The sequence below is a fragment of the Nannobrachium achirus genome (genome assembly GCF_963921795.1).
Source record: "Nannobrachium achirus genome assembly, chromosome: 2".
Classification (NCBI taxonomy): domain Eukaryota; kingdom Metazoa; phylum Chordata; class Actinopteri; order Myctophiformes; family Myctophidae; genus Nannobrachium; species Nannobrachium achirus.
In genome coordinates, this window is record NC_137811.1 from 51216734 (window position 1) to 51288822 (window position 72089).

General features: G+C 41.8%; 2 protein-coding genes across 2 annotated transcripts; both read right to left on the minus strand.

Moving 5' to 3' along the window:
* Positions 1–615: 615 nt before the first annotated feature.
* Positions 616–47786, minus strand: cep192 (centrosomal protein 192). The gene is made up of 52 exons (XM_080720389.1): positions 47580–47786; positions 46676–46929; positions 46152–46262; positions 45866–46023; positions 45225–45271; positions 44144–44294; positions 43709–43821; positions 43397–43489; positions 43136–43294; positions 42089–42239; positions 41284–41501; positions 40634–40750; positions 40212–40367; positions 39036–39294; positions 38564–38707; positions 38070–38134; positions 37744–37965; positions 36611–36752; positions 36277–36362; positions 35904–36185; positions 34559–35468; positions 34294–34420; positions 33666–33828; positions 30598–31300; positions 30304–30477; positions 29910–30058; positions 25064–25294; positions 24531–24656; positions 24228–24368; positions 21712–21775; positions 21300–21439; positions 20930–21022; positions 19726–19844; positions 18691–18876; positions 17141–17231; positions 16300–16479; positions 13801–14061; positions 12761–12882; positions 11244–11353; positions 10749–10911; positions 10124–10211; positions 9930–10008; positions 9580–9703; positions 8949–9054; positions 7732–7960; positions 7312–7388; positions 7014–7109; positions 6548–6667; positions 5274–5386; positions 4704–4830; positions 4446–4504; positions 616–2375 (listed from the first exon to the last, which is right to left on the minus strand). The coding sequence occupies exons 2-52, from the start codon at positions 46840–46842 to the stop codon at positions 2243–2245; spliced, it is 8445 nt and encodes a 2814-aa protein (XP_080576515.1). The 5' UTR covers positions 46843–46929; positions 47580–47786; the 3' UTR covers positions 616–2242.
* Positions 47787–50246: 2460 nt separating this feature from the next.
* On the minus strand, positions 50247–56922 carry seh1l (SEH1-like). The gene is made up of 8 exons (XM_080737168.1): positions 56756–56922; positions 55267–55317; positions 54586–54732; positions 53868–54079; positions 52807–52905; positions 52555–52695; positions 51817–51971; positions 50247–51370 (listed from the first exon to the last, which is right to left on the minus strand). The coding sequence occupies exons 1-8, from the start codon at positions 56864–56866 to the stop codon at positions 51213–51215; spliced, it is 1074 nt and encodes a 357-aa protein (XP_080593294.1). The 5' UTR covers positions 56867–56922; the 3' UTR covers positions 50247–51212.
* Between the last annotated feature and the right edge of the window lie 15167 nt (positions 56923–72089).

The following is a 72089-nucleotide window of genomic DNA, read 5'->3' on the forward strand; positions in this document are numbered from 1 at the left end:
AATAATGGTTCCCAATGACAGAGTAATGAAATTGGCAGCTAGTAATCTGGTAAAGACACATTTGCATTAAATTTAATATGAAAATAAATATCATGGACTTTTAATGTTTCACTCATACAGATAGGCCTACGATTCAAAGACATTTCAAAATATTGCTACAGTACAACAGATGGATACATACATAAACATTTGAAAAAGATAATTTGCCCTTCATAACAAAAAACAGGCAAGATTTGTAAAATTATATATTCACTGTTATTTAATTAACATTAGGCAAATTAAATGGGTGTAATTATATATATAAATCTAAGGTACACACTATCCATCAACATTTAAAATGAGAACACCAAAATATGTACATCAGAACAATGCGGCACCATGCAGGTCTAATTTGCTTGGTCTTGTTCAGTATAAAAGAAAATGACCACAGGCTTATCAGGTTCATAATTAGGCCACCATATGCTATCTATGCACCAACACTGCCGTGTCTAAAGGGTTGAAGTCCACACTAGATAAATCTGTTAACGGACTTCAAGAGAAACACCCCCACCCCTCCAATAATAATCCTAATGCCCTAATGGTGGTCAATGTATATCATAATGTGGATTTCTACTTTTTACTGAGAGCTAAAGACAACAAAACGATGAATTGGGTGAAAATACAAAATAAATATTATTTAAGACAAATTTTATTTTATTGCATTTCAAAATGTAAATAGACAATTGTGCAAATTCTATTACAAATTACAAAACATTCATTTAAAATAGCTGTCTTTTGTTAAAGAAAAAGGACGTCAGGGAAATTGTGACATTGCTTCTTCACACAAATGTATAAATAGGAAAAGAATGTGCAGGTCACTAGTGTTTAAAACATCCACTTTCTTCTGACATCGTTTGGCAAGCCACATTTTGACATTGTTTGGCAATCCACATTTTGATGGATTCTTGAAATTGTAGAACAATAAAATAAGTTCATTTCCACTTTCTACTCCAATTCCAGTTCCCAAACAGATTTTTGGATGTGGTTCCATCACCCCAGAGCAAATATGGCCATTTGCCCCAGAGCCAGAAAAGCAAACGGAGATCTGATTGTGTCTGACTGGAAAAGTGATTATCCATCAATGTGGTTTTTGCCATGGTAACCACACTGTGGTGGCTTGGCGAGCTACTGAACAAAGACCCCACAGGGGGGAACGCTTTTAGCATGTAATAACAATCATTAACCATCTTAATTTTTCTGGGAGCTGTTACGATCATGACTCAATTAACTATATCTGGACTGGCTGGTAGAGGTTTCCAGGATGTTGCCAGGATGCAGACATGGCCCTGACAGACTGCCATGCAGGTGGGCACTATTTTGACAAGAGAGCATTGCCATAGAAACAATGCCGATATAGTGAAGCAATACATGAGACACGTCTGTACACGTCTGAGAGAGATGTGGTGTAAATAGACCTCCGTTGGTGGCTGAAAACAGATTTATCAGAAATGTTTATTGAGGGATCGTAATAATTCTAAGGAATCATCTGGAAGGCAAAGCTAGCTTTTCTGAATACCCCAAAATCTCAACAGCTGCATTACCAACCATGAGCCATTCCTTTGAGACTAAACTGAAGTAATTGTCAATGTATCACAACTGGTGTGTTCCTGCCATCTAAAGCCCAAAATAACAGATTTTCAAGATAATGTGAAGGCTGCGTTGATAGCTTGAAATCAGTTCTTCTCGGCGAGCATCTAGATGTGCAATAGGTTATAAATTCTCCTCAACAGGGGCAAAGACAACAACGCTGCTGCCTTTTGACCCAACTCAGGGCTCAAGCAAATGCCAAATCTACAGTAAGTGACAAAGATCATTAGCTCTCTGAAATGTCAGAACACTGCCGACTAATTGTGGGCCAGTCAGACCAAATCATTCAGCTTCAGGCACAAATAGGCACCAATAATTGTGCACCTTGGCCAACATGGATGGAAAGAGGCAGCCAGGTCAGGACACTGGCAGCACACAGAGTCCCAGGCAGCTCCAGCTAATCAGCTCTAGTCCACATTGTTTGAATGTCCACAAATAAGACATGGAGGTGAAAGGTTTGAGTTCTGTTCTTCATGTGACCCTGCTTTGCAGTGTCAAACTTTTTTTCCCCCCCTCTTCTTCCGTCACTATATCCGTCTTATGATGAGTCGTACGGAGAAGGCACCCACCCAAAACCAGCCAGCAAGCAGACGGAGGCGGGTGGTGGTTGGTGAATTCAAGGTAAGGCCTCACCGGTCAGCTGAATAACGAGACTTCCACTTGTTTCTGTTTCGATGAGCAGCAAGCCAGCGTGTCTGCCTGCCATGCTCGGCTTGAAATGGACTGGCAGGTTGAGATAGTGCTGTGATCTGTGAGGTGTGGGAAAAGAAGAGTGATAGTGAATGAATGAATAATAAATAAATAAGTCTAAGCACACACATGCATGCACACATGCTTTCATGGTAAACAAACACTGGTGAATGCCTTCACAGATTCGATTAAGCACGTACTGTACTAATCAACAAAAAACAATTGGATGTTTAATAAGGTCATGTAAGAAATTAGCATAATGTCTATTAAATAGTAGCTGAATCAATTGAGAGCCTGACAAATGGCAGATTTGTTGAGACTGACAGTGATCCCAGTTGTGAATGTCAGTTTTTCCATGTAGTCTTTTCTCAGATGACACCTCGCCGCCGTAAGCTGCATTACAGGTGACAACGCGAGTGAACATTAAGAGGTAGTGAGGGTCTTTGTGGAGTGAGGTGAACTGCCAACTGCACCTTACTAGTAAAACCAAGGAAATTATTGTGGACAGAGGAGTAAACGGATTCCACCGGTCAACAGTGTTGTACGTGGGGAGGTGGTGGAGTTTGTGGACAGCTACAAATTCCTGGGAGTGTACCTGGACAACGGCTTGGACAGGACTTATACAGTAACTCAGCTGCCCTCATCTACAGTAAGAGCTGTAGCAGGCTATTCTAGTTTAACAAAGCTCTGGTCTTTTTGAGTGTGTAATAGGATGCTGCAGCTATATACATTTTTATCCCACGACTTTTGTAACCAATTTTTCTCACCCGGTGTCAATTGTCTAATCCTTGGCACTACACTCCCTCTACCAACCTGGGGACAGTGGGGAGAGAAATGGACTGATGTGTCCAAGCCGCTTCTTTTCACCTGACAGTGGGGAGTTTCCCCAGCTGAACGTAGCACGTGGAAGGAACAACCAGTTCCTTTCCCCTCCATCAGGCGCCCTGGCTGGCCAGGGGGAGGCAGTATAGAGACCAGGATTACTGCATGTTTTTGTGAGGGTACCTACTACCCTTGGGGACACGGGGAGAACATGCAAACTCCACACAGAGGCCCTTTCGCCAACCCCACCCAGGGTATGGGCACTGATGACACGGAGGAAAGAACACGCCCCCAGCAGGAATCGTACCCAGGACCTTCTGTGAGGCGACAGCGCTACCAACTGCTCCCATACTTACCTCCCCCTTTCTACTGTAAATATCTTCTATTTCTATTTATTTAATTTTCCTTTTCTTTATGCCTGCTTTTTTTGGTATTGATGATATCCTAGGCAAAGTACTGTGTTCAATCCGTCTTTCAATGTTATGAGATACATAAAGTGGTTCCTGTGTAAATAAGCCAAAAAGCTTACTAGGATCTCCTTTTAGTTGACCTTGTACCAGTGATTTGTACTGTCATGAAACTGTACTTTGTGCTACGCAACCTTGTAATAAATTCTTCAATCAATCCCCCTCATGCCGCAGATATTCTATCAGTCTGTAAGGGCTAGTGCCCTCTTCTTCGCAATTGGTGGTTTAGAGGTTGGTGAGGAAGATTGGCTCCGTCGTGTGAAGGTGCATGAACTGGGGAAGTTGGAGGCCATCAGGGCCAACAACCACATGAGATCAATACAATCTATCAATCAAGTCTGATTACAGATTGTTACAAATGGGGACATATTGGCAGTGCAGATAACAAAGTAAAAAAAGTAAAACGATGTTGTCAAAATAGTAAATGAAATGACGGCCGATCATTGAGGGTTCCACAAAGCTGTATTCCCCCTGAGCCACAGACCTACATCCCCAGAGTAGTGCAGCTGGGTACCTGTGGCTGCCAGGAAGCACTTCCCCAAGGCACTAGTTAAGCAGAGCACCAGTACTCCCAAGGGGAGTGTGCTTACAAACATTCTCCTCAGGACTCAATATTTCACAGGACCCCTCACAGGGGGCTTTATCAACAAGAGTGATATCACAAACTTTATGCCACATCAAAACAGTATTTTGACCTTGTGTAAAACATATAGAGATAATGTGACTAAAATAAGCTGTTAGCCATAAATGAATTATGGCTACTATTGGTCACCAAGGCATACATCAGGTAAAAGTAAAGAACATGGATGTTCTGCCAGTGATAAGGACCACTTAACTCACCTTAATGAATATTTGGAATGCTTGATGTAGAAGGGCTCCCTAGGTTTTACAAATTTCAGCTGCAAGTCAATTAGAAAAGCCAAACGTCAAACATCAAATCCATGCAAAGCATTAAGACAATGGGTGATTAGGGGTTACTATATTTATCATTCAAAATCCATCATGCAATTGTGATAGTTTGAACTCAACGATGAAAAGGCATCTAGTGACCACAGATCTTTGCCTTTGCTGGCTCTAAGTAGATAATTTATGCCTCACCTCATGTGTGTCGGAGGAGTTGTTGCGGATGTTAACCTTCAGCGTGCTGGACTCACCCACCCTTATGGCTGGGAAGGTGTACAAGTCCTGTTGTAAAAACACCCCCCGAAACGGTGCATCCTCCTGGCTAAGAAACCAAAATTATGACAGCTGATTAAAAGACGGGTTTCATTGCAAAACAAAACATTTGCCATTTGAAAGAACATAACGCAGGACCAATACCCTTACGGTAACTGCCTATAAGCATTAAGCATTACAGAATATTAGAAAAAAAATCTAAGGCAGTGGATAGCGTCCAGTTGCAGTGGATATTGGCCTCTGGTGCTACCGTGCTAGTTAAAGGGGGACTGTCACCTAAAGGGGTACTGTCACCTTAAGAAGTCATCTTAAAATATAAGTTAATATTATTATTATGACATTGTGGGAATGCGCAATTATAAGTCAATCAAATTAATTGACTGTACTTAGACTACTTACTGTACTGGTCAGCTGTTGTTGGGGGGCGAGGGGCAGACCTTAATAATAATTATAATTTCAGGGCGTGTCAGCGGGCCTTTAAGCATTTCTTACCCAGTCTTGACACCAGGGGCTTCAGATCTCTTCTTGGTCTTGACTGTGGCCTCGGTCTTCACCAGAGAGCAGTCTCCTTCCTGTGGTCCATCAACTGGCCCCATCTTTACCCCCTGCAGACAGACCACAGAGATTGAGGATCTGGGCTAATACCTTGTATAATAATACGGTATATGGCACCCACCTTAGAACAGATCAAATTTCAAACAATAAGTCAAGATTTTACACTAGCCCTAAATAACAAACAGGCTAGAGCTGCACAACAATAAGAATTTACTTTGAGATTAAACAACACCACAAATGGAAATTCTCAAAGGCAAGTGATTTTTCTGGCAAGAGCAGAAAAGATTAGCCTACATATGGCAGTAAAATAGTAAAAATGTTGGCAAGCATTGTACGTATATTTCATACATTAAACCTACTGTTTCCCTACTTGAAATGTACCAGAAATATGTTGCACACTCGTATGAGCATTTTACATGCACAACCAAAAGAGCCATTTTAACATACTTTTGTAGAGCAATCTATTTGACATTCAACTCACTGTGTATACTTTTTAAGCCAACATGCTCTATTCCAGCATTTTATATTAAAGAGGCACACACAAACCAAGCCTGCAGCTCCCATCTCAGCAGGACCATCAAAGAGCCAGCAATACAGACTTTCTAAAACAATGTAATACAGTATGTATGGTACTACCAGTATGTATATTGTCTTCAAATTGGATTGTATGCTATCACATTTTCTTATGCTTTAGAAAGGACAAAGAGAAAAAAGCAAAGGATATCACACACACACACACACACACACACACACACACACACACACACACACACACACCCCCCCCCCCCCCCCCCCCATAAGCTGAGTAAAAAAAGTCTCAGTCTTATGTCTTATTTGTCTTATGACCTTTTGATCACAATTATTAATTCAACTGATTCACTTGACTCTTGTCAAAAAGGTTGAGAGACAGCATATAAATTACTTGAAATATCAATGTATTCACACGCGGGAGCGTTTTGCTGTTTCTATGTGTCATCTTTTCGACACCCAAACCTAACCCTTACCCTAACCTCCGTGGGGTGAGTCGCTAACCCTCCCGACCCTCCTTTGTCGAAATGATAGTCGTTCGATAGAGCGAAATTTCCCCTTCACACGCAGGTGCTCACACAAAATATGTATACACATTAGCTTAATTTATCAAATTTAGTTTGCGTTTGGTGTGGTTAAGGCATCTTTTTTATGGAATATCATAAACAGAAAGCAGTCCTGACCGTGCCACAGAGTTGGAAGCGGATACTGGTCTTCTCCTGGGGATCAGACACAGGATGACATTCCAGGTCCCAGAATTGAGCATAGTCCCCTCTGTCCCTGGGCAGGAATATGATGGGAACCTGAGAGAGCAGGGGGAACATTTTTATTGAATTTATTTAACCCATGAGACCTGGGGTAATTTCTACAAAATGCCTTCTAAATCAGTGGTTCTTAAACTTCTTTGTGACAATACAAGGACCCCGAAATTAAGTGACAAGGACCACGAAATTAAATGACAGCCGCTTTCCTCCTGGTTTAATCCTGGCTAAAACATCCCTGCAGTTTGATCTGTGAAATAAGGTTCCACAAAGCAAATGATGTGTCGGCAGTACTTTAAGTGATTCTTTATCTTTTAACGTATTTAGCAAAAATACATTCTTAGTTGACTTACATTCCGTTAACAAGCCAATACTGATGTATAATTACCAGCATCTTTTCCTTGGCTCCCAGCATGCCTGATACTTTGGAGCATCTGAAGGCTGTGTAGGTGGCCCGGTAAACATCTTCACTATTGTCAACCCCCTGAGGAGAGAGTTGAGCCACAGCTTAACCTCAGCCACAACAGAACAGAAAAGAAGCCACTGATGCGATGAACCACAGGTCAACTACTAGATAATAATGCAAGTTGTGGTTAAAAAATGATAATAAGAATAGCCACTATAGGGCTCAAAGTGGGAATAATGCATACTTGCGTAGCTAATCAAACAAAAAAAGTAAACAGTACCTTGACATATGGAGGAGCGAATGATGACAGGTACCACCTCACTTCCTGTTCTCCGTTCTCCACTTCAAGCTGGGATTCTGAAGCAGTAGAACACGCCAATTAAATTCTAAAAACGAATACATTCACTGCAGAACTATGAAATATGAAGAGAACAAAGGCCTGTCAGGTTGTTTTTAATCACCTTTTTATCACTCAACAAAATGTGATTGTTGGCAACATGGTGGGTGCTAAGAGATGATTTGTTAACCTGACAGCACCTTACAATGACTACTGTAAATAATGCGGTTGCTATTTAGACACTTAAAGCCTTAAAAACATGGAAAACTAGCTAATGTAAAAGAAAATATTTAGGTTATTCTTCATGTATCTAATGTCTTCCTAAGCCTACCTCTACCATATCTAATGTCTTCCTAAACCTACCCGATGTTTCTCCCGAGCTAGTGGGAGGAAAGGTGATGGTCTTGTTAATGATTTCCACCAAGTTCTGTGGCATTTGTGGAGTCAGTGGAAGTGGAGATGCCTGGACGTGTGGCCTGACCATAGGCAGTATGGGAGTGGCTGCCTGAGCAGGTAGAGCTGACAGAGACCTCTCAGCTGTGGCTGCAGATACATCTAAAGTCAGGTCCTGACGGATCTGAACCTTGATGAACTGAAACAAACATTTAAAAGAAAGGCCTTAATTGCAAATATTCCCAGCGATTCATTTCACTGACGTGTACATTTCTGAAAAGATTTCTTTGAATAGTCGAAAACGTATTAATTAAAATTAACATCCACATAATATCCAAAACGGAACACTTTTGATCTATAAGGCCATATATGAAAGCCATTAAAATGTTTATATTACTGGAATCTTACACAGGTTCTCCCAAATAATTTATTACAACATGCGCGTAGGTCAAACAAATGATCACTCCAGCAGAGCTGGTCTGGCTCTGAAGCACACTACTGACTGACCTGCTCCATTTAAACCATAATATGACATGTCATATTGGATCTTCAGCCAAACAGTTATGAATAGGCCTACTCTCTATGTTTTAACATCAAGCGCTAGATTAATTCATCAAATTCTTCAAAACGGAGGCAACATGCAGTACAAGGCAACGATTGAGTCACATCCAGGTGTTTATATTGGATGTGATTTCTCCCTAATCCCTAATTCACATGCAGCCATTTGGCTGACCCAGTTATGAAAAGCAACTTATGAAAGCACATGGTGGTCATGGCCATTATGGATTCTCCATCTTTACAAGTACCTTCAACTGCATTGACAAAATACCATGCTAATAATCAGAATAAAAATGGTTGGTCTTATCCAGCAAAGGATAAATGGTTTCATATTAAGACAATGTCTATATTTAGTGTTATCAGGGTGTCCAATTACAACATCTTTTTGTACTAAGCTGCATGAAGCCACACAAAAGGAAAATAATTGCATCCTATACAGAAACCTTGCATTTACAGTTTTGCCTCCATTTGACTGGTATACAAAATGGTGCCTCCAGATCTTGTGCAACAGGTTTGCATGGCACAAAGCCAAATTAATGCACACATTTTCTGTGTCAAAAATACATAATCATCACGGAGGCAATAGAACATGGCTGTCTATGGATAGAATATTTCAGATCAAGATTTACCTTCTGGTGGTTGTCACACTGGACATAGATCCGTCCACTCCACGGTAGCAGAGAAGACTTGTTTGCCAGGGATGGGTTAGGACTGATCAGAATCTGCAGGTGACACCTATACAAAAAAAAAATAACAGACAATATAAACTGTTTTTCCAGCCTTGTCTATTATTTTCTGTCGAATTTCAGTAAGTCACAAAGATGCAATAAGCCCGAGATCATTCCTGTAATTAGACCTTTGCGTAACGCGGCACATTCTGCGATCTGCGTAGCCTTGATGACAATCCTTTGGCAGACGCCAAGGGACTTTTAAATCCGCTGTGTGAGAGCTGCGCAAATGACAGCAATGCATTAATCACACATAAGGAGCAAAGATTATGGTATACAGATTAAGGTATTCAACTCCGATTACAATTTGTTTGAGACATGCCTTACAGCCTGGTCTGCTGAGCCAGTGAGCGTCACATTCTTTTGGGTCCTTTTTGTTTTGTTCTTTTTTAAAGTTGTTTTGAGAAGGTCAAGGTCCAAACATGAATCGAAAATATCTCAATACGTGGTACACACCGTAGCCCAACAAACTGCCAAGATGCCCCGAGAACAGCAATGTTGATTCCCTGTAGTAATACTAATGTTTTCTTACTGAGGATCTATGACTCCATGCTGAGGGTTGATGGTGAGGCAGTGGGCGGGCCAGGACAGCTCAAAACTCAGCTCTCTGGATGTGTTGTTCTGGATCTGAACCTGCCTGGTATTGGCTGCACCATCTAAAACAAACAATGTGGGCTGCCATTACCTGCAGCTTAGGATAGCAGCATTTTAAAAGACAAAATGTAATACTTTCCTTTAAAAAGGAAGTACGTTTTTTTTAACTAAAACTCTGGAGCAAAGGCTGCATTAATATAAGCAGGGTTCAAAAATCAATAACTTTAAGAATGGAGTTTTTGAAATCTACAAGTTACACTTTTTTTTAATTTATGGGCTTCTACTCACTGATGGTGGGAGCAGTGAGGACAAGCTGTTCAGGGTAAATAGACCAGGACTCCTGCTGCCTGTCTGAAGACTCTGCAGCCTGAAAGGATGGAGATTCATTTATTCAACTGTCAAATCTGAAAATGTACATGCATTCAACTTAAGTTTACCCCATTATAATGCAGACGACAAACAGTCCATTTGAAAGTAGTTACCTTCAATGAATGGGGCCCAGCCATCTTCAGAGCTGGTCCCTGGGGGCCTTTCACTGGTAACACGTCCAGGGACACATTACCATTGGCACTGGGAATTATGCAATGCAATAGTGTTACAAAATTAGCTACCACAGACAGATGGAAACACTTCACATGAACTTATATCATTTACTGATATATTTCAAGAACAGATTTTAATAGTCAAATATAGTCGTAGTTGTCAATAGTCAGTACATACTGGCATTGTATAATAAAATACCAAAGCAATACATAAACATATCCATACACACACACCTGTGTGTACATACAGTATATATATATATATACATACATATTACATAGACAAAGATGTGTATTTCACACACACACACACACACACACACACACACACACACACACACACACACACACACACACACACACACACACACACACACACACACACACACACACACACACACACACACACACACACACACACACACACACACACAGAGTAATCTCATTTGTAGTTGACAAGATTGTTCTTAGTCAGTATATTTGGTCAATATATTTGGTTCATTTCAGAAATTGGTTGGTTTACATAAACAACATTCCGGTGTATAATCAGATATGAAGAACACACCTGTCTATGTCAGAGGCATGCATAGCAGAAGGCTGTATTCTCTCAACGTGGTCGCCCCCTCCACAGTCTGAGCCATCTGCGCTGCCCAGCAGAGAGACAACCACCTTACTCATGTTCCCATAGAAGAGCTGGACTTCATTGGGTCTCTGGGGAAGATCATAGTCTGCAGTGACACAATACACAAATCTGTCAAATACTGTACAGCAACCCAACACTGACTGAACACACCGAACGTTAAACTTCACGTAATGATCGGAAATCGAACCCATGAGATAAAATTATAGTTTTGGAGACAGCCTGAGGCCCCTAGAAGTAGATTTCTTTAGGGAGCATTGTTAGTCGTCTGAATATAATACAATTCAATGCTTACGTCAGCAGGACACTACATATTTAAATAGCATACTAGATATTGCCTTAATTCCCATGGAACATCATTTCATCATACATTTTCAGTCAAACAGGACCTAAAATATTTCTTTCAAACAAACACCTCACCCTCTGCAATGTTCTCTTCTCCCAGGAACGTCTCGTTAAAGTCGATGTTTTTCAACAGGCTGTTCTCAGACAGAACCTTCCTTCCGGCCTCCGGTTTGTTTTGCAGTAACCTGAAGGACCAACACACAAACCGTCAGTGAGACAAAGCAGCTTCTCCTCCACAGCAGATTATATTTGTTGATTCAGTAAAACATTTAAAGTACTTGTGGGAAACACGATGAATCAGGAACCAGAAGAAAACATTATGTGATACATTAAAATTAAGCCCTGGCATGCCTTTTGAGGTCCTACAGGTCCTACTAAGAGGCACACTGTCGCAACTCCACAATACTCTTTTTTTACCTCATTCTTGAAAATCATCTGCCCAAAAGCACAAGAATGCCAAATGTAGTGGGATCCTTAAGCCCTTTGCACACAGGACAGTTGCGTTTTTTTCGTTTGCGGCATGAATAAAATGCATTGGATTTGGTGTGCAAGGCTGTGCGGAATCGGCGCTGCGGATCCAAAAAGGAGTCATAAAAGGAGTGATGAGTTTTTTACCGCATGCGACAAGACGCACAAATCGAACTGGGTTCGATCGAGAAAAAGACGCACGGCCGCAGCCACTCGTCGCACGGCCAATTCGGATCCGGTGTGCATGAGGTCGTAGAGAATCATTGTTTTCTTTTTAAAAAGTGAAATTGTCCGTTTTATCCGCACGGATAAACGCGCCTGTGTGCAAAGGGCTTTACTGTTACTTTAAGTCCCTACATATATTGTCCATATACGGGTAGGCAATTCCATGATTAAAGCAGAATAACAACACACTGACCCCTGATTCTCCTGAGACTCAGATGACCCCAGTGAATTTCAGCATAGAAATATGAAAGACATTCTTATAGTTGGGAGCTGTGTAAATAAAATATTCACCATGAATCATACAGCTCTCGCTGTATGAAAAAGAGCTAGAGTTGTTGATCCCACCACCTAACGTTACCCTGTGAACATGGGCGTCACAAGGGGTAGGAAAGTGGGACTGAGTTACCAGGGCCCAAGGTGGAGGGGCCCTAGTAACTTTAGCTATTGAAAAATAGCAGATATACAAGCTCACAGCGCGGCACCGAGTGCCGCGCTGTGAGCTTGTAGATCTGCTATTTTTTTTAAGTCGTGAAAATGTGCGCAAATCTTTGAATGTGCACAAATCTTTTTTAAGTGAACATTTGTAAATCAAATTTTGCTTCTGGGGGGTCCCTGGAACTAAATATTTTGAGATGGGGGGGGTCCTTCACATGAAAAAGTTTGAGCATCACTGACATGGAAACGTAGGTTTCTTGGCACACATTTTCATGACTTTTCAAAAATAGCAGATCTACAAGCTCGCAGCGCGGCACTCGGTGCCGCGCTGTGAGCTTGTATATCTGCTATTTTCAATAGTTAACATTCATGGGGGGCCCGCAGTGAATCCTTGTACCGGGGGGCCCAGAATTTGGTGTGACGCCCCTGCCTGTGAATGAAAGAGAACAGCAGTGTGGCCTGACCTCCTGTACTGCTGCCTGGACACCTCGTCTCCACAGAACAGACACACGGTAGCCAGCAGCTCACTGGCAGACTGACACAGGGACTGCTCCCTCTGAGTGGACTTCATCATAACCGTAATCACCTGGAGATACACACACACACCAAAATACTGTACTATGTAATACACAGAATATCAATGGTGTAAAGTAGCTAAGTACATTTACTCAAGTACTGTACTTAAGTATAATTTTGAGGTGTTTGTACTTTACTTGAGTATTTCCAATACTTTTACTTCTACTCCACTACATCTCGGATCCAAATATTGTACCATTACTCCACTAGAATTATTTGAATATAGTTACTTTGCAGATATAAATTATAATATTATAAAACATACAATATTATAAAAAATACATGAACCATTTTAGTCCTATTTTATACCGTGGCTATTTGAAAATAGCCGATCTACATGCTCTCAACGATCTATTTTCAAACATTTTGTACTTTTACTTTTGGTACTTTAAGTACATTTTGAATGCCAATACTTTCGTACTTTTACTCTAGTACATTTTGAATTCCGGACTCCTACTTGTAGTATTTCTACACTGCAGTATTTATACTTTTACTCAAGTAAAGAATGTGAGCACTTTGACCACCCCTGCAGAATATGCAAGTCAAATACAAACATAATCATGCACTACATAGGCAATATGCAGTGCCAAGAAGAATGCTATATTAAAGGAGCTATAGTCAACTTGTTCTTGAAAAACGGATGCTAAAATGAAAATAATGTTTCGAAAATATATATATTAAAAAAAAAAGCTTCATACACGAGTTTCTATTCAAAAATGACCACAAAAAATAATAATGATAAAATAATCATTTTGGCCAATGTCAGACCGAAATACTCCACTAGAATGTTCCTCCGCTTTACCGGTAAAATACTTGCAGTACAATACCTACAAAGCACTCTATACTTCTATATCAATTCTAACCTACTGTACGTTTACACACATTTCCATTTCATTAAAACAGTCCCATCTTCCACATCTGTTCCTACCTCTTGCGTCCTTTCCTTCAGCACAAACTGTGAAGGGGCGAGGCTAATGACGGAGGACTCCATCACGGAGCGGCTCTGCATGTCGGAGTAGGCCATGGCTTTGATGAAGGCCGCCCTGGAGCCGGTGTTCCTCACACACAGACACACCTTGCTGACCCGTCCAGCGGCAATGGCCGTTAGCGTAGCGATGTAGCCGTCTGCCCGTTTCCTTTGATCCTCCAGGATGATGTTACTGGTGCCGCCGTACCCCGACAGGGGAATCTAAACAAAGATAGACACCATTTTTATAAAAAGGAAAGTAGAAGATACAAAAGTTTTGCAATTAAAACAGAAGGCACTTTGCATGGGCTGGGTAAGTGGCAGGGGGTAGATATGGAAATGAATAAACAGCATGTACACAGAGGAAGCACTGGCATTACTAGCTGAACGAAGAGCTCAAAGGAGACAAAATGTGCACTTGTACGTAAATGTTTTAGAATAGCAAGTTAGACAAGAGTTATGAAAATTACATCACAGCATGCGATGCAGAGCTGGGAGGTGTGTCATCGTGTGCCAAAATTTATCGTATCTATGAAAATTAAAACACAGCATGAGCAACATTGCTGGAAGCACTCATATCAGCAGAGCAAAAGAAAGCAAAACGGGTGGGTGTGTGGGCGTCTGTTATACAACGTAAAAAATTATAATAACCATGGAAATTACCACACAGCATGTAGAAGAATGAAGGCAGCAGTAATAGAGACAGAATAAGCAGGAAGTGTGCCAAAGCAAGCTTCCATTTAAAAGTTATTTAAGATTGAGCTGAAATTTAATTTTTGTTTTCTGAAAGACACCAGAGAGTGAGTGGTACTGTATGAACTCAACATAAACGTCGGCCACATATCAAATTTTACTGGTAAACAGTACACTATTTACTGTAAAAAGTTAAATGTTTCTGAAAGATAAATAGGTAGTAACAGACACTTGATTCACCACTGCATCTTCTGAAATCGTTTACTTAGTTGCCCAAGGTGACCTCCAGGTGACCTTGGTGTCCCAAGGTCACCTGGAGGTCACCTGGCATGCCACCATGCCCGAGATAAGCACCCATAAGCGGTTAGAAGACTTGCAAATAACATATCTGTGACATTATGAATATTGAATGGATCCAGACTAGTATCATGGTGGGGAAGCAGCTCTCCATGCAGGAATAATTGAGTGAACTGGAAAGGCTTGCGGCATATGAGAATTTATCTTACAGGATGCAAAACTCATCAGATGCGTTTGTACCCCTTTATGTTTTTTGGCTTGTGGGGGTGTGGCTTTGGGGACGAGCTGAGGTCTCACGCCCCTTTAACAATAACAATTAACCTCAACAAGCTGAAGAAGACTTGTTTGAATCAATACTGGACAGAGATGCAGCCAAGAGATTTGTTGTTGAGGTGTGCAAATTAACAACAGCATCTTTTGTTTTTGAGGTACTAGTGCATTGTCTTTTTGTGCTGGAATGGATGTGGGTTTGTTTTTTTAGGTACTAGTGCATTGTCTTTTTGTGCTGGAATGGATGTGGGTTTGATTTGTGAGCATATCTTTAAGTGAAATGTATAAGTAAAAACAAATACATTAAAGAAAATGGGAAAATAGTGGCATCCATGCTGTTCAGCCCGGCGGCCCTGTGCCTGGCTGAGAAGCACACATATCCTGCTCAATGTCATGTCCTGCCTCCCTACTAGGAAATGCATCATCACAGACACTCACAAAATACCATTTCAGCTTATAGCGCATAAAAAATGGAAAGGGGGGGCTCGCCTTTTTTTTTTAAGAGTAAGAAGTAAGAAGACCTCTACCTTATATGTCAAGGAGAAATGGGAAGCAGGACTTGGGGTGCAGACTGCCGAGAACGACTGGTATAATATTTGTAAGACACAGTGCACGGCCACAAGCTCTAGAGTGTGGAGGGAATTTAGCTGGAAGAATGTTATTAGATATTTCATAACTCCAAAGATCAGAGGAAAAGTCACAGCAGAGAAACAACCATGCTGGAGATTCTGTGGATACATGGACGCTGACCACGAACAAATATTTTGGAATTGTCCAAAAATGTACAAGTACTGGGATGTAATAAAGATACCAAAGACAAGTGTGGTGCTGTATCTAGGGAACTTGACGCAGGAAAGCACATGGAGATGACATGCATCTGGTCAAGGTGCTGCTGGCAGCCAGCAAAAAAGCAATAACAAGATTGTGATATAAAAGTGACCCTCCAACTTGTGAGCAGTGACTGTGCATTGTGGAGGAAATATATGCGATTGAGATATTTACAAACTCAGGATACAAGAACTGTTCCTTGAGAAATGGGAGAAATGGACTGAATTTACAACCCAGCAGAAAGACACCACGGATGCTTAATATGGACTGAAATGTGACAATCAAAATGATGTAAAAATTCTGACCCTGTGAATGATGTACATGTGACAAGCTGCAAATAAAAATTAAGTTAAAAAAATAACTGATTCTCACAGTGAATTTGACCCCTGGCTGTGAGGGCCGGGCTCCAGACTGTTTGATTTCCAGCTTGGCCAGCATGCAGGCCACCCGGGTGGGAGCGAAGAGCAGGTGGACCGACACATCCTCTGTGGGACGAATGGACAGCTCCCCGTGTCTGCTCAAACGCTCCTCTGCACTGAACATGCTCTGTAGCTGAGTGACAAATACATTATATAATTATAAGAAGTAACAGAATATTATTCTTAATTTATTTCATATTGCTCATTTGGCATCAATACAGTAGATGAGTCTGGCCCAAGTGTGTACCAAATACTATCACTGGTAATAAAAGCATAAAATAAAATAAAATAATTGAGATGAATCAGAATATATTTAATGTAGTATGCATCATCTTGACCAACTGGGATGGCTCTCCAATTTAATCATAAATTATCACAAATTCAACACCAACTACAGTACTTTATCATTCTTCTCTTAACGAAGCAAAGACTAACCATAAATGTATGAATATTACAAAACAATCTTCTCTTAACGAAGCAAAGACTAACCATAAAGGTATGATACTATCACTGGTAATAAAAGCATAAAATAAAATAAAATAATTGAGATGAATCAGAATATATTTAATGTAGTATGCATCATCTTGACCAACTGGGATGGCTCTCCAATTTAATCATAAATTATCACAAATTCAACACCAACTACAGTACTTTATCATTCTTCTCTTAACGAAGCAAAGACTAACCATAAATGTATGACTATTACAAAACAATCTTCTCTTAACGAAGCAAAGACTAACCATAAAGGTATGAATATTACAAAACAATTAACAGTCTATAGACTAGAGTATTACCTGGAAACAGTCTTGGTCCTGACCCCGGATCAGCAGACGGAGTTGCTGTGTGTTGTTTGGAGAGTTGTTCCTCAGCACCAGCTTCTGTTGCCTGAGAGACAAACAGTTCCAAGCTTAAATGAGCAAAATATAATGACCTAACCAAAGAATCCCCTGTAGTCTTTATTCTCACAACTAGCATGGGGCTCAAATCCTGGATAGAGCCATTTAAACCCTTGCAGGACATATACAGCATGTACAATGTTTATTTTATTTCATTTTTTCCATTGATTTCTGTACACTACTGATCTTCAATGAGTAGAAATAAATGGCGGATTATCTTGAAATGGCTTGCGAGAACAAAACATCCCCCATGGCTCCTTTTTAGTCCCTTCTCATGAATAATATTAGAAATGTCTAATGGAATGGAAGCAGACCACCAGGCTCTGGGTTTTATTGATAGTTTTCTGATGAATATTTAATACATCTTTACAGTATTTGTGTGTGTTTCCTTGATTGTCGAGGGGAAACAAATCATAGACAACATAACGGCAGCAGCCTTGTGGGATTATTACAACTCGAACCTGCACCTGAGGAACGTAGAGGTGCTCCAATCAGGTTTTTTGGGATCGATCGAGGTCACCGTTTTTCTCATGATCGGCCGATAACGATTTATTTTAAGGAAAATATTTAACCTTTGTCAATACAAAATCTGTCTTGTTTTAATGGTCTAACCCATAGCATATTGATGACACTGATTTGGAACTTCGTTTGCCCTTAATTAAACAATCATTACCCTTACCTCACTCACTCACCTCTTGAATAGGAGGGAGCTCCAAACATTATTCAGTACAGTAGTGTATCAGCTTTATGCTTCAATATCAGACAAAGTGTTGACTGAAGAGGGGGTTGAATGCTGCTACAGTAACTAAAGAAAAATACAGGACTACAAACAAAATCTTAACCTAGACCACCTGAGACAATGAATTGGGACAAAAATGAATTATGACATTACATATTATCTATATGATAATGGCAGCCTCAAATGGCTATGGTATAATATCTTCTGATCTGAACCTCAGTCCCAATATGAATTTAATTTCAACTTTCACATAACGTACATCATAATACAATGTTGTCTGACTCTAAACTGAAATAACATCAGTCTCCTTATGAATGAAACTATAAATTCCAAAAGTTCATCAAGTTAAGCCAAAATAAAACAAATATCTGCTAATTAGTGGTCTTTCTCTGACAAAAAGAAAAACTGCCAAACGAGAGACATTGATCGCAACGAGGCAGACCGCACACGTGCTTCTTCTACAGCTGTTGTCAACGTTCAGTGTTGGAATGTGGTATGCTTGGAATGTATGCACGCAGACTTTACTAAGGAATCGCTCTGTACGCTCTTTTGGATGTAGATCGATTTACATATCGGTGAATTTGGTGACAGCCAATCGAGTCAAAGAGCTAAAATCGATAAAACCCATCGATCGGAGCAACTCTAGAGGAAAGCAGTGAAGGACATGGTCAAACCTAAAATAAAACAAAAAAAACAAAAAAAAACATACACAGCTCTTCCCAGAGTGACACCTCCCCAGGCCATGAACTGTTTGTTGGAGAGGATGGGGGGTACGTCGCCAGTTAAACCAGGGGCCGAGGTAGGGGCAGGCTTCTCGTAGTCCTCCGTCATCACCTCTCCTGTCAAAGCTACTTCATACTGAGGTCCGGATGGTAGCACCAAAATGGTGAGCAGGCTACAGTAGCAACATAAGACAGAAGGCACTTCCGATTAAATCTCAATTCATGTTCACAGGCCAGAAACTGACTGTCCCTTGGGTTGCGTCCTTCATTGTCCAGAAAACAATGTTTAATAAAGCGCTAATCTGAGTATAAACTCGAATAGTTTGTCGAATAGTCTTAGTAGATTACCAATCTAAGATTATTATTATTACTACCTTTATTGTTAGAGTGAGAGATTGGCCTAATTTGCTATATTAACAAGACAGTAGTTTTAAAAAACCTAGTCTGAAGTGAGTGGTGCTATTTATGAGTTAATTTCGTTAAGTGTCCCACGAAGCTTGGCAAACGTAACCCTGGGCGTACAACAAACTTTGGGCACCTTGTCCAAAGTTTGTTGTGCAGCCAAGCTTCGCGAATTTGGCTTACATCTTTGCAAAAATGGACAAAGCCAGATATTGGAGTACCGCTCAAAAATAGGATACATCATGATTTATTAGGAGAAACCAAGCTGCGAGTATGTTAAATCAAACATTAAGCACCCCCACAGCCTCAATGGAATGATACTTTTTTAAGTTATGCAGTCAGACTGACCAGACTAATTAGACTACTAATCTCTGTCAAAACATGCAAAATAATAATAATTAGTAGGCCAATCGTATTCGACTATAGAAATCTTTAGGTCGGGGACAGGCCAAATTGAGAGCACATGAAAGCACTTTTTGTAACTAATTCAATAAAAAGATTATCTTTTATTGGACAGCCCTGTATAGGAATGTGGTATAATTAATTAATCTATACTTATATACAAACATAACATATTTGTTATGTTTAAAAAAAATCAAAGTATGAGAATTGACAGGTACCTCTCTCTGCGTTTCCAGCTGCCCTGTGCTGTAAAGGTGACCACAATGCACTGCTCCTCTCCCGCTCTCAGAAACAGCTCATCAGGTGTCACAGAAAAACACTCCTTAGCATCACTGCTCTGTGGAGCCAAAGAAAAACACTCCTTAGCATCACTGCTCTGTGGAGCCAAAGAAAGAGGAAAAAAAATCACTGAAAAAAGGGGTTGACAGAGGAGGGAAGAAAAGACAGAAAGACATACAAACAAGGATGGAGGACATATAGGGATGGGGGTTGAATAAAGCAAGAACAAGTAGATGGACCCAGGGGTTAAGGTCTTTGCACACTGCTGCGTTTTTCGGGCTGAATATCGGAGTGAATTTCAGAGTGCGTGAACAAAAAAAATCAACCTCACGTTATGTCAATCACATTTGCACACTGCCGCCCGTTTCGTATTTATTTTCGGACCAGGGTTGATTTATTTTTATTTTCACAGCTGTCGCCACTGGGTCCTTTGCTCTCTCTCTCTCTTCTCGCTCTCTCCTTGGCCTGAAAAATGCTTTCGAGGATTTCGGATTTCCAAAACGCAACGAAACAACGCAGTGCAGTGTGCAACCAGCTTGAAAGCCAAAATAAATCCCAAGACTGAAAATTATTGTGTCCCAATATGTGACGTTAGAAATATGGCATGCGCAGCACACACCAATATTTGGGGTGTTTCCCTGAATTTATGAACTGCCTTCACTGAATGGGTGTGTGCCAATCCATGCGTCATTTTATATTCAGTATCTTCTGAAGTTCTGTTGTATTCTATGCTAGTCTGGCCAATTCAAAGGCGTTTTGATGACATTGTCATTCACACCGCGGCTATCGTTACACCTCCCCCTTATTTATTTTTTTGCACTAAAATAGCCCCTATGAAATCCTCAAGACTGAAATCAGTCCCCAGGACTGAGAACCTTAACCCCTGTGGAACAGAGAATGAACAATGGGGAAGAGGAGAGCAAAAGAGGGTTGGGTTCAGTGATAAAGAGATGAAGAGTTAGAATCAAGCGAGAAGAGAAAATTAAGAGGGAACCGCAAGACAGAGTGAAACAACAGCAACGAACACACAAGAGACACATTTTCAATAAACCAATCCCACAACAGGTGGCACTATCATACCAAAATGCCACGCTGGCTTACCCAAATCCCACATCTAATAAGAAAAGCAAAGGTCAGAATTACCTTGAGTCTTAGCTGCACGTCAATGTTGCCTGCATTCTTTAATGGCAGAGTCTGTTGACTAGTTTTACCCACTGGAGCAGAGAGGCTGACAGTCTAGACAAAATAAATAAGGAGGCAGTCAAGCAGTTCATGACCACCACAGGTTGGGTCATGACAAGTTTAAAAAGTAGGACAAGTCAAAAAGCAGACCAATGTATACTTGAAGGACAATTCAACAACATATAGCTTATCCTATATTAAAACTGGCAAATGGGAGGGCCGGCCAGCGGACCTGACGTCACTCTGGCGTCCAGAGGATTTGACATAATGAAGTTTTTCTTAGATGAGACTGATAGAAAAGTTGGAGCTTTCCGTCTCTAAATTAATTTACCTGTAGGTCTTTAGGAGCATGGACCCTCGCAGTCCCAGACCTGGCTCTGAGAGGAATACTCTTGATCACATGACTTGGACCTGGGCAGTCCACCTCTATATCCACTCGAGCACTGTATTCATCAGCCGGCCCCAGTTCTCCTGAGGAACAGAATACATTTAGGTTAGTATTAGCCATTAACCACAGCGTTTTGTCCATTTAAAAATATCAAATTCAGAATCTGAATTTAGAGAACTAAAGTATAATAAAGTTCATTTAAATGATATTAAAGTAGCTATACATACTGTACATGGCATCAACTAACATCTGAAATATGAATGCATTGCATTGAATGCATTCCTTTGGTTGAAATGTGCAAAGTATGGACTGTATTCAAAGTCAGAAATTTAAACTGTGGTATACAGGACATTACCTGAAGATGTCGTGTACTTCTGAGGTGCCCTGAAGTGAACCCAGACTATAAAGCTCTCCATGTTCTGTAAAATGTGAGATGTTACAGGAGTGACAGCAGTCCTGTGTTAAAGGCTTCACCAACTAGGTCTGTTCACAGTTAGTGAAATGGTCTGTGCACTGCTAATCCGAGTATTTATCTTAAAGGAGTGTTTCTGGGTAAAATCGACCCCCATATAGGGCTGGGTTCGGTAATCGCCGTACCGCCGTATACCGCGGCCTACCGCGGTGTCAGGGTCCTTACCGCGGTCAAAAAAGACAAAAAATAGGCTATTTTTATTGAGAACGAGCGAGTTTTAAAACGGGGGAGAAGCGAGGACCGCATGCGCTTCATGCCGCTCTGCTCTGGGCCGCGCACCACATGTTTGGAACAATTGGAAGCTTGGCCCGTCACAGTCTCCGACAGAGAGTGAGACACAGTAGACACTGGAGCAGTGCAGTAGCCTCGGTCAGCAGCGTTAAACTTTCTCCATAATCCACACGACACAACTCACACAAGTATGTTTATACATACCTCGTGGCCGTTTCTTTTTTATTCATACGGGCGGAGCGCGACGCGAGGACTAAAACCGAAAATGAAACCAGCGCTAGTGAGTACTTTTACAGTATAGCGCGTGTGCCCGTCGTTGTTCGACTACAACCTTTTCTGTCAAGTCTGGTAACTAAAACCTGTTTACTATGTTTATATCACCACTCAATCAATGCGATTTGAGACGTGAGTTTGCATAATCACAGACCGTACACAATCACTATACCCGTCTCATCTGGTTTGTTCACAAACAGCTTACCTTAGCAACAGGCACGATGAAAGTACATTTTATTATTTCCCCCTGTAGCCTAGGTATGGCAGGTGCCATAGCTTGCCATACCCAATTGACGCCTCTGTAGCCTACGTTACTATAGTAACCCGACACTGCAAAGATCTACAAGCTCAGAACGCGTTGCGAACGCGACGCGTTGTGAGCTTGTAGATCTGCTACTTTCAAAAGCCAGACCCACTGTGCTGTACGGGGAACTCGAGCAGTCGGGCTTATAGGACCGTGGAGAGACGAATTTTGGGCAGATGATAGGAATATTTTGTCTTATCGCCGAACCTTAACTTTTTCGCCGCCGTTGACGGTGAGGATTGTCATTGAAAGGGTTAATACCATGGCGCCGTTGACGGTGAGGACTGTGAATCTTACTGTATATACAGTAAAGATATTATTACTTACTTAATGTCGCTCCGGTCCCGCTCGCATCGGTAATGTCGGCGATTTGTTTACAACGCACGTTGGGCGTGCACGCGAAGTGAAGCTCCTCAATGTTAAGTCAATGGCGAGGCCCATAAAGAAACTTCATTTAAACAAAATAGCCATTTTGAGACATTTTGCAGCAGATCTAAATGTAAACAAGGCAAAAGGCAGGGCGCAGCCATCTTCATCTTCTTGTCGCACACTGTCATGTGACTAGATGACGTAATCGTTGCCGTCAAGTGATAATCCAAAAAAACAAAAACAACCCCCTTCCGGCCCTTCAAAATAATAGCGGCGGCCGACGGAGGAAACGACGTGGCCCCGAGGCACCAAGCAACCTTCAGATTAAGAGGCAGCAGATGTGTTAATTAATAGATACGGGGGTGCGGTAATTACCGCAATACCGGCGGTAAATGGGAGGACGGTAACCGCGATAACAAAATGTTGATACCGAGCCACCCCTACCCCCATACCTGTCTTCTTACAAGCTTGCAAGATGATCCAGACACCCCATAGTCGCAAAGAAGCATTATATTCCATTTTTGATTGCACCTTCTACCCGACCATGGCTCCATAATGGACCGCGTTCATTCAATCTCTAATCCGGTTATTTTTCTCGCTTCAAAGTCAATTTTTTCGCTCTGTATCAGTTCCCTGTACTCTATATAATTCATCCTAGCATTAGCTTCTCCAGGGCGCAGCCATTTTTTGGTCAAAAAGCTTCTCTTTTCGACTCTCGTTCAGCTTGAAATCCCGCCTTCTCTCGCGGGACAACAAAAAATGGCTGCGCCCTGGAGAAGCTAATGCTAGGATGAATTATATAGAGTACAGGGAACTGATACGTAACTGTTACGGAATATAATGCTTCATTGGGACTATGGGGTGTCTGGACCATCTTGCAAGCTTGTAAGAAGACATTTAAAGAGGTATGGGGGTCAATTTTACCCAGAAACTCTCCTTTAATTATACACACACACACACAAATTGTTTTGGGGGGGCCTTTAAAGTCAATAGTTATTATCAAATAACAAACCAAGAGGTGACAATTGTACTGAAATCCAGCGCAGAGTGTATTGACTACAAGACAGAGTGTGGGTCCTCTATGCACGCACACTGTTTTTATTGTTAATTAGTTTGTGCATATGAGGCGCGCGTGCGTGCAGCAAAATAAGTGTGGGCTCGCTGAGCCCACGCGAGCCCATGGCATCTCACCCCTGACGATCACAGACTTGGCTATACTCACCTCTCCATAGCTGGCATGCATCACATGGTTCAGCACTGATGGGGTGGACTGCTGGGTCACGTGACCCGTCTGGACTGACCCCTCAGCAGTCAGAGCCACAGGGTCCTTGGAGAAGGTGAAGGATCGCCAGGCTGTGGCATTCTAAAGACATGAGGGATGGAAAGATTAGATACCAATGCAGTTTTACTTTGTCTTTGTAATGGTGGTCACAGCAGTACTGGTGTCAAAAAGATGATTCGGGAACACTTAAGAACCTGGCGTCTGTCATGCAAAACTGTAAAAAATGTAATTGTGTTCACTCACTGCACTGATGACCAGGCGGATGGGTACGGTGGCATGAGTCCTGTTGACAAGTTTTAGACGAAGAGATTTGGCACTGCCACCTGACAGGTCCCCGAAGTCCAAACACCCAGATTTACCAACATCAACCTGAGAAATTGTTTTATTTTAGATGCTATATTAAATAAAATGTGACATTTAATCATTTTGTAAGCCATTAGTCAATAATAATAAAAACAAATCCTATGTATTACTGCTTTATGTAACAGTAAGCAAACTAGGGCAAAGTTGACATTAAGCTCAAAAGTGGATGAGGATCAAGAACATTAATGTTAAAACAATAATATTAATAACATTTTGTTTACAAAAAAAAGGCCTTTAAGAGTTCATTTCCATAAATCAAATCAAAAGATTTTTTGGTTGAAAAGATCCTTCTGGTTCATCATGTATTCATTCCGCCAATAATAATGCTGAGAGGACAAGAGCAGAAGGTCCCAGTGGGATGTGATCCCAGACCACAACAGGGGCTTAATAACTAAGGGCCACGGGTCACTCACCTCTAGTGCAGGGTTCTCAGCCACAGCAACAAGCACCACCCTTTTGGCGAAGACCTCAGCCCTCGCAGCAACCTCTGAGTCGGCTGAGGCGGGCCAGGAGGAGACACTGAGGACACATTGGTAGACCCCGGCCCGGGGCGGTATGAACAACACCTTCTGCTCCTCTGTGCTCTTGGGGCCAATGATCGTCTTGTTCTTCACCATCAGCCACTGATAAGGCAAGCTGTCCACCTGGAGGGATTGGCATGGGAGTCAGCACCGCTTCACAGTCAGCCTTTAGGTTCTGTGTTTGAACTCAGGGGCGTCACAAGGGGGGGGGGGGGGGGGGATTTACTTACCTTAAGCCCCGTTCACATTGAGCCGATCCCGGGGCCGAGGATCCCCGATCAGATTTCGGGAGGACCCCCCGGGAAAATCGTTTGGTCGGCCCCGGAATCGGTCTTGGGCTTGAACAGTACCCCGACACGATCGGATTATGTTAATTAGCTTTTTTATGACCTCGGGACTCGTCGGGAGCACTCACGATAATATCAAAAAAGTTTGATATTCTCGGGTCATCGGGTAGGAATCCTTTACAATTATTGTCGTCTGAATGAGCTCACGGGATTGCTTCAGAATTCAGATGATATGAAGCCAGCTCCTCCCTTTTTTTAGGCTGCGCAGAGTGTAGGCAGAGTGTGCGCAGAGTGTAGGCTACACTTTTATTATTATAGCCTACTTACTTTTTACTTTAGCTTACTTTCTCCCTAAAATGAGTTCCAGGGGGTCCCCAGCTAAATGATATTGAGGAACCTAGGCCTGTCCCTATTCTATATGCTTGGATGAGGTGGTGGGACAGTAAAAAAAAAAAAAGCGAGAGGTTAAACTTTTTTTTTTCTGCGACTGCACGCCCACAACGGCGAGGTTTGGACATTCATAATTGCTATTAGCTGATTAAGCTCATGTCTGTTTAATGTCTGGCTGGTTGCCGTTAAAATGCTGGTTGATGCATTTTAGGAGTGGACACGGGCGTTCTTTTTCCTCTCTTTTTTTTTTGCTGCGCAGATTTGGCTAGGGCAGTGTATGCTGTTCTATCACCTCACAAAAAGCCTTTTCCTTTTTGGACAGTTGGTTGAAAGCTTGGATGAGGCAATGGATTTTATTAAATCAATGATATTGGAGATGCGACACTCTCAGCCGTGTCTTGCTGGATGCGCATCACATCTCGCGTCTCGCTTGCCAAAAAAATAACTGAATATATAATTATAATATCTATAAAGTGAGCAGCGGCCAGTGTGCGCACAGTACCTAGAAGACTAGCCTACCAACCTACCTTTGTTTTTATAATGTTTTGTCATGATGGCGCAGTTATCACTTGTGTGCAAAGGACGATGATACACGAAAGAAGAATGTAACACCAACTTCTACCAATTAATCCATTGCTGTGACAGACAGGCTGAGACAGCCAACGTGCTTCCATGTAGACTACATAATCCACTGGGTCCAGCTTGGTTCAGATCAATCATATCAACATAACAGTAATAACACCAACCAAAGTCTAAAACACGGTGCCGTCAGCAGCTGTGTTGTGTGAGTGACAAGCCTGATTTGCGCTTCGCCGTATCAGCGACCACCACCTGGAACTGATGCGCTAATTATTGATCTGACCAGGGGTGAGATGCCATGGGCTCGCGTGTGCTATAGTTTCGCGCAATGATGTAATGATTAATTTGAGCAAGATATAACATTTTAAAAGGCTTTTATAGGCCTAGCCTAGGTCTACTCTTAATACTTTTTTCACGATGTAGCGCACTACATGTTCAAGTTCAAACTCTTTCATGCTCACAAGACTTCACACAACATGTCGCTTTGATGTCATGCAGGATGTAATGGGCAATTTCCTATATTGATCAGATACACATACACACCTGAAAGCATTCACGCTGATGAACAGTTAATTTGAGCAGTGATGGAAAAAGTACTCCAATTCTTTACTTAAGTAAAAGTATCAATAGGCCTACTGCATAGCTACAAATATCGCACAGACAGAGAGAGAGAGGGAGAGAGAGAGAGACTCTTTATTATAGACTATAGCGAATATATTTGTTTAATTTCGCCGTTTTAATATTTAATTAGTAGCACTGCCACTGAAGAAAGCACCATGCGTGCCTTAATTGTTAAGAGGCTGCGCAAAAAAAGAAAAGGAAAAAAAGCAGCTGATCAGCGCTCGACGGCACTGTCATTTGATGCACATTTCCAGTAGGCTACTTTATGTCACCCATCCCCGCAGATAATGTGATACACGCTCCATATAAATGACGTTCCAACCTGCATCTTCGAGGTGGCTTTTGATGGCGTTTCACCTCGCTAAAAAACCTCCATGATTTTAACCTTCAACAGATTGGCAGCACTGCGGGACTCATTGCATATGCGAACAGAAGGTAATAAAATGGATTTGGGAGCATAGCCTAATTACAATGGATGTCTCATAAAAAACAATATATATTTTATAGTTGAAGGGCAAATACACTTATACACAGTAGTATGGTCAGCAATGTGCGAACGTTAGATAGCGAATATATTTGTTTAATTTCGTCATTTTAATATTATAAAATCACAACCCATTTCCTTAGAATATATGTATGTAAACATGGTTTCATCGGAACCCTTTCTGTACATCTTGTACCCCTGTGGGTCCCGATCCACAGGTTGAGAACCATCTAGTCGTGTCTCTCATGGCACCACCCCCCCGAGATCGTGGGTGGCTAGAATCGCGAGACGTCGGTCTCATTTGTAATGGTCTGAGATATTTCACTTGGCACAGCGGGATATACCGGGCCCGAATTCAAGACTGTCGTTTGAAATGAACACCGATAAACCCCCGGGCACGAGATCTGATCGGATCAAACATCGCGTTTCGTCTGTGAGGCTCTTTACTTGGGCCCCAAGGTGGAGGGGCTTAATTATTTTAAACTTTAGCCATTGATATACAAGCTTAAAGCGCAGCGCCGAGTGCCGCTTGTAGATTTGCAATTTTTGAAAAGTCATGAAAATGTGTGCAAATATTTGAATATATGTATTTTTTAAGCAAACTTTTCTAACGCAAATTTTGATTCTGGGTTTCCCTGGAACTAAATATTTTGAGATGGGGGGTCCGTGGCCAAATACATATAATTTTGGGGGTCCTTCATATGAAAAAGTTTGAGCACCACTGACAGAAATATAGGTTTTTCGAAAAATCTTAGAAGGATTTGAAATATTCGAAGACTTGCACAAATTTTCCATATTTAAAAAAAATAGCAGATCTACAAGCTTACAGCACAGCACTCTGTGCCGTGCTGCAAGCTTGTATAGCTGCTATTTTTCAATAGTTAGTTAAAGCACAAATGGGGTGGACCAGTACAATAGTTAAAGCACAAAATAATGCGTAATAATGCGTTCCCGGTCTAAATGGGCTAAACCCCCTCCCGCTATGAAGAACATTCATGGGGGGCTCACAGTGAATCCTTGTACCCAGGGCCCAGAATTTGGTGCAACACCCCTGCCTGGAGGATTGGCATGGGAGTCACCGCTTTACTGTCAGCCTTGATGTTCTGTGTTTGAACTCAATAAACAGTTTTAGTGGTAGTAGTGAGACTAGGCCCAGTTAAAAACAGATGCAGGCTGGGTCATAGAGAGTAAAATGTTGATAGTTCTGAATGAAGGAATCTCCATTACAAGTACTTTCTGGTTCACTGAACTGAAAAATTGGAAGGGTTTCAGTATAAAGGTTTGGACATTTCTCAACAAAAAAGGTTTGAATAATCAAAAACGTTCTGCACCATTTTGAGTTTACTATGCCTTTTGTCAATGTTGACAATGTATTATGTTTGTGAGATTTTGAAAGGTGAAGCTAAACGCAGTTTAGTCCATTCTAGTGAGGGGGAAATGTTTTACTGCATAGACGTGGGAAACAGTAAATCTTCTTTAGAAAATAAACTACGGTATTCAATCTTCAGGAAAACTGAAAGAACTCCTCCCATTTAACCAAAAATGAACAAGGCCATGGTATAGCTTCATTGCGACCGTCAGGTCGCAGTTACTATCAAAACCTCCACCGGCTGTCAGTCAGTCTGTGAGTTTGTCACACTTTTCCCCCTATTCATATCTCACCACCGTTGCCCCTATCCATGCCAAACTTTGCGCACACACTCCTTGGCTGCCAACCCTCAATTCTCACATGGCCCTCTTCTAGCGCCACCATGAGGCCGATTCTTGAAAAACACATTTTTGGACATAGCTCCAACAGTTTTTGCCCTAAAATCACGCAAAGCGGTACACAGTATCTCTAAAGTCATGTCATCAACATGGACCTGTCCCATATTCCCTACTGATTGGCTACCATTGCCTTCTAAAGTTTGTGTATGCGACCTGGCGGTCGTTCATCTCCCGATTTAGGGAGTCTTACTTGGAAATATATCTATGGATTTATGTTGATGGCAATATAATCTACGGATGGATGTTATTATTATCTACAGATGGATGTTATTATTAAAAGTGGTAACTTAAAACACCTGCTGTGGCATAATGATACTTTATCATCACAGCCTTGATTGTATTATTGCTTAATTTCTAAAATAGTTTCCAGAGATTAGATTCACCTAATTTATACCAAAGATATGTTGTTAATCAAAACCTAACACAGTAGTGAGTTATCATGATTAACCAGATCTTCATTACGTTCCAAGTTTAAATTTAAATGAGAATTCTCCAGATGCGTTCTAATTTTAAGCTTCAATGTAAATGAGAATTCTTCTAATGTTGTCTGACGTGGCATAAAGTCATTTTTTACAGTTAAAACACACTAAAAACACCTGTGACTGCTCACCTTTTCTCCATCAATGGCCAGGCTAGTGACAGTTATGGAGACCTGCTGCCATCGCTCAGAGGGGTTGAAAAGACTCAGGGAGGTCTGGGAGGCGATGCCTACACAGCAGGCATGAGGGAAGCGTAGCTCTTCTGGTACAACCACCTGGCCTGAGGACATGAGAACAGTTTAGAGCTGACAACAGGTAATAAGAAAAGGTTAGAAATGACAACTCAGAGTTAATTGAATATAAAAGACCATTATTACACTGGGATGCTTAAACCTTTTGGCAGATGTGTTTTCTTTTTTTTTTAGTGTGAAACAAGTAAAACCTTTTCCTACTTCAGACGAGACCTTCACAAAATTGTGTTCTTATTCTGATTTTGCTATATTTAATTACCATGACCATTCTTACCTTTAAGTTCTTCAAGACCTCCTGTCATCCATGGCCCGACACCATGCTGACTGTAAGGTTTCCCCATCATGCCTACATCCAGGTGGCTCTGATGAGGTCTATGGAGCTGGTGGTACCCACCTGGCCCAGAGGTGTTGCGCAGATGCCCCAGAGAAGGTTCACCGGAACACATGCCTTTAGTAGATATAAAGCAATAACTTTTGTTACGCAGATTCACCCTCATGTGCAACTGCTGGTAGAACAATTAGATTTTACTTGCGACACATATGGATTGGAAACAGAACGTGGACATGCCTGAAGTGGGCACACTGAAGAGACTGTTCCCCGTTGCTCCCACTTGGTAAGCCCCAGGATGTAACAGAGCTTCAGATCCCAAATACTGTTGTGCCAGCTGGGAGCTGAACAGAGAGTGGCCTGTGAGGAGGGACTGCACAGCTCCATGGTGGGGCAGGTCGACCATGCTGGCACCCTGGGGCTTAAAGCTAGGAATGGGCACATAGCGCAGATCCTCAGAGGAGTAGGAGGGAGGCATGCCAAAGCCTCCTCCAGGGTACACTTCACTCGCCTGGGTTGAGATCGAGCCGGCAGCCCCCCACTGCTGGGAACTCTGAGGGGCTACGCTGCTGCCAGGCTGCTGGATGTTGAAATTACTGGAGTAGCCCGAGTCGACTTTAGTCAGCTGCCGAACGCCCGGCTCAACGAGGTGCTTGTGGTGAACGCACGCTTGTTGGAGGTTGCTGGTGCTATTCCCACTACAGTGGCAGGTACGTTCACTCTGGCTACGACTGCAACTGAGAGCCGAGCCGCTGCGCAGGGGTTCTGGGCTTTTACACTGGTGTGGTGGTAGAGGGTCAAGACTTTTAGACTGGCGGGGCTGGAGCTGGTCAAGGCTTTTGGACGGACCAAGGATATCCAGGTGTGATTGTGCTTCTGGATCCACTGGAGGGGTTGGGCTAGCCCTGATGATAGTGGTGCTCAGTTCCATGGTGCAGTTACTCTGCAGAAAATAAGGAAATGGAGGTGATCAACAAAAGCTTAATTAATTTAAAATTGTGTCAGAGTGGTGATGCAGTTTAGACCACCAAACACCAAAGCGTTTAATGCTAAAGGAGACATGATGGCCTCCAAGTTTGCCTTTTGTATTTCCAGTCATCTAAGTTTTTACCGCAGAATATCAAATATTTCGGTAGCACTTTACAATAATGACCTGTTATAAATCATTTATAAACATTTATAAGCAGTTTATAGATGAGTAATAAACATGAACAAACTGTTTATTGACATTTGTAAATGTTTAACTAAACATTTATAACTGTTTTAAACATCATTAACATGTTATTAGTAAGGTATTAGTAAGTAGTAAACTAATCATGAATAAACCATTTATATACATTTGTAAATGCTTACTAAATAATTTATAACCAATGCTAAAATTCACATAATGTGTAGGTAGGAATGCATTTACAAATGTCTGTTAAGGTGACCTCCATGTGTTGTTCATGTTTAATATACGCTTTGTAGATGTTATCAAGAGCCCTAATGTAAAGTGAAGACTATTCATTGCGACCATCAGGTTGCAAGTTACTATGAAAACCTCCCCCGGCTGTCTGTCAGTCCCTCCGTCAGTCTGTCCGTCACGTCACGTCACATCACGTCACGTCACACTTTTGGCCCTACTCTTATATCCGGCACCGTTTCCCCTATCCATGCCAAACTTGCCAAACTGCTAAACATGAACAAACATGGAGGCCACATTAACAGACAGTTGTAAATAATGAATAGTCTTCACTTTACATTAGGGCTCTTGATAACATCTACTACTGATTTATAGATATTTAAGGAATGTTTTACAAAGCATAACCATGAACAAACAAGGAGGCCACATTAACAGACAGATATAAATAACCAGTAAGGAGATAAGCAACCTCATGGTGGCGCTAGAAGAGGGGCATGTGAGAAATCAGGGGTGGAGGTTGTGGTTTGACAGCCAAGGAGTGTGTGCAAAGTTTGGCATGGATAGGGGCAACGGTTCCAGAGATAAGAGTAGGGCCAAAAGTGTGGCGTGACGTGACGTGACGTGACGTGACGTGACGGACATCCGGTGGAGGTTTGTATAGTAACTTGCGACCTCACGGTCGCAATGAATAGCCTTCACTTTACATTAGGGCTCTTGATAACATCTACAAAGCGTATATTAAACATGAACAACACATGGAGGTCACCTTAGCAGACATTTGTAAATGCATTCCTACCTACACATGATGTGAATTTTAGCATTGGTTATAAATGATTTAGTAAGCATTTACAAATGTATATAAATAGTTTATTCATTTACTACTTACTAATACCTTACTAATAACATGTTAATGTTTAAAACAGTTATAAATGTTTAGTTAAACATTTACAAATGTCAATAAACAGTTTGTTCATGTTTATTACTCATCTATAAACTGCTTATAAATGTTTATAAATGATTTATAACAGGTCATTATTGTAAAGTGCTACCTTATTTGGTATCAATCTGGTAGGTTACAATCATTGGTATGATCCTTCTGAGTCACTAAGACCAGAGTTTTAATCCGGCTCTAGTCATGTCTTGCATGTGTGCCCTCTCTCTGGCCTCCGTTTCTAGTCTCTACCCTCTCCTAGCTAAACAGAGCAAAAACATTGAATACGAACTTTGTCTATTTCAATCAACTGTGTGGGTGAAACAGAATGCACACTGTTGAGAATAGAAACTCTGAGTATTTTCTCTGTTATTTTTTCTCTCTTGGCTTTGACGCAGTGCAACCTGAACTCGATGCAGGCAGTGTTTTCAAAGGAAGCATTCTTCTGATGGCTGACAGCCAACGGCAATGCCTAATGCTCGATGGCTGTAGGTGAGCAGGTCATAAGGAGACTTATATTGATACTCATTCCTGGAATTCGTTTATTAGTCATATTTAATGATACTTTAACCCGTTTAGGCCTAGAATTATTGAATGCTTTAACTATTGAAAAATAGCAGATATACAAGCTCACAGCGTGCTGCGAGCTTGTAGATCTGCTACTTTTAAAAAATCTTGAAAATGTGTGCAAATCTTTCAATATACTGTATATTTTTCAAAGCAAACCTTTGTAACTCAAATCTCTTCTTCTGGGGGGTCCCTGGAACAACATATTTTGAGATGTGGGTCTGCAGCTAAATAAATGTAAATTTTGGGGGTCCTTGACATGAAAATGTTTGAGAACCACTGATTTAGAGGAAGGATTTAGAAGTCAGATCAAAGATATTCAAAGACTTGCACACATTTTCAATTTCTTTTTTTTCTTTTGCGCAACTCGGGCATGTTCCAGGTATGTTATCACCCATATTATTCTACCTTTTTCCTCTCCGGTGTGGGTATAGCAGTGCTGTCATTCATTGAGATGTATGTGAGCCTGCTGAGACTGGGACTGTCACTAGAGCAGGTGGACTGTGGGGAGAGCTCACAGCCCTGGCGTCCGTCTGCCACACCTGCACTGGAGGGGGGCGATGACACCGTCCTGATAACACAACACAACACAACACAACACAACACAACACAACACAGGGAGGGAATGACACAGATCAAGAGTACAGTCTTGATGGAAACCTGAGTCAGGTCTAGTCAGTTGCACTGCACATTAGCTCAAAACCAGAAACAGTGAACCAGAAACAGTATTTAATTAACCCATTGTGAGGTCATATACATAGTGGCAAAACAATATCTAATGTATTCTGTGCATTTCTCACAACAACGGGATTTAGGTTAAAAATCTGCAGTTTCTGTTTAAATAACAAGGACATGATTTAACTCTGTCCACCAATATTCCATCAACTCGGTTTGCAACTAGTACACATTTGTATTAAGCACACTCATTAGTAGGCCATCTAAAATAATACTATACATCTTGATCAAATTCTTGATTTGATATTTTAAACAAGGAACAACAATGAACAGATATACGTAAGACATGTGAATGCAGTACCCATCAGCACTGGGGAAGGATGTCTGACTGGGAGACGAGTGGGTCAGAGGAGAGGTGGACGGTCTGAAGTTACAATGGGTCTCCTCCATACCAACTCCAAAGGGCACGGAGGAACTCTTAAACCCTTCTATGGGACAAAGACAAGTGATAATAAACAGTCAATAAGCTGTTCCTCTCAGAATTGGTCATTTCCTACGGTAAGTTACGTTGTCTCTAGTTGTCTCTACCAACATTCAAAGGTTAAGCAAGGCAGCAATCAACTCACCAAATTGATTATGTGCAGGAGGTTGAGGGGTTTGGCAAGAGAAGCCAACGTGTTTCTCCACAGAGCTATGTGCTGACAGAACACCTACAGCACTCCTGAGTGGATGTTTCTTCTCTGGAGTACAGCTAGGATTGTCTTTCTGCTGCTGGCCTGTAACCCTCTCCCTCTGGGTAGGGGGAGAGGTGGCTTTATGGCTCTGCAGGCCAAACTGCTGCCCTTTCCTCATGTTAGGAGAGGTTCTCGGCTCACTGGGAGAAATGACAAGGTTGTCTTTTGTATGCTGCAAAGTCTGTAAGGAATACTGTGTGTTGTTGGATACTAATTTGCCACCGTTTTCTATCGAGTTCCTGTTTGAGGTGCTCCTTTCAGCAGTTTTTGCAGCAGCTGCAGAGGCACATTTAGTTGCTGAAGACTTAACAATGGAGGGCTGCCCCGAGCCCACAGACCTTCTAGCCGAGCTGGACCTTAGTGTTGGTATACAGCTCGCCTTAGGACGAGGAATGGAGCTTCTCCTTTCACTTTTACTACCTGAAGACGATGCATTTGGACTGGATCCTGACTGTTGTGTTGCAGTGCAGTTAATGTCTTTTGTCTCTCCTGTGACATCACTCTCCTCACCTTTCCTATTTGAGGGCCCTGGTTTTAGATGATCTTCCGCTTGCTGAGCAGTGTTCCCAGTCTCCGCAACAAGGCGTCCATCCTGAGACCTCCTGTGAGACTTGTTGAGGTTGTCAGCCCAGCTACTTAGATCAAATGTGGTGTGTGCGACGGATGCATCGCCACTATTACTACTGCTAGACACATCAGCCATTCTCAGGTACTTCTCTATGTCAAAGGAACCGAGCTCGCCGGCACATGTGCTTCTCTGCAGCGTGTCCAACAGGGAACTCCGGTCCAGTTGAGAGTAAGTCTGGATATTGGACAGAGTAGGGACAATTCCATCATATGGTCTGTTTTAGGGGGTCAACTCTGTTGCAGTTTACAGATCAATAACAAAATGGATCTTATTCTATTCAATTCATGTCAGTCTTGCTAAAAATAATTAAGTAAATAATAATACAAATGTATGGAATTTAAATATGAAACAATAGTACAGTCACCCAAGGGCCAAATAAGTAAGTTAAGAGATGTTAAATCTGACTGTAAAATAGACAGGTGAATATTCAATCTCAATGAATGCTTTCATTTTTGAAAATATGCCATACAAAGAGAATAACAAAGTTGTGACAAGTACCAACGTTGTAGATCATCTGCTAAAACGCCATAAGACCATATTCATATTAATGGTCTGAAAACTATGTTAAAGTGGGCAACTAGTTTCTACTTTAAGAATCCGATAACTCACGTTTTTAAGCGGGGCGGTTTGGTCTGTGATGGTGACAGTAGGTCCAGGAGGCTTGGACTGGGACGGATTATTGACCCTGCTCCTCTTTGACAGTTCCAGGATCATGGCAGCCAGATGGGACGGGTCTGCGCTGATGGAGGCGTCAGCAATAGCCGAGGCGATGGTGCTAATACTCAGCATCAGGTTGCTGTTGGTATCGTTGGGGGAGACGTAGCTCTGGTTAGTCGAAGCAGAGCTAGAGGCCCCAGGGTCATCTGGCAGCACACTGGGTTCTGAGCAGTCCTACAAGTTGGAATAAGGATAGTACTGTAGGTTAGAAACTGGGTTTCAACACACCATTGTCCATTACTGGAAGTCAACAAGCTCTTTGTACCTTCGTTCTGTCGCAAGGTTCTGGATCAGTATCACCTTTGGGTGACATTCGATCCCCTTGTGCTTCAATGGTCTTATCCAGGTCCTCTGTGAAAAAGGGAATTTTAATTAGTAAACATCAAAATGCCAGCAGATGTCTTTATTTTATGTATTAAAGAAAAACTTAAGTCATCTAAATTATTACTTTCACAACTAGAACACACATGCAAAGTAATCTGGGGCATCATTACTTCTACAACACAACTGTAAAGTTATCTGAGGCATCGTTACTTCTACAACACAACTGTAAAGTTATGAGATATCATGACTTCTACAACAAAAGACTGTTAACACACCATGCTTCAGAGTTTTGTCTGCTTCACCCAGTTCAAAGGTGTTGTTGTGAATAGATGCGTCTCTGGAAGATAACTCTGATGGACGGATGAGAGGAAATGGTTCCCTTTTCTCTGGAGATGTGATTATGTATCCAAAGGAGGGCTGGAGAAATAAAGAACATTTTAATTGATGTCATAGTTGTCCTCTTCATAACCACTTATGACACTAGCTCAAGATATATTCAAAATAGACAGAAAGCAAACACATGGCAACAAATTCCTGAGGACTCAATCATTACTGATTTTCTTCTCCAAAACAGCACAATAATTCACTGTGCATTTCATATGCTTGCTTGCAGCACCATGGCTGCGTTAGAAACTCAAGAAACCATTTATCAGAAACACAATCTATTTTATATTATGAGAGAGAAACTTCTCATTATTGATTGTAGAATATTTATTCGTTTGAGAATACTTGTCAGTAGCCAGTCACGACTTCCAGTGTTGCTCTATGTTCCACCTACTGCTTCACCATAGTAGTATCGATATGGGAGTGAAATTACTTTTTGTTTAATGTCTGGCTATATGTCGGACATTAGACAAATGTCTAACATATGGGAATGCATGTGCAACCACTAGACGGATACGCACTGGACTACTCTGAAACAGGCACCGGTCTACTTGGAACGAATGCCCACTCGATTAAGCATCCATTGTCCGGTACCCATTAAATATAAACGATCAACTAATTAGAGATAAGGGGATCCCTTGTGTCCTCAAAAACTGCAGATATCATGCTGATGATGTAAATGGTCATAAATGGGACAGATAGACATTTCGTGCATTGGTCTTTGAAAACATGTTTAGTTATTTTGTGCACATTATTACTTCTATTTTGCAGTGGCACAAATGTCACTAAGTAATTGAGACTTTGCACAACATAACCCAGGATCACAGGCAACACAAATTTCATGCGAGACGATGCCTCGAACAGATACGATCAATCTATAGATGGATATATAGATCTAGATAATGTCCCTGCATTTTCTTTAGACTAACCACAACCATGGACAGCCAACTTGTGTTATGGGAGAGGACTGAGAAAGAGCAAATTGTTATTCCAGCTTCAACCTGGAGAAGAGTGTTCAACTGACCCTTTTGACCCCGTCTTCATCACTGCCATTCCCGAGACAGCCCATGGCCTCAGAGCGCTGTCCGAAGAACTCCCCTAAGGAGAGACGCAGATAGCTCTGGTTCGCCCTTTCAAACTCTGTTGACACCTGGGAGGCCCTCATCAGGACGTGGCTGTTGGTGGGCAGCTTCCAGGAGGTGTCCCCTAGAGTGGGACTACCACTGGCTGCTTCTATCTGCTCCTCCTGAAGGGTCAAAAGTCACACGTTAGCATCACCAGACACTGCAAGATCCAGGGCATGTTTTTTTATTAAGCGTGTAAGAGTTCCAGTAAAAACGGCAAACGAACCTGCATGAACTGGTTCTCTTTATCAAAGATCTCTTGATCTTCAATGATCTTGTCAAGGGCATTACCTGTAAATAAGAGAAGCAATTAGCTACAGTAAATCTTCATAGTAAAACATATAATAATAATTGCCAGACCCAGGGGGTCGGCCTACATAAGGCTTTGTCGGTCGGTCTGTCGGTCGGTCTGTCGGTCCCTCTTTTCCTCAGTGTGCCTGTCCCTCTTTTCCTCAGAGTGCCTGCTCATCTGCCCCTCCCTTCCCTTGCTGGGCTGATTGCCTTGAGTGCCGTCACCTGTACAGGACCAGCTGAGTTGAGTTGGCTGACGAGCTGCTGACACTATAAATTCCTCAGCCCATCTACAAGCTCACAAACATTTCCAGCTGCTCAGCCTATACAATCCTGTGTGTTCATGTGTTAGTTCAGTGCCATACTAGTTTTCATTGCGGGTCTGGCACGACCAGGTGACCTGGTCTAGTTATAATAATATGTGCTTACTGCCAGGAATAAAGTCCTCGCTCTGAAGGTTTCCAGCGTCCTCTTGTACATTGCCATCCAATTCCTTCTGAAAGGAAGAGTAGTAGGCCAAGTCTGTCACCCAGTTTCCCTCTTCGTTTTGGTACACCACACTTTGAGTGGCACCTAAAGAGAAGAGCAATGCAGTGACTTCACTCATGTAGACAACATTCCTGTATCATGACTTAAACCAAATGTAGACCTGAAAACCCATCTATAGTGTTAGTGTAGTTGCTTCAACGCAACAAGTATTATTCCTGCTCACCTTATAGTATAGAGTACTATATAGTAGAGCAACGGAAAAGTTTAACCTTACAGTATTTGCAGCACACATGTCATAATAAATGTTTAATTGAACAATGTGTGTGGGGGCTTTTTCCATTGCGATACAAGATTTTCCGAGTACTACTACTGAACCTTTTAAAGTACTTTTAAAACCAAACATCACTCTGACCTTGCTGGAACTCCTGTTCCAGGTTTTCTGGACAGTGGTTCCAGCCATCATCAGAATCCTCTGGTTCCTGGTGGAAGCTCTGGGAGAAATATTTGGGCTCCAGGGAGGTGGAGAGGAGGTTGTTCTCCTCCTCACTGGCGCTGTCTGGCGGCTCTGCTGCTCTGGCATCACCGCAGGGTCCCCCCCTGAACCCTAGAGAAGGCCTGCAGCCGTCAGCTTCATCAACACCATCGCCATCGTCATAGTCTGGGGGCTGCACCTTAGGGACGGTAGTTAGCACAAAATTTAAAGCATTGAAGTAAAATTATCTAAACATCATAAAATCGAGTATGGCAATAATGGTCATTACAAGTAAGTTACATTATGTCCCACCCAGCATGCTCCATACTCCATACTGTGGACATTGATGATGTGGACATTGATAGCAGGAGCGAACATAATCAGTGTAAAGGCACATAGCAAGTGTGTCCTTAATGCAGACTGCAGAGAGACTAACACCTCCCCCCTCAACTAATATCAGCATTGCATCGTCTAGCATTGCATCGTCTAGCAATCGTTCCAAATATAGGTCTGGAGAGCGTTATAGTTCCTGAGAACGCCACTGAATTACGCAGGAAAGATATCTCTGGTTAAGGACACCAATGCATCGGGTTCTTAACACAACCTTACTGCAAATAGTATTTTTCATTCATGTTCATACAGATACAAAATATTTAAATTAATTGTCGAGTGGCTTCTCAGGTTATGAAACACAGGATTAGATGTAGATTCTTTCTGGAAATGTAGTGCATCTCAAATCATCCATTTTGTCCAGCTTCCTGGTGGTAACCCTATAATTGATATGCCTGTCGATTCCAATACATTTTCTTATTTGAAAGTTTCTTCCTTTGATGTTCCAAAAACATAAAGCCATCTTGCAGAGATAAGTATGTTAATTGTGACATACAGACAAAGTGAATCCCTCTGGTATTTCCTGGTTGTACACAGGTAAATGCACAAGTTTGGTTAAAAAGCATGAAGTTACAACTTGCTGCTCTCTAGTGGCCAACAATCGTATTGCAGTGTATGCCTGCATCTACACAATATAAACTGCCTTTTAGTGACTGGATACATATGGATGGGATATAGCAAACATTTCCATTGCCATGTGCTTTATGATAATTATTCTTATTGTACCTGGGAGAGGTGGAAGCTACTTTGTGTGCCCTGCAGGTAGCTAACTGTTGCGTTGGCTGTGCCCTGAGATCTCCAGTATCCTGCACCACTCCTCAGGTAGATAGAATCCAACGCTGCCTCTGAAGCAGGTCCACTCTGTGTACTGTCCATGGCATCCTGGTAGGCAAATATTTTAATACACCAAATTACCTTGTGACTGATTAAGTGATTTTCTTGTAAGTATTAGGACCAGTAGTTATTTGCTTCAGCCCTGCCTACGGAACTCGGCTGTCGCCTTGTTCCTGCAGCAAAGCTGGCGTGCCAATAACCACAATAATGCACACACCCTCTTGTGTAACATTGCTTAAGTATTGTGATATAAGCGGTGAAAAGGTTGAGTGCCCCCTGGCAAGGTTATAGCCCTGCCTTACAGCAGCACCCACCAGGACCTCCTGCCTGTCCAAGGCCATGCTCCAGTTGACTGGTGACAGTCTATGAGAGGGAGGAGGAAGGGAGGAACTGACCTCTCCTGTTCCCACCGGACCCACACGGTCTCCCATCTGAAACAACACACACACACACACACACACACACACAAAATTACAATTCCCAAAAAGGCTCAAGAGCCAACTTGCTAGAACCCCCAAATTTTTTACATCACCGTCATATCCCTGGGGTCAAGAAAGAAAACAGACATCACCTTGGTTACACGTAAATGCAGTAGGCTATTGATATGAGCATTTATTAATCTGACAGTGTTACTCCACAAAAATAAAATCACTTCAACCTCACAACACAATGTAATGTTTGTAGATCGGCTGTTTTCAGCCAAAAAAACACTACATTTACTTATGGGGAGGAGTCTCCAGTGGCAAAAAAACAACAACAGTGTCCATTCAGTAGTATGAAATGTGTGTCAAGTAGCAATGCAAATTTGAATTGAACCTTTGTACTGTTCAATATCATACAGAGAACCGTAGCATCCCTACCATATAAAGTATCAATTTTCAGGAGATGCACGGCCCAGGGATAAGACATGAAAAGGACATTTAGCCATCTGTGACTAGAGTTGATTAGAGAATCTCTTCACTACCTCAGTGTGTCTGGAGAAGCCATTTCTTCCAGGTCCCGCCAGGGTGTTCAGATCACCGTCCTCATCTTCTCCAACACCACTACTACCCACAATCCCCAGCGCCCGCAGCACATCATAGGTGGACTGAGGGGCAGTTGGAGCGTAAGGGAGGGTTGACACCCCTCCGTCGTTCCCGCTCTCCTCACTCCCACTGCTCCCATCCCCGCCTCCTCCATCTCCTGATGTTGTACAATGACAAATAAAACACAAACAGGTGCAAAGCGCTAAGACATGTCTCACAGGCTTCAAGCAGAGAAAAGCATAACACACATAAAAATAATAAACGTAATAACGTAATAAATGTACCAAGTGCCAGCTTTAGAACTGGTGTTCATTTAATGTCTGACACACACGCATATATATCTCTGCCTTTGAATGTATAATGCAAGCTGAATGGCTGTCTGAAAAACAGATGGTGCCTGGTTCGATTCCTTGCCCCTTGGTGCAAATAGTTTAACATTTCTAATAACTAAAATTTGTAACTAAATGTTCAGACAAGCATTTATCAATGTTATTTGTGATGGTATGTACTATATAAGCAATTCAGAGATATTTCCGCATTGTTTTAAAGCAATGTGTTGATTTGGTCAAGTTATATCAGAACATGCTGGGTGGGACTTATTTCCATACTTATCCAGACTGGAAATTCCACTCTTGGTGGTGTAGGACCCCTATCAATATGACCACCTGAGCAATAGGGCCTACATTATTATTAAGCATCAGCTCACAGGCAAGCCACGCCGTTATTTGACTGTATCCCGTTTACCTGTGACAGGGGGGTTGATGACCTGTCCCTCGGCAGACCGTCTGTGTTCAATCCCAGTCTGAGATGGGCCTCCGCGGCCACTAGAGGGCTCGTCATCAGAACTACCTCCCTCCAATCCCGGTCTGAAACTGGGACGGTTACTCTCCCCAACCTGCTCCAAACAAAGAGTGAAATTGAATGTCAATACCACCAATGTACTGTGTCTGCCTGCTGGCTAAAGTGAATTTAGAATATACTTGTTACATCGTGGGTTTTAAATCTAGGCTAGAATAAAGACACCAAGAATTCATCAATGATGTCACGGTCATGCAGAGTGCTTTCTATTCATGGGGGCCTTGAACAGCCAACCCTGCCCCCTGCGACCCCATGAAATTACAGGATACACACACTTCCCATTGTTCACAACGTCACTATCTATTGCATCTTTATGCTCGAATCTAGGCAGGGCACAATAAATCTTGTATCTTCTTTCTACACCATATACAATTATTTAGAGTTACCCCCCTAAAAAAAACGTAACATACAGTATATAAATTGATCACAACTGCCAACGAGTGTTCCACACCGAATTAAATTGCATTACTGACCACTGCAATTTCCCAATGGCCTGGAAGTACCGGTACTCTGATTTTTCATTAGAGAGCACATTTTCAGTCAAACCTCCTACTATACAGAAAAAGTATTCTGATGCTGTGCAACAAAGATACATCAAGTTGTACACCATGGGAAAGATTTCATGCTGCCAAAACTGAAATAATCCCACTCATTAACATCTGGTATTGCCCAGCACTGCCATTTCTTTGCAAAGGTGACATATTAATATCAAGGCATATATAAGGCTGCATACAGGTATTTATCCAGTTTATAAATAGACAATCTCTAGGCGTGAGCGGTCCAAGCTAAAGATCCCTTAGGGACGGGTGAGGAGATGGGTAAGGATCTAGTTTTGTAAATGCTGCAAAAGTATACAGAACAGACTGTGACCGTATGCGATCTGCATCTGCAAATAATACCATTCAACCATACAGTATATTTCTAAACTCCCACCAGCTGTCGGGAGGTGCTTGGCAGCAGCAGTCTGGTCCTGGGAGCCTGGCTGTTCCTCCTGGCTACCTCCAGTTCATCTTCAGTGTCCTCCTCGTCACTGGCAGGACATGAGTCCATGCCTGTAGCAGCCAGCCGCACATCGGGCATCTGGAAGTCCTCCTGGAGTGACAACACACAGAATTATATTGGTGTGAGGTTACAGTGAAACATTAGGGAATGACCGTGGATTAACAGAATGTCCTCAAAAGTATGTCTGATCACCTGATCATAGTCATTTAGGAACTGGTATCTGTTCTTCTCTGGTTCTGCAAAGCCTAGATTTGAGGCAGCAGCATCAAAGATTGATGGTAGTCCCTACAATTAAATGAAGATAGAATATCAGCATAGTTTCTCATTCTAAGAAAAAAGGAACAACTTGAGTAAACGCTGAGTAAATAATGTAGTCATTTGTCTGTTCATGGCTATGTGCCATACACATAGCCTCTGTCTATGTGCCAAAAAGTGAACGTGATGAACGGAATGGAGAAAAAGGATATAGAGAAGAAAGGGAGAGGAAAGTAGAGATAGGCTTACCGCAGCAGGAATCTCCTGGCCCTCCACTCTTCCTCTCTGCATGGAAGGAGGGAGCAGCTTATTAGAGTACAGCTCCATCTCATGAGGCAGATTGTTCACATCAAGGTCATCATCTGTGGACCAAGCACACAACCAGGTTAACGTCTGTAAGTTAAGCCAGGTTCTTTAACCTAGCCCTCTCAACAATACACATTTTATCCACATCTGTCTTCTCAAAATACGGTCAACTGGATTACATGCTTAAAGTACTACTACTCTCCATTCATTCTTGCAGTCAAGTATGATTTAAGAATTATTTTTGGAAGGGCATGTCATTTAGTAGCTGTGCAGATTTTATTCTTTAGCATATTTAGCATTAAAGTTATTTTCAGTAGTGAAAATGGGTTGGGAAAAAAAGAGAAAAAAAATAAAGAAATGTTAAGTTGGGTGGGGTACCTGTTGAGTCACTGTTTGCGCTATCGAAAGACATGAGTTTCTCATTGGCCAGGAAGCTTGATACACTGCCACTTAAACGGTTGCTGTCTGCACCTTCACTCTCTGGACTGTCCTCCTCAGCGGTGGCAGGGAAGGCCTTGGCCTGCATAGACTGCACCGGGGAGAGAAGGCATGAATGAGACGTAGCGGGAACATTTTCCCTAAACATTAGTCTACAGGACAAAATTAAACGTCTCAACTCTCATTTTATTTTGGGCTACAGTTGGTCTAGATATGCAATACATCTGCTTTCCTTTTCTGTGTGGTTGCTGAAGTGAACGTCAGAAGACAACCTTGCAATTTGATCAGCTTGAACGGCAAGCTGGTCTAGATTTACTTGTGGATAAAGGGGCTGTGACTTTGTTTGGTTCGAATAATATGCTTTTGCATTTACAGCCAATGATTTGCTTGCAAATGTTCCCATGCTCTGGGTGGACGTGTAAGAGAACACAGCCTCTGGCCAGGCCAGGTAAAGTGCACATTGCACAGTGTATGAGTGGTTAATATTATATAATAGTATAATAATCATACAAATAAAATGAAATCATATATCTTATTAATAATCGTAATGAAATATAAAAACAAACATTAAAAAGGCAAAATGAATTGTGGATGGTGATTCTGTCTGGAAAAAAATAAATTGTGATATTTAATTTAACGTACCAGAATGCAAAAGCGATGCAACTGTTAATTTGTCACATCCACTGAATTTGACTGTACTGTAGTAGTCTACATTTAATGATGTTTGGCAAGTGTTATGGATTTCTTTAGCAATGACTTGCGTTAACCACGGGAGTAACAAAAATACACCTCAAATAAACGTCACCATAAATGTAATTTATATAGCAATATGTGATTTTAAACAGTGTTTGTGTTTTAGGGAGAATGTTTACTTTTTCCATTTATAGTACTGCATGTTGTCAACTAGCCATTATGGCATACAAATTAAAGACTTGTACCGTTAGCTTCCAACCAATCAGCTTGTCAACTAGCCATTTATCGTTTTAATAAATAAAAATCATAATAATGTATATAGACTTACATCCTTGTATCCAAACTGGGCGAATGTTAACAGCCCACTTGAGAGATCTGGCAGAGAAAATAGAGAAGTAAAAAGGTTTTTTTTAAGCTCTCTGTGACACAACAGGGATGGCTAATACAGATCAGTCAAAAATACTAAACTTTAAAGCACTGTAACAGGGCATTTTTTGATTGTTACTTTCATCCACAGCATCCAACAGCATAAGTGAGATCAGGTAAGGAGAGCTATCTGGCAGAGTTATATAGCCTTGGTCCACCTAGGGCTGTCACGATTATGGCATTTTACATTTAGGATTAATTGTCACTCAAATAATTGTGATTGACGATTTAGTTGTGTTTGTCGTTGACAATTTAACTTCTGTTTGGCTTTTAGGCAGATGGCAGATATGACACATAACCTAAATATACAAAGGAATTACTGACCTATTTGACAGCTTTATACTTAAATAGCCGATCTACTTTAGCCGCCATTTCCACTATTTTCGAAAATGTTTGAAAATAGCCCAATAAGAACATTTTTCAACATGAAAACGATGACAAAATTGCGATAATGTCAAATAATTGCGATTAAATGATTATGTAATAATTGTGACAGACCTAGGTCCACCTACTGAACTCCACAGGACCCGTTCTTATTCTTACCAGTTCCAAAATCTGTGGGCCTCCCAGAGAGCTGGCCTGTCTGTGTGGGAGGAGGGCCCAGCGTAGACCCTTTGACTCTGGGGTTGCTCTCATCCAGGTCAACCTTCACCAGCATGTCTGAGATACGATGGGCTGCCAAGAACTCATTTGCATCGTCCCTGCAGAGTCGAGAGTTTAGGAGAACAGCATGATCAGGGGAAAGCATAGTGAAAATGGATGGATGAAGCTGCAGAGACTGTAGGCGTAAAGCATGCAGAGCAGCCCAAAAGACGATTTAGATACTCACAAATCATATTTGAAACTGAGTGCAAACTTTGCCTGATCTCCCATGGCTGAGTGAGAGCTAGCCGTTGACATCTGACCTCCCTGCAGATATGAGTCCTCAGTGACCCCCCCTCTGCACAACAAGAAAAGGGGTTAGTTCTAAATAGACCAACCGTTCAGCAATTTTAGGGCTCCTGCGAGTACTGACCACTTACATGGCATTAGCTGCCTGGAAATTCTAAGTCAGCTGATCAATGCCAACTACACCCCTCTCCTAGGATAGCATGTGGACAAAATAAAGCCTGTATATATACTAGACTTATTAATGCTTTCATGTTACTGATTTCGGGTATGATCTATTCTATGATTGTTTGAAACTACAACTACAAACATACAAATTAAAGACGGAACTTTGGTTGTGAACTGTACCGTTAGCTTCCAACTAGTCAGCTTGGCCACGATGTGTTTGAGCAAGTGACACAACAAGTGTGAGTAGCGAGCACTATCTCAACCCAAATCCCTCCAAGCCAGTGAGCGTGGACCCACCTGTCAGCCCCATCTCTAATTTTAGCCACTGTAGAGGCAGCTACTGGTAGGCCCGGGCCAGAGCCCAATGTCACATTCCCCAGTGTGGCACGGCCGATGCTGCCCACAGAGTTGTCTAGGAAGCTGGGGAATGCCTCATCCTGCAAGTTGCAAAAACTGTCTGCCATGGTTTGTAGAGGGGAGGGGGGGAGGGGGGGGGGGGGGGACAGCCAGCTGTGGCTCAAGTTGACTTCAGGTGAACATCATTAGGAGCACTGCAGAATGAAAAGCAGCATGGTACATCATCATAACAAAACACGTTTCAACAATAAAAACAGATAATGTAAAACCAGTTCCTTGGGTGTGAGTTTCAGTGACTTTTTGTGCATAGAAAGTAAGTTTAAAGCATTTGTGAGAAAACCTACAGCATTATGGTGTCAACCTTGACAACAACAAAAAAGCCTCAATGATGTTCGTCATGGTTTTATGGTTTAATGTAGTATTTGATTATTTTGTTAGGAGGATCCTCATTAGCTTTGCCCTAAGGCACAGCTAGTCTTCCTGGGGTCCACATATAAAACAGTAAATACGTTTACAAACATACATTTGAATGTACATTAAACTGTATAGTCCATTATACAAAATCATCATGTACTCTGCTGTCTAGCAAATTGGCTAACTAAAAGCTAGCTAAAAGCTAAAAACAATTTATCTTGCCAAACTTCCAAGCAAGCAAATTCGTGATGCCCCATAACCATTGCGCCTCAACGTGGTGAACTAGAGATCCAAACACAAGGGTTCGATTTAGAAAGGCAGCTTGCAAACCTTCAGTAATGATCCAAGACAATAACGACATTACTCCAATCCACCAAAAATAAAATGTAAAAGTCGTGCTGCTGTGGACACAGTGTGGAGTTCAACTCACTCAAATCTTAAGTGTCTTCTAGATGGAGGGGACTGCGGTTCAGTCACCTTCGAGCCCGAGTTCAGCTGCTAGCCTAGTTTAACCAGAAAGTCTGGGTTACTTTACTTCTCGTTCGTTCGAATGCTGCTACATTCTGGTCCATAAAACGCTCAAAACACATAGCAAACGATGCAACAGTTTGGTGGTGAATCTTCACGCAGTAAAGTATTTGAGAAGCTATCCCACACACACACACACACACACACACACACAGGAAGCCCGCGCGAGCGTCACTTCATGTAGGCGGTACTCTGGTAGCTTTTTACACTGCCCTCATTGGACGAACCCACTGAAGCCAAGGGGGTTTCGGGTTACTATGGGACGTCGTTGCTGTCACTCTGCAGCACTTTGCCCGCTAGGGTACGCCCTGGACCAATTTGAAAACATTCACATTGATTTATCAAGACAAGGGAGTGAGTGACAAACGCCACACGACAATCATGAATGGATGAGATGGAATACTAGTAATAATAATTATTCTATATATGTGTGTGTGTGTGTGTGTGTGTGTGTATATATATATATATATTATATGTATCTATATATCTCTATATATCTCTATAAATATATACTCTAGCCTGTGTGTGTGCGCGCGCGCGCGTGTATGTGTGCATGTGTCAAGTTTTCTTCAGAATATGTATGACACTTATTTACTGCATTTTGGCACATTCATTATCCAACTAGTCAAAGATTTTATTTGCAAGTACTCGATGAGAGTCATGGGCTACTCAGAGTTAAAGACCTACTGTATATGGTCATTCAGGGCTATAGCTTTGTGTTGCTGGTAATAGTAGCCTATTGCCTACTAATTTTTTAAGTACATGGCAAACATTTAATTTGGACAAAAATGTCCACCACAAGAGGAGCCAACATGGCGATGAACCCTGGTCCTATGTTATCATAAAATCCTGTAATGTACAATATGTATGAGGTGTGATGGATGCTAGTCAAGTGGACAGATTTCTTTGTTTCATATTTGCTGGGCAACTTCCAGGATAGCCTACTTAGCAGGCAGCTGACCACTGAACGGACCGTGTCATGCATTTAATATTTTTTGAACGAATAGACGGTTAGGGTGGAAGTGGAAATATAAATAGCATGATTGTTTTTCTTGTAACAAGTGCCCATGTAGTGAACTTATTGAGCAATACAAATAGACCAATGTCCTCTCGGGTGGTTAAATTGAATAAATGACCTCTAGAGATTCCATGCTTGAAGTATAAAGCTGTACTGTATTATGGGGTGCTTATGGTATTCCACCCATCTAAAGCATTTTGGCTTAAAGTGATCTTCAATTACATCACAGTGTGTGATTCTGAATCAGATGCTATTCCTCGGCTTTGGACAACAGAAGCTGCATCACATGGTTAGTCACAGTCATTCACAAATGCTTAGTCATAGTTATTATTACATTGTGTCCATGTAGACCGATACAAGTAGGTGAGACACATGGAGTCTCTCCCATTATATAGAAAATCTTTCATGACCTCTCCAACCTATCCAGAATATTGAGAATACATTGTAAAATGTTACATTACACACACAGACAAATCAACCATCATAATTTCTGGAAATCCTATGTTCCTTTAATTAAAATGAAATAATCACAGAGCATTGGCATAAAAAGCTTTATTATAGATCTGCAGTCTGTTCTCTCTTGGGCCAGTATTTAAATGCTTGTATTTTATAGATATTGTGCATGTACATGAGGGGTCTCCCATCTAAATACTAACACTGCATTTCTATTGCCCTTTTATTCCTGGTGCACCAAACTCCATTCGATATCAGGGTTGTGCAATAGTCAGACTGAACAGAATAAACACAGAAAGAAAAAAAAGAAAAAAAGAGTTGCATGTGCAAAAACATTGACGGAAGGAAAAAGACATCACACATCAAGTGTCACTGCCCTTCAGCCTCTGGTAAGGGTAACAATGCTCTAGAATAGAGTTTGTTGTGCAGAGGTGCCTGTTGCTGAGGTTGCATGGGCTCAGTGTCACAGTGCTCTACGAGGGAAGAGGGAGGCAGCAGGTGACCATACCTGGACCCAGCTCTGGGCGGATCCAGTGGTGGAAAGAAATACCTGAGGTAACAGTGGGATGGGTGACAAGAACAAACAAAAACACATGGACAGAGGGGAAAAGGCCATCATAGTAATACAGAGGGAAAGTGGAAAACATGTAGAGGGGGATTATACATTGAAAGAGGAGTGTTATATGATAAAACCTGTTCCAAGAACAGGAAATAAATAATTGTTTATGTTGAGCAGATAATGTGACATTAGTGAGATTTATTTTCAAAGGGCTCAAGTGGTGTTTATAATATGAAGAACTGTTACCAAATCCAGGATGATAAAGAAAAAAGTCAAAGATGTAAAGAACAGAACCATGCCAAGATACTCAATCCTCCAAAAGAAAAATAAGTCTTGCATTTCTAATGCATGGACACAAGGACAAAAGGGCACATGCTGATACAGAGAAGGCATTAGTAGTAAGATGCACGATGCTGATATATCTTTGGAGAGGTCAGGTGCCGCAGGGGAGGGGCATAGGAATTTCTCTTGCCAATCCTGTGGGCATGCAACAAGCAGCAAAAATAAACACATTATTCCAATTAACACCACTTCACACATATTATTCAAGAACACCTTTATACAAAGTAAATTTACATTTATTTAATACAATTACAGTACATTTCTTTCAAATGTATATTTAGTTGCAATGTTGTTATCGATCAGATAAAGCAATCAATTTAACCTGAAAAAAAAAAAAAAAAAAAACAATGCCTGGTCCTTAGTTATCCTGCTTAGCAGAGAGAGTGTAAATTCCAAACACCACAAGCAAGGGAATGTGTTCATACTTATTAATCACAAGGATTTTTAGATTGAATATAAAAACAGCCACAAACTTCAGCTTAATGCTGTCTGAAGGATAAATCCTGTCTACATACCATATTTTATACAAATTGTGAGCTATCAGCAATTAATTTTAATCGATTCTCAATTACATTTTCAGACATCGCCACTAATAAGTGACTGTTCATACATTCATACTTTGCATTCATACCTTCTTTGTCTGTTATTGCAGTCGGTTAATAGGATTCCATTTACACTCTTCCACTCGGCAAAGAGTTTGGCAATGGTTGGTTAAGGAGATGCCCATTTACGTTTAGTCAATATGTAAATGAAAGGAAAGTAGTTTATGTGATTTAAATATTTTACCATTGGCTAGATACTCTATTCATTTTTAAATTCACATCTACAAAAATAATATTCATCATCATTCATTTTCCAATGGCAATAGAAACAAAATTGATAGTCAAATGAACAAATGGATTGAACCCTACGCTGTTACATGCATTGGTAGAAAAACATAAAACAAACTGTGAGAATGAGATTAGGGAACACAGGCTCTAATGGTGACAGCCTGTTTGGTGGAAGTCAGAAGCCAAGCTCTTTGCATGAGTGCAGCCTTGGGTCAGTTTGGGCCCGGTAGTTGTCAGTGAGCGGCTGTATCAAGTCCCAGTCAGTGTGAGGCATTGTGAGGCATCAGCTCTGCTGGTTAAGTTGGGTGAGTGGCGTCAGGCGTACCACACCACCTACCTTCCTGCAGACGTCCCATTCAGAACATTCTGGGAGGTCTGAACGGAAGAGCCCAGTACGGTGCTCATGGCGGTTGGCTGACCAGAGGAACCACTCAGGGGACTGCCATCTCCCTTCAGGATGCCTGTGCACTTCCAGTTGTCCATGTAGTTTGCTGCAGAATGAGAGAGGAAACAGTGGTAGTCTGAATGGCACAACAAATTATTTAAACATATGGGCCTGTTGTTTTGCCCAATAAACTAACTGCTTTGGGCAAAAGTAATAAAAACAATAGCGCTAGGTAATGTCACCTCTGCTACCTTTAGTTTGTTTGAATGGGGAAAGATGCCCTCAATCCAAGTTCGCTACTTTGAGAAATCATTTTTTTGTATGATTTTTGGGTTGTTTATGCTTTTATAGATAGAGAAGACAGGAAACGGAGAGAGAGAGAGATGGGGAATAACATGCAGCAAGGGCCGTTGGGATCAGGACTCAAACCTGCGATGCGCTGTCAGGCTACATTGAGCCTAAGTGCCCAGACCGCTGGGCCAATTTGCTTTTTAATCTGAAAATAAAAATGCATCAGCAGCCACAATGAACAGCGGTCAATCGCATGCTCACCTTTCCAGAGGCGTACACAGCCGTCATCACCAGAAGAGGCCAATAGGGTGCTGGTGATGTTCCAGCTCACGCGCCACACCTGGGAGTTATGGTTGTCAAACTGAGCCACAATCTGCACCTCAAACTTTGTAGGCCCTGTAGAAGTGCTCTCCTTTCTGTCAGGTGGGTTCAACAATTGGATATACAAGACAATTAACACAGGAGCATTATAATTCATATACTGTGCATGAAATGCTTGGCTTATATGATACACATAACAATTATTTGACACTTAACACATTTAGGACTGATGCCGATTCTAAAAACGCCTTCTATATCATGAAAAACGTACAAAAACATTATGCTACTACAGTATATACTGTACATAGCAACAATCCCAAAAGGGTTTCCTGTCCTGAAGGGTAAAAACGCCAAAAAGGGGTTCCTGCCTAAAATTGGTTAAGTTACAATGGCAGAAGGTTTGACAGTTAGCTAGCACTTAGAATGTATGTTCAGAAATGAACACAATTAGTTCTTTGCTTCTCGCAGCCCAGTATGCGATCGAGCCAAATATCTAACCTGCCAGATATTCAGAAACGCTCGGGAAGCACGCAATGACCTTCTCGCAGAGGCTTTCAAACACAGCGAGCAAAACCTCAGCGTGCAAAGCCCGATCTTGCATCAGAATGGAGGTTTTGTCGGTGAGTGCCAATATTCGGAGCGAATATCTTCAAGTGTGTACCAGCCGCTTAAGCCTACCTCAGAGGCACCAGCTTGAAGATTCTGACATCTTTGGTTGCGATGGCGAGCACGTGAAAAGATCTTCCCAGGTTTGGAGCAAATGCAATGTCATGCACAGCATCAGTAACTGTCACCAGTGTCTCTGCTTTAGCATATTTCCTTTGTAAAGATGGTGGGAGAGAAATCTGTTTTATTATACAGTATATACACAGTATATATATTTTTTTAGATTGGCAGCATTCATTTACTTTACTCACTAGTGAAACTCACCTTGTGTTTTCATTGTACTCATAGATCTGAACCTTCCCACCATATGTCACATTGCTGTCATCACTCCCAACTGCTATCATCGGTGCATGAGCACGAGAGCTGTGTGGTGGTGTAATGAAACACAGATTAAAAAACAACAACATTCATCTAAATTCCCCAGAGCCATCGCTCCTTGCATAACGTAAGGTCTTAAGGAATACGAGTTAAAATGTCATGGTTCATTGTCACTCAGTAATCACACATTACACAATGTGCAGTACACTGCAGTTCCATGGGATAAGGCTACAGCTACACAGTATAACAATTCATTCAAGACCTTGCATTCACAGCAATTAATGTGCTAAATGTGTAAATGTGCTGCCTGCAAACAATGTTAAATTTGCAGGCAGCTAGAGTTAAAATTACTGCTGTCCTCCATAGTTACAGTATTAACACACAAGTGGTGTGACTTTACCTCACATTGATAGAACATATAATCCATCCTCTCAAGGCTGACACTGGAACTAGCTAGGGCTGGGAAATAGTGTAACATTGATAGATTGATAGAAGAAGCAGGCCTGTTGTGTCTCCATAATGAATCAGCTGCGTGTGGAGGAACATTGAGATATGAGAAACACTCCGATGTAATCGCATTACATTTTTGTTCGATATGAAGTCGCTAAGATTCGACTTTTAGGGACTTTTGACATAAATATATAGATGGGTTTAGCATCCATCTGTTAATTATATCGCCTTTTTATGCCCAGGAATATGCTCTAAAAGCTGAAAATCATATTTTTCATTTCAGCTCATCTTTAACATCTCAAACACCTCCCACTACATGTGTTCTATACTACACTGTAGGTCATAACTGGGCAAATGGCGGCCATATGAGGCCCCCACCTTCACTTTATGCGGCCCGGAATACTGATATATCATTGATTTATTTCAGCCGGGCACGTTACAATTCCAAACATACAAACATGACCTGCTTTAATTACTTCAGTTTTTGACTGTATATGCAATGTGGCCCTCTGGAGTGAGTTGCCCACCCCTGCTTTAGGTATATAAAAAAGTCTAACCTAGAGGGGTTCCAGGAGATGCAGCTGCAGCTCAGTTTGCAGGAGATCTCGTGCTGCAGGGACCACTGGCTCAGGTTCATCACATCAGGAGCCTCATAGATCCTCACAACCCCATCTGCAGAGCACGTTGTCAACATGAGACCCATGTGTTTGGGCGCAAACTTCACATCAGTCACTGATGTTCTACTGTCCACCAAGGTGGTCCTCTTTATCTGAAATCAAAGGGTGTGAGATGTTTAGGATCAGACCAAGCAAATATGAATGTAAAAAGGTAAAGGACTATGGCTCTAATGAGTTATCGTCTTTGTAAATGTTCTACATTTGTATTAAATCTTTCACTGTCATGAGTGTTTTCTGGGTGGGTGTGACTGATCACCTTTCATTTTGAAACCAACATAGCAAAACGTGTAGTAAGACGGAATTCAGTATAACTACTTGTAATGTTGTGACCTCCCGACTTAATTTCTGTACTAAGCGGTGTCTTCTCATTCATTCAGCCCGGCTTCACGTTCATATTCTCGGCTGTGAATCCAAGGAAACAGCGGTCGTTTGACACGCCGACTTCCAAATGATTGTGGACGCCGTATTAAGAAAGTATGGATGAACTCCCCCCGGACCTAAATAATTTCGGGTCGGGGAGCCCTCCCGAACCGAAATTTGTTAGGCTCCTTATTAGAGTGTGAAACGACCCTAAAGATGATACAGAAGTCATACTAACCCAGTGGCTCTGTCCTCGTTGTTTGTCATTGGACTCTCCTACTATCTCCTCCCAGACAGCTGCTGTCCTGTCGAAGGAGCAGGATGCCAGCACCTGTCCAAACTCTGGATGAGCCCATGTCACTCTCCACACAGACCCACTGTGTGTCTGGATAGAAGTATGAAGAACTACTGTCAGCGTCAAATCAGTGAATTCTAAACGATGATCAAGGCAAAGGATAGAGCAGGGGTCTTCAACAGGGGGTCCTCAGAGTTACTACAGGGGGGCTGCCAAATCTTTGTTATAGGATCATTCTTTTAACATCTTGAACCCTCACATCCCTATTCTGAGGAGAACTTGCGCCAAAGATAGCAGATCTACAAGCTGCGAGGCGTTGAGACTTGTAGATCAGCTATTTTCGACAAATAGGTTTGGTGTAGAGGTAAAAAAAGAGTGAAAGGTCAAGTTAACTAAAACATGAATCCAACAGACTGACTGATGACAGTGCTGTCAAACAAGTCTAAGATCTGCATCACACATTTATACAATATGCAGAGGGGGTCCATGGACTCCCTGCTTCATCTCTCTCTCAGCTAAGGGGTCCTTAAAACGTTGAAGACCCCTGGGATAGAGTAAGAAATGTTGTCTTCAAAAACAAAATGATACAGACAGTTGTGTAATTAGAAACTAGCAGTAGTTTACCTTCCAGCTAGCTGTGCAATGCCACTCTCCATTCTCACTTTTGTCCCATACCTGGATGTAATCAGATGAGAATGTAAAGTTAAAAGTGACTGTGTGTCATCCACATGTGAATCTCAAACAGCTCCTCTTTCACACTGCTAAATGAAAACATAATGCATACTGTAGGGGCTTTTACCAATAAGCCCTACCGAGGGCAATGAGCATAAAAACATAGGCTTGACGCGTGTATGTGTATATTAATTCAATGTCCAGAGTTGTCACATATATTTGGATATGTCAATCCTTTAATTGACACAAAAGATAATGCACAAAAACTCCTTTTAACAAAAACATGGAATGCCGACCTGCACAGCAAACTCACGGTAAACACGGTCGAAAACCGTTTGCTTCCTTCCTCACATTGCCCCACCTGGCCGCAATCAAGGCCAGGTATAAATCAAGTTACCATGGCAACCGTCAATGAGTGACAGCTGACATCAGCACCATGGCAACCACCTGAAGTGTACATGACAACTGGCAAGGCCAGACCAGACCATCTAACATATAATTTTCCGAATGTCTGTCTGTCTGTCTGAGTGTCTGTCTGAAACAGCGTTTCTCATCAGTGGCTGGAGCAATTGCTCTGAAATCGCATCACCATTAGCATATGAACACACCTAACATAACTGTGAAGCCCGTTTGTCACTTTCACAAATCATATACTGTATATTAGCATTTTTATGGTGTATCTACTATCCATTCTGCATCTAGCATGAGGCACCATGTTTAACCAGCAGGGGGGGGGGGTGTCTGGCCCTGTTACAGATGTTGTCCAAAAATCATGCAGATTGGTACACAGTATCTCTGTAGCCATTAAACTGAACAGGTATTTTTTACATTGATGCTCCTACATATTATCATGCAAGCACCAGTTAAATTTACTTTCCATCCCTCATATACTGTGTGCAGTGCACATCCCATAACCCACACACTGCACATCATGTCGGAGCACATATCTTTGAACGGGTAGAGCACATATCTTTGAACGGGTAAGGGCTAGTTCATTTAAATAAACAAAATAAAAAGAATCAATAATGTCAATTTGGCTCCAACACATACCATCAGTGTGTTAACAAAATTCATATTTAATCTATCTAATCTAATATATACCAAATCTATTTCTTACTTTTTGTAAGATTTGATTGAAGGGATAGCCCCTTGAGATGCAACATCTCATTTTCAACACGGACCCTTTAAATGAATGGGTGAGCTGGACTCTCCAGCCTGTTAGCCTAGCTTTGATAATTGTATGACCGACCAATAACAACAACAACATGGCTAACAATACATCAGCCGGGTAAAACTGCCCCAGGGCCAGGCAGTCAATGAATAATAACAGGTGGCTGAGAATGATACTCAGAAAATCGAATTAACATTGACATGCTAATATTAACAACATAGCCGAAACGCTAATAATGCTAACGTTAGCGACTGAATGTTTTTAACGTACCTTGACACTTTGGTCACTGGAACAAGTTGCCATTCTCCGGCCATGGAAATCATACGACACATCGTGGATTAAATCTTTATGATCTGCAGCAATACTTCGAGCCACAAACATGTTTGTAGCATCACCAGTCACCTCCACAGACCACTTAGCTTACAACACCAGCTTCAGTTCACTAGTTGGAAACCTGTCACGTGTGCGTGATATTGAAACGTAACGGCATTGCCGCAAGTCCCGGAAAAGACGCGCTGTGATTGGCTGAACCGGACGTAGGGAGCGCTCCGTTGTAGTCACTTGGACCGCGCGAGGTGCACCAAACCCCAATTATCATGGCGTTTATCGTGCGCTTGCCCAGGCCGAGAACGATTGCATTCACCACGGCTTCGTAACTCGCGCGGCGCTCCGCCGGCCGCGCGGCCCTGGCCCGCTCTTCGGGGCCACTCGCGCCTGCGGCGCTCGGGGGCGAAGAGCAGGACCAAGGTCCGCTGGCCTTCGCGCCGCTTGTAATGTCGTGGACAATAACTTAATGTCGTGGACAATAACTGTGACATCTAACCATAAAACGAGCGCTCCCTTCGTGTATGCCGTTACCTTTAGATACCACGCCCCTCGCGTCCGTCGTTTGTTGCTTTTGTATGGTTGGCGGGTGCATTAGATTCCGTTTGAGCCGTAGGATGTGCGCATGCGCGCCTTGGGTCTAAGTCAAGAGACTCACTGATAGTTTTTCTGTTTTAAGTCTTGTTGATGAATTCTACCGTAAGGATTGTCTTTTAAATTATACCCAAGAGTACCACAACAAATGTATGTAAACAGGTCTTGCTGACATTGTGTCTAGGGGGGGCACATATTTTAAATGTTTCAGTTAAAAGATGTCCTTTCTATTTTTTTGAATGAGCCATGCCGCATCAGGGCGCAATGTTGCCATCTAGTGAACATAAATGGAATGACAACCTTGTCTCATCCAAAATCCAAACAACAGTTGGGAACACAACAGTACAGTACAGTACTACAGACAAAACCATGTGGCATAGAGGTTTCCCAAACGTATACATATTTTTGGCAGGATACATTCCAGTAAGTGAAGCTTCGTTCCCCAAATATCTGTTAGTATGTGATTATTAGCTACTTCCCATCTATCCATCCATCCATCCATAACCATGAACAGGGCATGACTGTGTTAAACATGGTAAACTCTTTATTTCTGGGACCCACCATTTCAACAGAAACATAGCGTTCAAATCTTGTGCCTTACATACCTGGAATACTTTACAGGCTTCACTTAAGTATAAATCTCTTGTTCCCCAAGGACACTTTAAATCGGACACATCAACTTTGGTCAATCAAAACTGTAGGCTACCTGTTTTAATTGATGTTGATAATTCATGCAATGGAATTTTCTTTGGGTCATTTGTTTTATTAATTTACATATTAACAAGTAGGTCGGGAGTGGCTTATTGTCGGTATCAGCCGGTAACACGCGGGAGTCTGTCCCCGTTACAATGCGCTAGACCCCTGGGAGATGGACTGCTGAGGTGGAGCGCCACACCTACCATCAGCTCCCAGTACTTGCCGCACGACTTGCTACTCATACGCTGAGTTGGCGGTGCCCGGAATCGAACCCATGACCTTGCGGTGCAAAGGCGAGAGCTCTACCGACTGAGCTACCCGGGCACTATGTCTTCTCATTTCTTTTGCATATTGTTGTTGTGTTTTGTATAATTGTTTTGTACATTTGTTGTAATCTCGGCACTGCTGAAAAAGAGGGTACCAGCCAGGCCTGGAATTTCGTCATTTTTGGGGCAAGGTCACTTGGCCTTTGTTGTTGTCCATTTTTTGAGGGCACAAAGGCCAAATGCCAGGGCTGGAAGACCATCAAATAAAACAAGATGTAGCTCAGCCCAGCACCAGTCAAAGTCACTGGATTGGTTTAAAGATGGAGACTTGGGGAGTCAAGATTTCAGAATCTCAACAAAAGACACAGGTGTCCATGACAAGAAAGAGACACCAGTGTCTACTGTCTACATATTGACAAGAAAGAGACAGAGGAGAAAGTGCTGGGGCATTAAGGCCACTGTGGTCTCAGGTCATAGCATTTCTTTGAGGGGCATAAGGCCAAACTGAGGGGCAACGGCGGCCATGGCCTTCATGGCCTCTATTAAATTCCTGCCCACCAGCCCTCAGTGTGTTACAGAGAAGATTATTTTCAGAATATTTACTGTATTAGACCATTTTAACAAATGCTTGAATGTCAATACAAATGAAATAAATAAATAAATCCTTTAAAAACAACAACCGAAAAACTAAATTCAAATCAAATACACCTTCCCATGGAATGATTGTTATTCAACAGTGTGTGGAAGCTAAAATTGAACCAACAGCAGTGGGGGAAACTAATCGACCACCTCCATCCCGGATGCGTCGTCCTCCGCATCCTCGTCTGAGCCCAGGTCATCTTTCTTAATACCTGGAGCAGACACAGAGGAAGGTTCTTCCTCCCAAATAAAAACTATAAACAAACTAAGCTCTGATTACTAAAACTATGACTAAATGTGATAAAAACTAACAAGGGCGATTGAAACTGTCTGACATTTAAAGAATGGCTCATAAAGTGGGTGAGAGGGCCAAGGGGGTCTTGTAAAAAAAATAAAAGGAAAAGAAAAAAGACTGAAATGGCAAATTGACCAGTGACTTTTGTGCCTGGACAAGTAAATGGGAAATGTATTTGTCCAGAGGACAATGTGCCTCAAGAAGTTAATGTCTAGCCCTGCTACTAGATAACCCCCGACCCTGCCAAGATGGCTGCCCGGGGAAGGGGCAGCCCAGTGTGACACCAACTTTGCAAGCCCCATTGATAATAGCACCACAGTAGCGCCAGCGGCACTATTGCTGCTCACTGCTCCACAGTCACGATCGACAAGTCGCCCAAAATATGTTCTTCATCTCCTGGAAGCCATCATCTATATCTTCATCGTCTTCCTCTACCTCAACTTCTCATAATGATCTTTTTCTATGCTTGGACCCTGTTTGTTGTTTGATTGTAATGGGCTCAGTGTGTGTGTGTGTGTGTGTGTGTGTGTGTGTGTGTGTGTGTGTGTGTGTGTGTGTGTGTGTGTGTGTGTGTGTGTGTGTGTGTGTGTGTGTGTGTGTGTGTGTGTGTGTGTGTGCGTGCGTGCGTGCGTGCGTGCGTGCGTGCGTGCGTGCGTGCGTGCGTGCGTGCGTGCGTGCGTGTGTGTGTGCAAACGTGCGTGCAAATATGCTATGTCATTTGTTTCTGATGCTGTTGGTAGTCATGGTTGCCAGTTCCCACCTGATGTCATGTGGGAGTTCAGACTGCTCCAGGCCATAATGAATAACTGATAACTTGCATAATGTATTTAAAGTAGGACATAAATCTAAGATGTACAGGTCATCAAGAGCTGTGATGCGTGATGTGCCTCCAAAGATAATGATACAATCTCCCTCCATGCAACAGCACATGTCTCTCATCCTACATGGGTCTTTCCCCTTGGGCTCAACCTGCTTCCAGGAGAAGGTCTCTGGACTGAATTTCCACAGATCATTGAAGAGCTGGTTCCTGTAACCGCCACCGAATATGTACAGCTCTCCATTGTAGGCAAAGGCTGAATGACAACTGCGTTCTTCTGGGATAAGGCCTACAGAAGGCATGCTCAGCCAGCAGTTGGTCTCTGTGTCAAACACTCTGATGCTGTTGTAGTAGCCGATGTGTTCCCCTTCGCCCCCAAATACAAACATCTTTGTCCCGATGATGGTAGCAGAGTGAGCTACCGAAGGAGGTGGAGTTCCTCTGGTGTTAATTAAAGACCAGACCATATTGGTGGTGTCCAACTTGTACATGTCATCAGCAAATTTAGTCAGCTCGGTGTTTCCTCCATACACATACATGACCTTCTTCAGGACACAGGATGAGTGGAGCCACCTTGTTTCTGGAATAGTTCCTGAAATATTGGGTTTGAACCAGCTGTAGGTGTCGATATCAAAGGTATAAAGCAAATCCCTCCCCAGATGTAAAGGAAACCCTCCCCAGATGTAGACAATTTCTTCTACCAGCACAGCTGTGTGGAAACATATTGCTGGAGGGAAACACATTCCATTTGTCACTGGGGGCAACTTCCTCCAATGCAAGGACAATGTGTTGAAGATGTAGACTTCAATCTGATCAGCGCTCATGTAGCTGTTGTGTCCTCCAAATGAGTACAGCTTGTGTCCGACGACCACAGCAGCATGGTAGTAATCCTTAGGTCCTCCTTTCAAATGTATGGTCCAGTGAATCATTTTACCCTCCAGCTCCCCTGTGAATCTGTGCAACTAATTTACAGCATAAGTTGTTAAACTACAGCCCAATTAGTTGGGAAAAATTGTTGAATGACACTGTTAATTGGAAATTTACTTTTAAAGCACAATTGCATTTGATGTGATGATGTTGTTTGGATGTCATTGTGTGATGACGTAATTAAGCAGATATACAAGCTCACAGCGCGGCACCGAGTGCCGTGCTGCGAGCTTGTCTTAGAACAACAGACTCCCTAGCTTCTGCCGTGGACTGAAGACTCACCTCTTCAGACTCCACCTATAGCACTACTGTAACACTCCCCTTCCCTCGATGACCACACATGAAGCTAGATAGCATTTTTAGGTTTTAGATGTTTCTTACCGATTAGGTGCGTGGTCTACCTATGTTATTATACTTTTAACTGTTATTATACTTTTTTCTAGATTGATATTGCTATGCATTAATTGTATTGTTGTTGATGCACTGACATTATCTTGCTTATTATATTGATGTCTGGGCCTGATGATGAGCCTCTGCTAAACTGTAAACTGTAGATCTGCTATTTTTGAGTCTTTGAATATTTCAAATCCTATTACTATTTCAAAATGTTTCTATTTCAGTGGTGCGCAAACGTCTTCATGTGAAGGACCCCCAAAATGATATGTATTTGGCCACGGACACCCATCTCAATATTTTAGCTCCAACCACATCACATCCTTCTGAGTCACTAAGAACAGAGTTTGAATCCGGCTCTAGTCACGTCTTGCATGTCTGCTCTCTCTCTGGCCTCCGTTTCTAGTCTCTACCCTCTACCCTCTCCTAACTAAACAGAGCAAAAACATCTCCAAAACAATCGTATATTTGTCATCTTTACTACAATGAATACGAACTTTGTCTATTTAAATCAATTGTGAGGGTGAAACAGAGAATGCACACATCAGCCGTTGAGAATAGAACCTCAGAGTGCTTTCTCTGTTATTTTTTCTCTCTTCGCTTTGAGCAGTGCAACCTGAACTCAATGCAGGCAGCGTTTTCAAAGGAAGCATTCCTCTGAAGGCTGACAGCCAACGGCAAAGCCTAATGCTCGATGGCAGTAGGTGAGCGGGTCATAAGGAGACTTATAATATTGATATTCATTCCCAGAATTAGCTTATTAGTCATATTTAATGACACTTTAATTAAGGCAGCTGGTATGATATCACCCATATTATTCTACCTTTTTCCTCTCCGGTGTGGGTATAACAGTGCTGTCATTCATTGAGATGTATGTGAGCCTGCTGAGACTGGGACTGTCACTAGAGCAGGTGGACTGTGGGGAGAGCTCACAGCCCTGGCGTCCGTCTGCCACACCTGCACTGGAGGGGGGCGATGACACCGTCCTGATAACATATAACACAACACAACACAGGGAGGGAATGACACAAATCAAGAGTACAGTCTTGATGAAAACCTGAGCCCCCCCCCCCCCCCCCCCCCCCCCCCCCTGGGAGACAGAAGTTGACTTCAGGTGAACATCATTAGGAGCACTGCAGAATGAAAAGCAGAATGGTACAACAACATAACAAAACACGTTTCAACAATAAAAACAGATAATGTAAAACCAGTGACTAAAGGCTCTATCAGAGTCCTAGGTGAAGAGCTATTCACTTCACTGCGTTGTAGTTTCCTAGCTATCAATAGGCTTTGTTATGTATTTTTAGGTGATAGCTAGAAAACTACACCGCGGTGAAGTGAAATGTGAATAGCTCTTCACCCTGGACTCTGATAGAGGCTTTAGCCTATTAGTAGAGGAAAAAATAGGCCAGAAGTTGACCATACCCCTACCCGGGGTAGAACAAAACGCGACATAGTTTTTTCATATCTTTAGGATGTCCCTTTCATGAAATGGATTGTCCCAAGTTTTGCTTTTACTGCAAAAGTCATGAAATTGATCCATGAAGGGACTCATCACATAAGCAAAAAAACGCCTATCCTGAAAGATGGAGTTCCAAGTCAAACCTTTGTCATTTTCTACCTGCAGGTTGTTTTCACCCCATACTTGCACAGAAGGTCTACAGGTAGTGTCCTTACATCCCAGAACAATCAGAATGCAAAAATATGGTTCTGTTTTGAATCTGCTGCCTTTTATATAAGGACCTTCTATAGGCGGAAATGACATTCCTAAGGAAAATTCCCCTGTAATCCTTCTATAAGGGGTAGTACAAACTATGACAAAGTTTTTTCATAACTTTTACTTGTACTCTTCATGAAATGGTTGGTCAGTAGTTTTGCTTTTACTGCAAAAGTCATGAAATTGATCCATGAAGGGACTCACCACATAGGCAAAAAATACGCCTACCCTGAAAGATGGAGTTCCAAGTCAATCCTTTGTAATTTTCTATTGCTGGTTGTTTTTACCTCATTCTTGCACAGATGGTCTACAGGTAGCGTCCTTAAATCCCAAAATAATCAGAATGCAAAAAAGTGATTTACGAAGAAAGGGCAGAAATATCCCCACAAGTTAATCATACACCATTTCCACTTACTGGTAGGGAAGGAGCTGGAAACAAGGGCCTACTACAAACTTGATATCCCGGTATCAATAAGCTTTGGGCTTATCAAGCTTGTTATTAAGCATAGCGGCCCATGACATCATGTTTAAATAATCAAGACAAGAGGCGATTAATACATTGTTACAGTACTATTCATAATATATAGCCATTTAACACTTACTGCACACTAATGAATGATTTTCTAAAGATATTAAATGACAATATTTTTTACTTTTGTCAATTCTCATTCTCATAGACAAACTCAGACTCACAACAACTGGCCAATGCAAAAAGATACCAGTTCTGTTCAGAATCTCACATCTCACATCTTCCCACAAAATATTATAAAGCGCTCAACAGTGGGCTCGATAAAAGCCCATGGGTCAATAAGCAGGATCGATAAGGTGCTCATTATCAATACAAATTAACAAACTCCATTCAGATTGTCAATAGGGAATACACCAACAACCAAAATAAACCAGAAGAATATGTCATAAATAATATGCTTGTATTGTGAATCAGGAGTTTTTCTATATATGTGTGCCATTCTTACTGCATGCCAAATAATCAAACAGCAGCTTTTTCTCATTTTAATTTATTTCGTTTATTTCTTTTTCAATATTTTCATATCAACAACTAATTTGAGTGTGAGGGGGACTGACCAATTTGCAAAGCTGGTCAATGGATACAAAGCTGTGATCTCCCAAATTCAGACATAATTTTGTCAGGAGTTTGTTCGTGACGTAATCGGCTGTGTATCTATTGGTCAATGGCTGGTCAATGGATTAATTGAATTCAGTCTTACTATTTATGTTATGGTAATAAATATGGTATGATGGTATATATTATTATAATATAAACGGTAAGAAGGAATTCAGTTCCCAGTGGATTACAACCAAGGGCCACTACAATGCTCTACAGTCAAGGCTGGTCCACAAGGCACAAGCTGGTATAAAAGGATTGTGTCATTTCTTGTTTATTTTAGTTTACAGGCAATGTACTGTAAATACAGGAGCAATATTATGTACAACACAATCCCACAGAGAGACATTGAGGCACGTACTACTTTGACTGCAACAATCCTTATCATAGCAGTAGAGTTGGGTGAGGTCTCTTACTGCTTGGTGCAGGCTATTTTTTGAACAGGACAGGCTTTAGTGATGTATCCTTTAGCATCCAACCCTTCCCAACTGGATTCCACAAAAGGGGTTTGGGGACATGATTGTGGCACCATATACTGTACCAGTTTGGTACATAGCCTGTTGAACATTCAAAAATATCCTCAGTGGGAGGCAGGTGTGAGACTGGCATGTCTGTCGTTGATGCAAGAATACAACGGAGCTCATCAAGACTAGAACACACCTGGCCCTTTGCCTTCTTTTTTAGGCCATAGAGAGTGAGGGCATATTGTCTTGAACATCCTGAAGCCTCTGGTAGACTATCTGTCAAGCCAAAGGTTCTCAGACCCTGACCTAATTTATATGTACAGTACTATGGATATACTTGTGTTGCTCGCCTACTATGTCAGTCAACAACTCCTTGGAATAGCTGCCATTTTCATGCATGCTGGTCATGGGATAGACAACGATACATCCCAATGTCTGATATTACAAATACATTGGGAGTGGCTTTGTGTGAGAGTCTTCTAGCATGGCACGCATTGACTGGATGCAATGCAACAAGCAGCCTGTTCAGAATAAGCAATAATACAGCTTTCAACAAGCTGGCGAAGCACATTCATGAACTTCAGGATCTGAGAATCTTTGGCTTACTGCATGCCAAATAATCAAACATTGGTCAGTCTCCCTTACACTGCTCAAAATAGTTGTTGATTGAAAAAGAAATACATGAAAATGAGAAAAGGCTGCTGATTATTTGGCATTAAGAATGGCGCACAAAGTGTAGTGTATTCTACTGAATATAGGCTTACATATATAATGTACTGCATTTAAGTCTGAATACCATAGACTGCTTATAGAACAATATGTTTGCTGCTTTTGAGGTGAAGAGAATTAGGCCTTGGGATGGGTGCATCTCTCCACTCCGACATGTCTCCTTTCCGACATGTCTGCATTCCGACACTAACCCTATCTCTACCCCTAACCCTAAACCTTAGGCCCATGGGAGTGTCGCCACTCCGACAATAAGAAGTCCATTTCGGAGTGGCGACATGTCGGAATGGAGAGAGCCCCCCCCCCCCTTGGGATGTAGGGACACTACCTGTAGACCATCTGTGCAATATGAGATGAAACAACCAGCAGGTAGAAAATGACAAAGGATTGACTTGGAACTCCATCTTTCAGGGTAGGCTTTTTTATGGTGGGTACCTTTATGGATCAATTTCATGACTTCTGCAGTAAAAGTAAAACTACTGACCATCCATTTCATGAAGAGGACAAGTAAAAACACTGTCAGGGTTTGTACTACCCCTTATAGAAGATTATCTCCAGGATCACAGGGGATTCTTCCTTAGGAATGTCATTTCCGCCTATAGAAAGTCCTTATATTAAAGGCTGCAGATTCAAAACAGAACCATATTTTTGCATTCTGATTGTTCTGGGATGTAAGGACACTACTTGTAGACCATCTGTGCAAGTATGAGGTAAAAGCAACCTGCAGGTAGAAAATGACAAAGGATTGAATTGGAACCCCATCTTTCAGGGTAGGCGATTTTTGCCTACAGTATGTGGTGAGTCCCTTCATGGAACAATTTCATGACTTTGGCAGTAAAAGTAAAACTCGGGACAGTGCATTTCATGAAGGGGACATCCTAAAGATATGAAAAAACTATGTCGCGTTTTGTTCTACCCCTTATAGAAGATTATCACCAGACTTACAGGGGAACATTCCTTAGAAATGTAATTTCCGCCTATAGAAAGTCCTTATATAAAAGGCTGCAGATTCAAAACAGAACCATATTTTTGCATTCTGATTGTTCTGGGATGTAAGGACACTACCTGTGGACCATCTGTGCAAGTATGAGGTAAAAACAACCTGCAGGTAGAAAATGACAAAGGATTGACTTGGAACTCCATCTTTCAGGATAGGCGTTTTTTTGCCTATGTGATGAGTCCCTTCATGGATCAATTTCATGACTTTTGCAGTCAAAGTAAAACTTGGGACAATCCATTTCATGAAGGGGACATCCTAAAGATATGAAAAAACTATGTCGCGTTTTGTTCTACCCCGGGTAGGGGTACCTCAAAAACTAAGGCTCTTTTTTAGGATTTTTTCCTCCTCTATATGTGATGAGATCAGCACTAAGCTATAAGCAATAAGACTTCCGGTGGCCGATCTCTTCAGAATAAGAGTATACCTGAGGCAATTGATTTTTTTAAACGATTACTTTTCCCATGATATGCACATTCAAAATATAGATTGTACATAGTTGCAATCTGTCCCTAAATAAACAGATAAAGTACATTTGATAATTAAATTGATAGCTCTAGCCTATGATAGCTCTTCTATGTATTACAGTAGAAAGAATGGAATTAACATGTTAAGTGCAATAAGTGGCCTTTAATAGCTCGCATACCACGAATTTCAATCTGAAAGAACCTTTAAAATGTGTAAGACATTTATTTTGAAGGCTAGAGCCTGGTTAATCGCGTTCTCCCAGACCGGAAACGTTAGTGCTGCATCACTTCACAGACTTGGCCTCCATGACCTGTTTCCGGGTTTCATCCTTGGTTTCATTCAGCCACAGGCACACGCCACGCAACACACCCCACGCCGGCACCAATTTGTAGTACGTAAGCACGAGGACGGTGGAACAGCGGTGGAGTATCGACGCATTAGACTTTAAGAAAGTCTTTTTTTTTTACGTCTGTGAAGAACACGGTTAGTGAGTAAGTAGGCCTATTGTTATCTATTTATTTGTCTGCTGGCGTTTAGGTTGTAGATTGTATTATAGCAGTTATATTATTCGAATATATTGTAGGTGTGTACTGTGTACATAATATGGTGTGTACGTTGCAGCTCGGCTATAACGAGACGGGCTAACGAGACGTTACGCACAAGCTTGTGCTTGTAACGTCTCGTTAGCCCGTCATAGTTTTTTTTTAAACGTTAGACTACTGTGTGACTGTCAAATGTAACTATTTCTTCATTTGTGAAAATACTTTCCCCCTGGCAGCTCAATGAGCTCATACCACGTACGGGTACAAAGGCAGAGCTCCACCAATTCAGATTCAGATTTAGGCGCAAATCACAACAGGTTGTCTCAAGGGACTTTACATACTGTGTAGAACAGAAAGACAGTGTTTTCCCCAACTGAGCTAACATTTTGCGAGAGTGGCAAGGAAAAACAGTTATTTTAATGGGAAGAAACTGTAAGCGGAACCAGCTAGGGTGGGCCTAGTAGAGCAGGGGTCTTCAACGTTTTCAGGCCAGGGACCCCCAAACTGACGGGGAGATTGAGCAGGGGTCGGGGCTACACGATATTTTTTCTTTTAAATAAACATGTACAAGGTACAGCGAGCAGGTTGGCCATACCACTACCATTTCTAAACATAGCCTACTACTTAATAATTGAGAACCAATGTCAATGGGGCTTTTAAGCCGTGACATCATTGTGTAGGCAGAGGAGAATCTGCCCCCAGAGCATTTTCTGTCCCTCGCTATTTCAAAAAACAATAAAAAAGAATGACTAAAGTATAATTCTAACACTTTCCTTTCAACAACAAAGAGAAGAAAAGTGTGTATATTGTAAAAATAGTAAAAAGATTCACGGAAACTGGGGGCAGAAATTCTCCTCTGCCTACAAAATGATGTCATACTTGACAGCCCCATACTATCAACAATCTGTAAATTGCTGTTTTTAACACGTGAAAAATGTTATAAACATATTTTATTCTTTAATCAACACCAGCCTGCGGCATGACCTTGTCAGTGTGAAAGCAATAGAGGGAGAGAGGAAGACAAAATATGGACAGCAGAAACACGAATACCAACCCTTCTGTTTAATGTTGTATATTCTGCTGTAAACATTGATTCCTCTACAGAGCCATCTTAAAAGATTGAATATTTTGTAAAAGTAAATTTTCTTCTGTAATATACGGTAATTCAAAAAATTTAACTTTAATTTATTCTAGATACATTGCAAATGCATTGAAATATTCAAAACCCTTTTGTTTTCATTTTGAATTTTGTATGGCATACAGCCATGATATTCAGCCACGAATATCAACAATCTCAAAATATACAATATTACACAAGACCGCTTCAAACAAGAATGTATAATACAAATACAGTTAATGTTTCTGGTTCTGGTCCAGTTTCCCATATAGCATCTCTTGTCAGTAGCCGCAGTAGATTTAAACCGGAAACATTTATTTTCATGTCCCGGTTCAAAGCTGCTTCTATTGAAAATCCTGGGTCGATTTAACTGCTGATCCATGTTGTTCTTCCCTCAGTGTTGTTGTTCCTCTGTAGTTGTGTGCACTGACCGTTGTTGCCTGCCGTGTTGCATACGCTCTCTCCTCCAGGTGCAGCCGATCGACCGGTGCCACCCAAACCTTGTCGAGCTTCGGGCTGGGAGCCGCCCCAGCTTGTCCTCCCACCTTCCCCGATTGACCCCTCCCTTAGAGAGATGGAGGAAGCAGCCACTCAGTGTAGGTTCCAAATTGGATGGACAGTCTGTTTCTTCCACTGTACTCCTCCTGCGCTGTTCCTTCAACTTTTTTTCCTCTTTCTATCATCTTTATTCACTTTTTTCAGAGGCTTCTATCCTGTCTCCCATAACGTTTTCTCTGTTTCTTTCCTGCAACGTTTCTTCTCTCAAGATGTGTGTGCATGTGCTTTACTCTTAACCTCTACTTGCGCTTTATGCTGCCCTTATAGTTGTGTCTATGTACGTATTTATGTGTGTTGGATTCAAGTATACTAAGGTCTCGGAGGCACTTGCCCGTCGGGCAAGTACAGGTCATGTTCTACTTGCCCAAAGGGCATTGCTACTTGCCCTGAAAGGTAAATGTCCATTATGAAATGATAGGTAAGATTTTAATTACAGAAAAAAAAGAAAAAAAAAAAAAATATATATATATATATATATATATATATATACACAAGACGGCTTCAAACAAGAATGTATAATACAAATACAGTTAATGTCAACCTTCTGAAGTCACAGTTGCTTGAAGTCCAGTGTGAAGTTTACGCAGTCAGTGATGATTTGGGGTGCATGCCTTTTTACACAATATAAAAAAAAAAAAATGCACCCATACGAAGTGAGCGGTGCAAACATATTTAGGGAGTATGATATATTGTGGACTTCGATTTTCAAGCCTTGTTTTTTCTTTAAATAATATGCTTTTCCCTTTTAAATTGAAGATATTATATAATATAAGAGGGTTTTCAAAGGCTGTTTATTTGTATTTCAAACTTGTATTAGCTGCCTGTCATCTATAACCTGAAATTATCCACAGTCTGTCTACAAGTGTGGTTACTTTCTCTGCTTTATTGGTGATATTCATCTAATACAATTTAGCAATTCAAATTCAATGGTCTGTTCAGTTTGGTCAATTCATAACATGAACGGTAGATATTGGCTAAAGCCAACCAATCAGAGGTATCTGTGCCTCCGTGTTTATGACACCATACTAATTATTTTGGCCTAAACGCGTTCTAAATCAGGGTAAACCAATCAGAGGACTCTGTCTATGACGTACTATTCTTTTGACTAAACGCATTCTTTGATTGGTCTTTGCATTTATCTATATGACATTATGATCAAGTAAGCATTTGATTGGACAACATGTTTTTAAAAAGACAAACATTTACAAAATGGAGTTAGGGGTTATTGGTTTGATAATGAACATATGTGGAATTTAATAAATTAATTAATCTTTTTGTCAGTATATAATAACATGACCGGTTTTGGAAGGCACAGTTGGAACTGTTACCCCCGTGACCCGATTCTGGATTGATTGATTGATTGATTGAAGAATTTATTAGAAGTTTGCAATAGAAAAAAGTACAGTTTCATGACAGTACAAATCACTGGTACAAGGTAAACTAAAAGGAGATCCTAGAAAGACGAGGCTTATTTCCACAGGAACCACACTTTAAGTATCTCATATAACATTGAAAGACAGACGGATAGAACATAGTACTTTATCTAGGATAATATCAGTTTCAAAAGCATAACATCAAATACAAAAGGCAGAATACAAAGAAAAAGGGGGGGGGGAGCATGGGGGCTTAGTCTATTTACAAGTCACGGGTAGCTGCTGTCTGAAGGTGATTTTTCATACCAATTTTGAAGGAGGCTAGGGTTTTGCTCTCCTTTAGGGCTTGTGGAAGGGCGTTCCACATGTTGATGGTATAGCAGGAGAACGAGTTAGCGCCTTGTTTAGTGTTAAATCTACGCTGATGATGATTAGTGGAGCTGCCTCTGGTGTTATGATCGTGAACATCCTTGACCTTTAAGAAGTAGTTTGTCAGGTACATGGGAATCTTGGAGGTGTAGTGTATCTTGTACACCAGGCCCATTGCAAGATGCTGTACTCTGTCAGCTACTTTGAGCCACCCCACGCTTTCGTGGTGATGCTCGGTAAGGTGGGTCAGAGGAGGGAGACCAAGCACAACCCTAATTAGTTTGTTTTGGGCTGTTTGGAGCTTTAGCTTTAAGGCAGCTGGGGCGTCGCGATACCAGACAAGGACTCCGTAGTCAATGAGGGGCCCAATAAGAGCACCTCCTAGTGTCTTTCGGGATTTAATATTGATCAGCGGGGCAACTCTTTGCAAGAAGCGAATTCGTTGATTGACTTTATTGATTACCTTGGTGGTCATTTTTTCACTGGATAGGTTAGCCTCCAGGATGCAACCCAGGTAGCAGATGTGATTTTTTCTCTCTATCACAGTGTCACCTACTTTAATTGTGAAGTTCTCAACTAGGCTAAGTTTCTGACTAGATCCAAAGAGGATACATTCAGTTTTCCCTAGGTGAATTGAGAGTCTGTTGTCATTGAGCCAGGTGCAGATCTTGTTAAGTTCACAGTTAAGGGCCTTTTCAACCTGCAATATGTCTCTGCCTGAGACTAGGAGAGCCGAGTCATCCGCGAACAGAAACAGATTGCAGTCACAAGCAGATGACATGTCGTTTACGTATATTAAGAACAACAGTGGTCCTAGTATACTCCCTTGAGGTACTCCACAGTTTACTGGGAGGGGGGGGGACAGGGTTCCGTTGACTTCCACCATCTGTTCCCTCCCCACCAAGTAAGAGTGCATCCATCTCACTGCTGTGCTATCAAGACCAATAGCTTTGAGTTTTTCAATCAGAATAGAATGATCGACGGTGTCAAATGCCTTCTGGAGGTCCAGCATGACCATGCCGCAATATTTGCCATCGTGAATTTCACGTTTGATGTAATCATTCAAATAGATGAGGCATGTATCTGTGGAATGGGACTCTCTGAAGCCAGACTGGAACTCGTAGATCAGTTTATTCTCTTCAAGATATTTAGCCACCTGTTCATAGACAATTTTTTCCATTACCTTAGAGATGGAACTA

Excerpts from the sequence above, each read along its gene's own strand:
- seh1l (XM_080737168.1), bottom strand. The coding sequence starts at position 56,866 with ATGTTTGTGGCTCGAAGTATTGCTGCAGATCATAAAGATTTAATCCAC. Across the intron at positions 52,906-53,867 it reads ATCTCCTGGAACCCCTCTAG|CTCTCGTGCTCATGCACCGA; the intron begins GTTAGACTTTTT and ends ACCACCACACAG. Across the intron at positions 52,696-52,806 it reads GAGTACAATGAAAACACAAG|GAAATATGCTAAAGCAGAGA; the intron begins GTGAGTTTCACT and ends ATCTTTACAAAG.
- cep192 (XM_080720389.1), bottom strand. The coding sequence starts at position 46,842 with ATGGCAGACAGTTTTTGCAACTTGCAGGATGAGGCATTCCCCAGCTTC. Across the intron at positions 40,368-40,633 it reads TGGACAGGCAGGAGGTCCTG|GATGCCATGGACAGTACACA; the intron begins GTGGGTGCTGCT and ends TTTGCCTACCAG. Across the intron at positions 14,062-16,299 it reads AGCCAGGGGTCAAATTCACT|ATTCCCCTGTCGGGGTACGG; the intron begins GTGAGAATCAGT and ends ATCTTTGTTTAG.